The 72,089-nt window shown below is 39.6% G+C and overlaps 2 protein-coding genes across 2 annotated transcripts in view; one reads left to right on the forward strand and one right to left on the reverse strand.

Annotated features, from left to right (window-relative positions):
- Bmx (BMX non-receptor tyrosine kinase) overlaps positions 1-5,289 on the forward strand; it is a 55,196-nt gene extending 49,907 nt beyond the window's left edge. Inside the window, exons 19-20 of the mRNA XM_036174984.1 lie at positions 498-655; positions 4,834-5,289. Of these exons, the coding sequence (XP_036030877.1) occupies positions 498-655; positions 4,834-4,908 (233 nt within the window). The 3' untranslated portion in view covers positions 4,909-5,289. The remainder of the gene's footprint in view (positions 1-497; positions 656-4,833) is intronic.
- Positions 5,290-9,754: 4,465 nt separating this feature from the next.
- On the reverse strand, positions 9,755-58,970 carry Ace2 (angiotensin I converting enzyme 2). Its single transcript, XM_036174790.1, has 18 exons — positions 58,683-58,970; positions 46,452-46,610; positions 43,581-43,674; positions 42,207-42,350; positions 39,102-39,214; positions 37,873-37,978; positions 35,237-35,334; positions 31,162-31,331; positions 28,159-28,385; positions 25,650-25,794; positions 24,338-24,436; positions 23,075-23,197; positions 22,479-22,651; positions 20,918-20,976; positions 17,549-17,649; positions 15,575-15,691; positions 12,357-12,551; positions 9,755-10,659 (listed from the first exon to the last, which is right to left on the reverse strand). The coding sequence occupies exons 1-18, from the start codon at positions 58,866-58,868 to the stop codon at positions 10,551-10,553; spliced, it is 2,418 nt and encodes an 805-aa protein (XP_036030683.1). The 5' UTR covers positions 58,869-58,970; the 3' UTR covers positions 9,755-10,550.
- Positions 58,971-72,089: the final 13,119 nt, after the last annotated feature.

Genomic DNA, 72,089 nt, shown 5'->3' on the forward strand with positions numbered 1-72,089 from the left:
TCAGATTCCCAAATGGTACCTGACTCATGACAGACCAACAGACTGTGAATAAGCATTCATTGTTTTATCTTTACATTCTACCAAAAAGTAATGTAACTATTCAATGAACTTGTGCACAACTGCAGAAGCAGTGTTGGGTAGTGGCTTACCACCCAGTTTGTTGTCAGGGTGAGGCTGCATGAGACCCCAAGTGCCTTTCCAAAGCATCCCAAGAACTTTGGCCCCCAGCGCCTCCCTCTGCTTTTGCCATTCTCTGGTTTTCTAACAAGCACAGGGTAGGGTGGGGGGAATCTGAAGAAATACAGGAACACCTAAACTGTAAAAAGCCCACCTTTCATGCCCTCCCCCTTTTACTAGGCCTGTTTTCCAGAAATCCCTTGCTCTGGCTCATGGCCTTCTGGTCCTATGATGTGAAGTCCCTTTCACAAGCTTTGGGCCTTCTGACGCTGGTTCTCTTTCTCTTCTGTCTGCTGGGGCTGCCCCCGGATGCACTACAGGGATCCTGATGTGGGAGGTGTTTAGTCTGGGGAAGCAGCCCTATGACTTATATGATAACTCCGAGGTGGTTGTGAAGGTCTCCCAGGGCCACAGACTCTACCGGCCCCAGCTGGCATCAGACACCATCTACCAGATCATGTACAGCTGCTGGCATGAGGCAAGTATGCCCCCTAAGCAGGCTGGAATGGGGGGCGGTGTTCTTTGGGGATGAGGGAAAGTACCTGCTACAAAGAAGCTGGAAATGGTCCTGGATCATGTTTGCTTGTAATGTAAAAACAAAACAAGGCAAATCTTGATAATTTGCTGAAGAACTTAGGCCATTGTTGTAAGAACTTTATAAATATCACCTCATCAGAAGATACCCTATACCGTAGATAATGATAGCAGCACTAAAACTGACAAGTGAGGCAGCAGGAGCCCAGGGAGGTTCAGGGACTTACCTCAAGTGGTATAGTTATTAAAGAGGCAGGCTGGCTGGTGCCGGTGTCCTCACTCTTTTTTTTAAAACAAACAAACAAACAAACATTTGTTTGTTTGATCGGTTGGTTTGCTTTGGTTTTTCTAGACATAATTTCTCTGTGTAGCCCTGGACTGTCCTGGAACTCACTCTCTGTAGACCAGGCTGTCCTCGAACTCAGAAATCTGCCTGCCTCCCCTCCCAGAGTGCTGGGATTAAAGGTTATACACCACCACTGCTCAGCTATCTTTTTTTTTTAAGTTTTTGAGATTATAATATAATTACATTCTCCCTTGCCTTTCCTCCATCCAAATCATCCCATATACTGCCACCACCCACTTACCCCCGCCACCGCTCTCCTTCAAATTCATGGCCTCTTCTTTCATTTATTGCTATTACATGCATTTATGTATATACTTATATAGTCCTAAATATAACCTGTTCAATCATGAATGTTACTTGTTTTTGTTGTTGGGTTTTGTTTTGTTTTTTTTTTTTTTGGTTTTACGAGACAGGGTTTCCCTGTGTAGCTTTGCGCCTTTCCTAGGACTCACTTGGTAGCCCAGGCTGGCCTCGAACTCACAGAGATCCATTTGCCTCTGCCTCCCGAGTGCTGGGATTAAAGGTGTGCGCTACCACCGCCCAGCTGAATGTTACTTGTATGCATGCTTTAAGAGCTGATCATTTGGCACTGGACAAGCAATTGGTGCACTCTTCCCTGGGGAAGGCCACATCTCCTGCTCCCAACTGCTTTACTCAGTTGCCTATAGGTCTTTGTGTAGGGTTGAGGCCTCATTCTTAACAAAACTATAAAATCTCTCCTCAACTCAAAAATTCATGACAGAAACATCTAATCACATATAGAGATCACATGAAAGATTTCTTCTTCTTCTTCTTCTTCTTCTTCTTCTTCTTCTTCTTCTTCTTCTTCTTCTTCTTCTTCTTCTTCTTCTTGTCCTCTTCCTCCTCCTCCTTCCTTTTCCTTTTCCTCTTCTTCTCCTTCTTCCTCTTCTTCATCTTCACCCCACCCCACCTTCCAGTCCCCAGAACACCCAATAACATGAAGCAGAGGTGGGCCTAAAATGGAGGAATTCCAGGTCGGATGTCTTTGCTGTTTAAACAACTAATTGGAGCTGTGAAGGCTGAAGTTCCACCACTTCCTTCACTGAACCCCAAATCTCCTCACACATACACACACTGAAAACATCAAGACATTGATGATTATGCACCCAAATTAAAAAGATAGAAAGAAAGATAATGGATTGGGGATTTAGCTCAGTGGTAGAGTGCTTGCCTAGCAAGCACAAGGCCCTGGGTTCGATCCTCAGTTCGAAAGAAAGAAAGAAAGAAAGAAAGAAAGAAAGAAAGAAAGAAAGAAAGAAAGAAAGAAAGAAAGAAGCGTGGAGCTCAGAGGATGGAGAGCAGCTTCCTGAATGCACTGAGATCTGAACCAAATCAGGAATTGTCAAAATTCCCTTGCTTTGTGAGTAGAGAGATGGTGCCAAAGCGTGTCCAAATGAGAACACCTTGAGCAAAGATGTGGCAGCAGGCAGCAGGCATGCTGTTCTCAGCTAGAGCTGTTGTTGGAACAACTGAAAATAAACTTGGAAGATTAAGTCTGGTTGATGTTCTGTACCCTGAAGAAGAGGAAGAGGAGGAGGAAAAGGAGGAAGAGGAGGAGAGATTCGATTTTTATATGTATTGTGAAGCCATTGAAAATTTTGAGCAGTACAAAAAATGAAACTTAAAAAATATTTATTTTTATTTTGTTGTGTTTCTTATGTATAGTATGGACTATAGTCCAAACATACAGTTGTTATAATGTTTATCCAGTTGTTGGAAGCATTGTTTACCAAAAGACCATCAAGAGATTAGGAGCTACCTAGCTAGGTGGTGGTGGTGGTGGTGGTGGTGGTGGTGGTGGTGGTGGTGCACACCTTTAATCCCAGCACTTGAGAGGCAGAGGCAGGCAGATCTCTGTGAGTTCGAGGTCAGCCTGGTTTACAGAGAGAGATCCAGGACAAAGCTACACCGAGAAACCCTGTCTTGAAACCCTGCCCCCCAAAAAAGAGATAAGTGGCCACCTTAATGGCAGTGAGTGAGTGGAATATTATTCTACATTTCCATGCAGAATACTATTGATTTATTTAGAGACTTCCTCTTTTGTGGTCTGGTCTTTCTATGCCAGCACCACACTATTTTAATTATATGCTATTGTACACATAAAGTACTATGTGATATTTTAACATTATGTAGACTATGGTTTCTTGTTCTTTATAGCTTTGTTGCCATTTTGCAAATTCAAAATGTGTGAAATAAATTCATCTAGCTTAAAAGAAGCCCATTCACATCTTGAAGATTGCATTTCCTTTTTAACTGGAAACATTCTACATCTCCACGACACTAACATGTCCTCCTGTAGCACAAAGGAGATTTTTCTTAATATATGTTCCAATCTACATGTGTGTCTTTTTTTATGATTCTATTATAAATGATGTTTTCCCTTCCGTCATATTTTCTGACTGGTTAGTATTGGCTATTTGATTTCATTTGTTAGTTTTTTTACCCTGCCCACCTAGCAAAATCCTTTATTGTTCAGGGAAGTCTATTGTTGGTCCTCTTGGATTGAATCAGCATATAATCATGTCCTGTGCAAATAAAGATAGTTTTCCCTTTCTAATTCTTGGGGTTAGTTTTGTTTTCTGGGTGCATTGATTGGTAATTTCAATATGATCTTAAGAGTAATGAGTATATAGGTAATGGGCTCCAGAAAGCCAGTTCGTGAAACCTTGATGCAGGGAAGAGGGGCTTGGTCCTGCTTCAACTGAATGTACCAGGCTTTGCTGACTCCCCATGGAAGGCCTTACCTTTCTGGAGGAGGGGATGGGGGATGGGTCGGGGGAGGCTGGGGGGAAACAGGAGAAGGGATGAGAGGGGAATCTGTGGCTGGTATGTAAAATGAATTAAAACATTTTTTGAATTAAAAAATGAATACTGAGTATAGAAAGTACCCTTGCCTTATTCCAAAGCTCAGTAGAAAGGTCTATGGTGTTTCTACATTCCAAAAGTCACTCTCAGTGAGTGTGGTACACATGCCTTGAATCCTAGCAATTAAGAGGCAGAGGCAGAGGCAGAGCAAATCTCTATGAGTTTGAGGTCAGCGTAGTCTACATAACAAGTTCCAGGCCAGATAAGGCTACTCAGTGAGACCCTCTATCAAAGGAAATAGAATGTCACTCACATCAGGACTGAAGTATACATGTTTTATATATTGTTCATGTGTGTGTATGTGTGCGTGCACTGTGTTTGTATTTGTGAATGTAGGTATACTGGTGCCACGGTGAGTTTGCGTCTGGTGTCAACCCTTAGTGTCTATCTTGCTTAATCCAAAATCTCTTGTTCGCTGTTGTGTATGCCCAGCTAGTACCTCTGAGTTTCCAGGCATTCTCCTGTCTCCACCTCCCGTTTTGCCATTGGAAGGTTGAGATCACAAAGACTCATGTCACATACTTGGCTTTCATGTGGGTTCTGAAGATTGGAACTTGTAGGGCACGAGTTTTTACCCACTGATTCATCTCTCAGCCCTAGATTCTTGTTTGCCATTTGAATTTTTGAGTCGAGGTCTCATGTGGCCCGACTTGCTGTGTGTAGCTGAGGAAGACTTCAAACATTTGATCCCCTTGCCTCTTCCTCCCAAATCCTCCGATTACAGATGCGTGCCTCCACACCTAGGTAATGTGATGCTGAGAACTGAAGCCATGGTGTCCTGCTTTCTCAGCAAGCACTTTAGCAACTGAGTCACACCCCCAGCCCTTATACTGTTTTTTTTTGAATTATGACTTTCATCATCTAACACATTGGGGTTTTCTTTTATTTAGCTTCCAGAAAAGCGCCCCACATTTCAGCAACTCCTATCTGCCATCGAACCACTTCGGGAACAAGATAAGCCATGAAGAGCAAATTTGGAATATTGATGGGAATGAGTATAAGCATTGACCAACACTCATTCTTTTTAAGTGAAGTAGAAAGGCACAATGTAATTTAGCTAGTTCTTTATAATGTTTTATGTGTTGTTTATCTGTTATGTTATCTGCAAAAAAAAAAGGTAGGAAACCAGACATTTCTTTGAAATTTAGGTCAAATTGTTAATTTTGTTTGTGCTGCTTTTAATGTACTACTTCTAGGCCTATGGTAGAAATTCATTTTGAGATTGCAATTTATGACTGGTGTGTAGTGTTGTGTAAAGATGGAGAAGAATTGAAAAAATTATTTGTTGAGAACTCACTTTTTTCTATTGGCATAGTGTAGTAATTAAATATCCTTTCAAGAACAGAAATGTGTGTGCATTTGCCTTATATGAGAAATGCCTCAGGCATTTGAATACTTGGTCCCCAGTGTGTGGCATTGTTGGGGGGAAGTTTAGGAGGTGTGGCCTTGATGGAGGAATTATGTCAATGGGGGAAGCCTTTACTTGTAGTTTACTCTCTCTGCTTCTTGCTTGCAGTTCAAGATGTGAGCTTTCAAAAGCTAAAGAGATGGCTTAGTGGTTAGAGCACTGGCTGCTCTTCCAGAGGACCTGGGTTCAATTCCCAGCATGTACATGGTGGCTTACAACCATCTGTAACTCTAGTCCTAGGGTATCTGATGCCCTCTTCTGGTCTTCATGGGTACCAGCTACACATGTGGTGCACCAACATAAGTGCAGGCAAAACACCTATACACATTTTTTAAAAAACATCAAGGGTGTGACCTCTCAGCATCCTGCTCCGTCTACCATCCTGCAAGCTGCCTCTGTCCTGTCATTATGAACTCTAACCCTCTAGAACTGTAAGCCAAAATAAAGCCTTTTTCTCTAAGTTGCCTTGGTCATAGTCTTTTATTACAGAACAAAAAAGCAACTAATACAATATATAAATGATCTAAAAGTTAAATATGTTTAAGAGCCAAATGAAGAGTTGATTAAAACACAGATTCCTAGGAACCACCTGAGAAATTTTGATGAAGCAGGTCTGAGTGCAGCCTGTGAGTTGGTATTCTTCCCAAGCTTCCATGCATGCTGAACTGCCCTGGGGTACCTCATTATGTTGCAGGGCACTTATATATGGTCTATAACTCCATCTGAATGATAGAATTTCTCCTCCATACCAAAACAATGGTACTTCATGTCATCATGCACAGTGATATAAAATAATAATATTGAACAATGTATTGAATCATAGTATTGAGTAATGTGTTCCATGCTACATAGAGTACAACTTATTATAAATGGTGCTCAGATAGAATTTAGTACCTTCTTCCTTCACATTAACCTCCACTGTTATCAGTCACCACTCAATGAGACTGTGGTCTTACTAGAATTAAGACAATCTTACTTTCTAATGATACTTAGTTGGGGACTTTCGAGATTTTGGCTCAATTGAAAGATAATTGAAGTTTATACTTCCATCTTATATCTTAACACAGATACAAAAATAGTATTTTAAATTTTATAATTTTAATTTTATGTGTGTGTATGTGCACCATATGTTTGTAGTACCAATGGAGGCCAAAAGAGGGAGTTTGATCATCTCGAATCACAGCCACAGATGGTTGTGAGCCACCATATGGGTGATGTGAATCAAATCTGGGTCCTCTAGATGCCAGTGCTTTTAACCAGTGATTTTCTTACTTTTACTCATACCACACATTTTTTCCTACCAGTGAGCTCAAATGTCTCCCTTGCTTATTTGTTTCTTGACATTTACTTAATGATTTTGTTATTTCAGCAGAGAATTGCCAGGACAATGGTATTCCATTTTTAATTAAGATATACAAAGTTCAATGCATAATAAATGAACAATGAAATGTCATTTTTAAAACAACCACTAGGACATTTATACATTCATTCCTTTATTTACTGTTTTCTGTGTGCCAGGCTTTCCTGCCCAAGGATAAAAGGAATCAAGTGACAGAACCTTCCTTCTCAACCTTCCCAGGCAGCCTTTCCTTCGTGCTGGGATTTTGTACAACAGGGGCCTGTACCACAGGCTCTTTTTTCAATATAAGATTATTTTATTTTACGTGTGTGAGTGTTTGTCTGCATGTATGTCTGTGTACCACATGCATATCTGGTGCCCATGGAGGCCAAAAGAAGTTGCTAGATCCCCTGGAACTGGAGTTACAGACAATTAGAATCTAACATTTGGATGCTGAGACCTGAACCCAGGTATTCTTTAAGAGCAGCAAGTGTACTTAACCACTGAGCCATCTCTCTAGTCCCTGTTTCACAGATTCTTAACCTTTATTTTTGCCTCTGTCTTGGGATTAGCCGGTAATTGCCTTTACTTTTTATGTATGTGATTTTTCTAAAAGTCATCTGTTTGTGAAAAGTAACACATACTGTTAAAGATGCAAACAATACAGAACTGTGTGCTATGAGATGAAAGAAAGCAGAGCCTTGCTCAGAAGTTTGATTTCAAAACTCAAGTCAAACAAGAATTGAAGTCATTGCTAGAGATCTGTGACATAATCAGTGCATTAGGACAGCCAGAGCCAGAGGAAGAATGCTTGTGCTATTTGAAAACATGTATAATGTTTTAAAAACACCATTTAAGTGTGTTTGGCAGCAATTATTTTTATAACCTTCAACCCATAGTCTAGCTACACCCTCTGAGAAGCAATAAAAAAGGAAGATTAGATTATAAGAAACATTCCCAAATGGCAAATTGGAGAGGAATTCAGATAGAGTCTTTGCTAGGTGGGCTCCAGTAGTCTTGCTGAGACACAAGTCAAAGGGTCTAGAAAATTTGTATTATATGTACTTGAGCTAATAAAGAAAGATTCCAATATGGTAGTTCCCCAGTTTCAACCCTGGCTTGGAAGTGAGTGTACAAGGAAGACAGGTTGAGCCTAAGACCTTACCATTTTAAAAATATTTTTGAGATTATAATTACATAATTTCTCCTTCCCTTTCCTCCCTTCAGACCCTCCCACGTACCTCCTCTGCTTCATAGCAACTTTTCTTTGTTGTTATGTGTGTATGCGTGTGTGTGTTCCTAAACATATAAATATGACCTACTCAGTCTGTATAATTTGGCTTGTATATATGCTTTCAGGGTCAACCACTTGGCACTGGATAATTAAATGGTGTGCTCTTCTCTGGGGAAGACTATTTCTTCTGCTCTCAGGATTCCTTAGTTGCCTATAGTTCTTTTTCTAGGGCTGAGACTTCATGAACTTTCTCCCTTCCATGTTAGCAGTGGTGGTGTTGTCCTTGTTCAGGTCATGTTGAGGCAGCCATGTTGGTAGGCTTTATGGATTTATCTTCTGACCTTTCTCACAGACACACAATCTCACACTAACCTCCTGGTCCTCTGGTTCTTACGATCTTTTCTCCCCCTCTTCCGCAATGATCCCTAAGCCCAAGGCCCTGTCTTTACCTAAATAGGAACAAGTGGCTCTCAAATGAGGGAGAATAAGTCATTCAGGAACACCAGGCAAGAGAAAATTGGCACCTGCTCTTTCTGGCCCAATTACTCTTTTATTTACTCCACTGTCTATTAAATAATTAAATTTCTAGAAAGTAAATACTTTAGATTCCATAAACAAATGTCCCTTGGATCTCTGAACTCCAATTGCTCTTTTACATATACATCCTTGCTTCCTTATAGCCCATGGGTCGGTCAGTAATGTTTGCCTGCAAAATGCTTTGTGGGCCATAACTTCTCTAAGTCAACTCCTCAGCTCAGCTTTGTAGCACAAAAGCAGCCCTATATGATATGAAAATCAATGGGCATGGCTGTGTACCAATAAAGCTTCATTTATGGACAATGAAATTTGAATTTCATATCATTTTCATGTGCCATGAAATGTTATTCTACTTTTCTTCCAACACCTAAAAAATATAATACTCATTTTAACTCCAGGGGATGGGCATAATTTGGCCCATGGATCACAGTTTGTCAACTCCTATCTTATGTCCCAGTACAGGACCACCTATCCTCTTGGTGGATGCTACTGCATGGGAGAAGGACCACAACCTTCACCTGGTGGGCAAAATGAAGACTAACCTGGGAAAAAATAAGTTGGGGTGAGAGCAGTTTTTCTTTTTCTAATTTCCATATTACAACTGGAGATTATGCCATGTGCCCATGGGTCTTTTACCACGAATGGAGAGGCTGTTTTGAAGGTGTTGGGTGATAGAAGGTTATTATTGCACAGTGTTAAACTAAGAGACAGGCTGAGAACTTCATAAAGTGAATATGGCAATTACAAGAGATGTTTAGATAATAGCTTGTAGAAGATCTTGTATTAGAGAAGACAGGACATACACAAGATTAAAGGGTATCAATGAAATGTGAACATAAACGAAGGAGAAATTCTTGGTTGCCCCAAAAGAAAGGTAATAAGGCAGACAATGATATGGAAGCTTGATTGGAGGGGCATGGCTCTCATGCAAAGACACTCTATCTTTGCTACCTGTGTAGCATATAAGTGCAAAGATACTAAATAGCTTCAAATGACTCAGCCTGATTTTGATCAGTCGATGGCCTACCATTACCATGATCACATCAAATTTATTAAGTACAAAGTCACTCTAACATTACACTGGTCTCCATATAGTATGTTGGGCATGCTAACTTATTTAATTTAGTTTTAATCAATCTTCAGGTATATAGTATTGTTATATTTTAAAAAATAGGTTTTTGGTTCCTAACCTGAGGATACTTTTGAACTTTATAATTTCTTGGTCCAAGATGATAACTTTGTCCATAGAATGAAGTCCAGAAATAACAGACACAAGCACACATAAGAGCAGAGGAGTGTACAAATCTAGTAAGTATTTATTGAGGTCTGTTTTGTGCTCATCATTGCTTAGACCCTATGAGAGAATACAAAAGATTTTTAGAGACTGGGCACTCACTTCACATGGTGAACATTCAGCTGGAATTTTCCTTTACTCCACAGTTACAGAATAATGGAAGCAAGTTTCTATCAGGCATGCTCTGGGCTCATGGAGTTCCCTGTGCTAGTTGTATATTGTTAGGGAGATGTTGATCAAGTAGTTTGAAAGAGAAAAGGTCCATGTTCTCTACTTGATGTCTGGGTTCTTTCTCCTTTGAAGCTATACCATCAAAGAAAGGACAATCCATTTCAAGTATGACTGTGAACAAATTACTACAGTACTTGAAGTAAATTAACGCAAAGCCATAGAGCATGACACCTACCATCTGTCACACTTGGATGAAAGTAGACAGTGGGCACCATTCTCAGCCTCAGCAGTTCACATCACAGATTCCATACCAAATCCAATACTTGCTCCCAGGATACATCATTTCATCTTCCAACTCCAGTCATCCGACAGTGTCTCCATTTACATTTGTCCTGGACAGGCTGCGAGGAGGCCAAAGATATATTTCCCCCTTTTACTCTAATATAAACACATCTAGTAATAAACAGAAATACTGAAAGCAATGTCAGTGAAGATGCCCACTCAAGTCAGATGCTCTTTGGACAACTTTTACTGAACAGACCATAGTTTTGATATCTAATGCCATGTATATAATCTCATGTTTTGTGTGCTATGATGCTAGCAATTACATATAGTAAAATGACTCTAAAATGAAGTCTGAACATCATCGTTGTTTTGGAATCCTGCATTACTTTCTCCTTTCCCAATGTCCATAGAGTCATAAGGATTTTCTTCTCTTTTTGTTTCATTTTTCCTGTTAAGTAGAAAACAAAGTCACCTTAATAAAATGAAGTTAGGAAGACACTTACACTGACCAAATGGATGAATATCAAAGAGCCTGATGGCACCCGGTACTAAGGATGCTGAGTCGGAGTAAAGGGAACTTTTCATAAACCGGTGTTATGTGTGTACATGAATTCTGTCTTTATGAGGACAGTTCAGAAGTATTGATTAAAATCAGAAGTTCATGTTGATTTTGAGGCCAGCCTTTCACCTGCAGGAATTTGTCTTGCAGTGACATTAGCATGAACAGGAAATTGCCTGCATTTTTTTATAGGCACAAATATTTGGTAACCATGAAGAGTCCATTACTATAAAATGGAAAACTACATTATCAGGGAAAAAGGAAGTGCTTTATAAGCCAATTTGGAAATATCTCTAAAATATATTGAGTGGAAAATAAAAAAAATCTGGGAATTATCTCTAGAGCATACTAGGTAGAAAATAAAAATATGTAGCACATACTTCACATATACTAAAAACTGATGACTTTGGTTGAAAGGATTCTCAGAAGCAAAGAATGGCAAAGGAACTCTACGACTCCTTTGTATTTTGAAAATTTTAACCATGTGAATGTACTACCTAGAAAGTGTTTTGTGTGCATGTGTGTACATGTGTACACGTTTGTGTGTGTAAGTGTGGATTTGTGTATGCTACAGTGCGTGTGTGGAGGACAGACAATAACCTCCAGAATTGATTTTCAACACCCATCATGATTGAGATGCTCTCTCTTTGTTGTTTCTCTGTAGTGCATACCAGGCTAACTGGCCCTTGACCTTCTAGGGATTCTCCTATCTCTGCCTCCCCTCCCCTGTAAAAGTGTTGGGATTACAGATTATTTCATTACTGCACCTGACTTTCATATGGGCTATGTGGATTCAAACTCAGGTCTCCATATTTGTGTGGCAAGTGATTTCACCTATTTCCATAGCCTCAATTTTTCAAATGAAGTTGTTGGTAGAACTGAAAAATCTCTATATTAAAGAAAATTAAATAAAAACAGACTCATCCATGTAAAGATTTAACTGAGGGTGTTTAAACAGCTCAAACCATGTATAGAATTTTTTTTAGGTGATACAAAAATACTAATTTATTTAAGAAGCCCAACAAAGGTCAATTCTCTCTCAAGGCAGGGGCAAAAGTCTATTCATAAAACAAAACTAGAAATCAGGCCTTTGGTGATTCGAAATTTCAATCAACTCACAACTCTAGAACAAATTAGAGGGTGCCTTGCTATGAACTAAAATGATAAGGAGTATGATCTATCCAAAGAGGAAAGTAACTAAACAGTAGTAGTTTGAAACATATCTTAGGGCTCACTCTTAGGTGGCATCACAGTTCAAACCCCACTTCAGTCCATCCTCTGTGGACGAAGCAAGACTCATTGGTGAGGATAATCCCTTACTGAGTTTGCAGTCTAGATGTGATGCAGTGGAAAGGATGCAGTTTACTACAACATGCCAATAAACCAGGCTAGACATCTAGTATGTGAGCTTGCTAGGAAGGAAAAATACTCATAACATCTGCCAAGTTTCTAAGGGATACATCAGAATAGGTAGGTAGATAATTTTCCAAATAAATAATTGGCCTATGTATATATTATGCTATTTGTTGCAAAATTTTCAATTTATGTTTCCTAAAAGATAGATATGTCTTGTAAAAGATACTTACTTCTTTCGACCTTTGATCCCAGTGAAGATTAGGATAACGATGCCAACTACTACAATTCCCATTACGACACCAAAAATAATCAGCCATATGGTGACAGGAGGCTGGTAAGGTGGTGCAAGTGTTGGGTAGATCCCCAGAAACTCCAGGCTGTTATCGTCCAGGCCAAAAACATCATTGATACGGCCCCTAGAAAACCTATTTGCAAAAGCAAAATATAGTAAAGGGGGATGCTTAGACCAAATAAAATTGCTGTAGTTATTTCCTTTTTATTTCATGGTTCCCAAAAGGATTGAATAAGGCTTATCTTGAGAATGTACAACTAGAATTTGTATGCTCTAGAGGCAAAGTGGGGAGGATATCACAAACAGCTCTTCATAGCAAGATCTAGGATAGCCAGGGGACCATAGCAAGACAAAGAAAAAAACCATACAAAATATACACCTAAAATAACAACAAAATCGAAGAAGATAGGGTCAATGAAAAAATATAAACTTTTGACAGTCATGTATCTTTCATACCTGGTAACCTGAAGTAGGTCTATCAACAACCTCATTTGAAATTTGAGTTGGAACTTTAGAAATGAGAGGGCTGGAGAACTTGTATTGCTCTTCCAGAGGACCTGGGTTTAGTTCTTAGCATCTACACTGGGCTGCTCACAAGTACCTCTAACTCCAGCCACAAGGGCTCCAATGCCTTCTTCTTGCCTTCATGGGCACTGCACACATGTGGTCCAGGCACACACACACACAAATGTTAAGAGAATAAAGTTATCATACAAGTTAATAGGTTTCACCAGGCAGTGGTGGTGCATGCCTTTAATCCCAGCACTCAAGAGGAAGAGGCAGGCAGATCTCTGAGTTTAAGGCCAGCCAGGTCTACAGAGTGAGTTCCAAGACAGTCAGGGCTGCACAGAGAAACCCTGTGTTGAAAAATCGATAATGATGATGATGATGATGATGATGATGATGATGATGATGATAATAATAGGTTTCATTATATCCAAGAATTTTAGAAATGAACAAATGGCTAGTATTTATTCATGAGTAAGTACTGCATTTTAAAGGTATATTTGGCAAGAATTTCTCAGCTGCCAGAGTGCATCTAAAATGATTTTACAGCAAACAAAAGAAAAACAAAACTGAATATCCCCCTTTTGTGAATGAATCCTGTCCTCTACCCAAATCTCTGTGGGAGTTTTCCAAACAAAAGGGACTGACATTTGGAAGCAGCCCCAAGGAGTAACACGGGAAGAGACCTCTGCACGTCTCCAGCACTGGGAGAAGTGGCTGAAGCTGATGGAATCAAAAAGATGAAGCATATTTAAAACCAAAACAGTGCAATGGGGGAACAATCTGGTTTGTAGACTCAAATGCCTGGCATCATAGCCTCCTATCTATGGGTGTAGCTCAGGCAAGAAGGTCAAATTCCATCAGAGAAGACAAGCAGCCAGCAGAGAATTGGTCATAACCCCTGACAACCTCAAGAGTTTCTTAAGACATTCTAGAAGAGTCATTTCTAGAAAAGAAAGTTTGAGGATCCCTGTAGCTCATAGCTGGGAATCCAGGCAAAGCCGGCACATTCACAACAATCTCAGTTAGCATTTTGTCTAAGGAGGATTCTTGCCTTTTAGGAGGAGGAGAACGAATCTCTGGGCATGATTCAGCCACACACCCCAACCAGGCCAGATTTTCTAGGCACACCCTATCCAGCAGGTCTGAGATCTGTTCTCAAAAGTAAATAGGATTCCTAGTGTGGCTCACGATCGCCACCTAGTGAGATGCTAGGTATAGGAAGTTTATTAAGCCTTTTGGGGTGGGAATTGTTTTTTGTTTTGTTTTGTTTTGAGACAAGTTTTCTCTATGTAACAGAGCCCTGGCTGTCCTGGAACTCACTCTGTAGACCAGGCTGGCCTTGAAATCACAGAGATCTGCCTGCCTCTGCCTTCCGAGTGCTGGGATTGAAGGTGTATACCACCACACCCAGCATTATTATTATTATTATTATCATTATCATTGTCATTATTATTATTAACGAAAAACCATCCATCTTCCACTCCTCTTCTCTTCTTTAAAGCAGCTGAGGCAAACTGGACAAGTCATTCCTTATGGATAATCACTGCTCCACAGTAAATTCCTCTCTCAATGTGAAAGAACTCGGTGTTTGCCTACCCCATTTCCTGCTTGGAGCAGTTTAATAAATCTTTCATAATGTCCCTGTAACAAATGGTGGCAGAGTGTGTCCACTTCCTTTCTGCACTTTCCAAATATGCTAGCCAAGCTTCCTTTAGCCAGAAATGACTTCCCTTTGCCTGAGACCATTGTCAAGCTAGAGAGGCTAGGGGGATGAATGCCACCCGGAATCGGTTCTCAGACAATGACTAGTGAGAAGTGGCAAATATCCCAGCCCCCTCAGCCTTCTGCTGAGACAATTCCGGTGCATGTTCTACCATTTCCCAGAGCTGCCTGGCAGGACTGAGCTCTAGTTTCTGACAATAGGAACTTGTTGGATATCTTGAAATGTCCCCTTTCCTCTCTTCTCTGTCTCCTGCCCACAGTTCCCATAGGCACTTCTTGGAACTGCCTCCCAAATAAACTGCTTATACCTAAATCGTTGTCTAAGGACCTGCACCTGGGGCAGTCCCCAATCAAAACAAGTCTTTTGCTATTGGATTGTAATAGAACTAAAACCCAAGTTTGTGCAACCAAAGAGATGGTTCAGCCAGCAAAATGCCTGCCGCACTATCATGAGGACCGAGTTTTGATCTCTAGCACCCACATGAAACATCTGGGTATGGTAGCACTCAGTACCTGTCCACTGCAGCTCACTTGTCTGCCTAGCTGAGTTGATTAAACATCAGGTTTAGTAAGACAACCTGTGTCAAAACACAAAGTGGTAACAGGTCAGAAAAGACACCTAGTGTCAACCTCTGGCTTCTATGTGTGTACCCATGTCATGTGGACACACCCATACACAAACCTGTACATACACTACACTACACACACACACACACACACACACACCACCACCACCACCACCACCAACAACAACAACAACAACAACAACAACAACAACAACAACCACCCAAGTTTTGAGATGAGACAAAACATGGAAATGGCTTAGAATGATGTCCACCACACAAAGGGCACACTAAATGTAAAGTATTGTGGCATTAGCTAACCCTTTCACTTTGATATGGTTTGTTTGAAATTAAACATCACCTGATGGCGTCTTCAACTTCCTTTCTAGGAATGATGTCAGACACATTTTGGGGTGAAGTGACAAAGAAGTTGAAGGAGACTCTTGGTTTCAAGTCACTCACATGTATATCTTCCACCCTTGACAAAAAAAAAAGAGAGAGAGAGAGAAAGAAAGAAAGAAAGGAAACATTTTAATTTTCTTCTTTCCTAATGAGAGAACACAATAAAGAAAGGAAGCCCGCCCCCTGCTGGTGGAAAGGAGATGAGAGCAAGGCTCCTGGATGAGGAGATCCAGGGCAGGGCAAGCTGAGGGAAGATACCACCAGAACAACAACAAAAACTTCACACTTCCCAAAGCACAGGAAATGAACTTCGTAAAAGCTGCAAAACACTGCTTCATCACCTGGCATGGTGGTGCACACCTGTAATCCCAGCACTCGGGAGGCAGAGCCAGGCGGATCTCTGTGAGTTCGAGGCCAGTCTGGTCTACAGAGCGAGATCCAGGCCAGCCAGAGCTACATAGAGAGATCCTGTCCCCAAAACCAAACCAACTTTTGATATTGTTTTTTCCTACAACCACATAAAAGCCACATCTGTTCAATTCTTTTTAATGTCAACCGAAAGCATCAAGAGAATCAAGAATGAATTGTTGGTGACCTAGAAGTGTGAAAAGCAGCATGGTAGACAGTGATATTTCAGTGTCACAGACAGATACAGCGTGTTAACATCCTACAACCTGGCCCCACCCAGAAAAGTGTTGGATGGCATCACTGAATGAAGGTAAAAGCTAGGGGTCATCATACAATGTGACTAGGCCATGCTCTCACAGCTCCCAGAGTGGTCCTAGTAAAAACTAAGGCAGATCTTGTGGCTATCTGTATCCTTGAATGACAACTTGACCTTCTCAAAATTAAAGCCAAAGGCCATGGAATGACCTTGAGGCCCAAATGAACTTTTTTGCTCACTTTTACCCACCTACCCTGCCCAAACACTGCCTGGACCACATCGCCTAATTGCCCTCTAGAAGATGCTTCCCCATCACAATGGCCTTCGTGCTGTTCCTTTGGCAGGCAATGGATATTACTTCACCAGACTTTGTCCTGTTGTCTGCTAGCTGAACACTTTCTCCCACTGTCTGTGCTGTTGGCTTTTCTGCATCTCTTCCTGCTTCTTAAGGTTAGTGATGTCCTCTCTAGTCAACTCACTAAAGCTGAACATTCCCCAGCCTCTTTCCTCATCCTGTCCCATTGTGTTTTCCTCCATAGTGCACCATTTACAAGTCTCTCTTTCCTTAGATCTCTCTCCTGATAGAAGCTCATGTAAGGCAGAAATGTCCTTTATTTCCCCTCTTTTTACTTCTAAGGGTGGGGTGAGACTGGAGAGAGAGAGAGAGAGAGACAGAGACAGAGACACAGAGAGAGAGACAGAGAGAGAGAGACAGAGAAGGAGAGAGGTTTAATAACAACAATGTTCATGTCATCTCCAAGTTAAACCACAAGCATCCTAAAAGAAAGTGACCCAAATTCCAGATGCCAAATAAATTTTTGGACTATGCTTACATAAGCAAACCTAGATAAGATCAGTGGGCCCCAAATAAACAAAACAACAATAGAAACAGAGATACAAGAACAGGAGGAAGGAGAAAGGATTCAGAGGCAGTCAGATGAGAGAACTACAAAACACATACATAAAACTGTCAAAGAATTTAACAAATGTAGGTGCTGGGTGGTGGTGGCACACACCTTTAATCCCAGCACTCAGGAGGCAGAGGCAGGCAGATCTCTGTGAGTTCAAGGTCAGCCTGTCTACAAAGCAGATGCCAGGACATCCAGGACTGTTACTCAGAGAACCCCACACAAAAAAAGAATTTAACAAATATAGATAATAAAGTCTTCTTAGATATTCTTCTTGATTTCACTTAAAGAAAGTTTAAGCACATCTCTCAGACTCAGAGTAGGGGGATTTTTATCAATAGAGCCTAGCAAATCAACTCACCCAAAAGGAACTATCTGGGTTTTGTTCTTTGCGAAATACACTCTCATGGCATATGCAACAGAGGACCGGAAGAGGTACATTTCATTGTCATTCCATTCGTACTGCAAATTGAGAAGAAAGACACCACTCAGTGTGGTGGGGAAACCAGAGAGCCCTCATCACCATTCCAAGGACTCTGGCCACCCATTCTGTGCCCTCTAATGTGAACTGGACTACTGACTCTACCTAAAGAGCCTCTCATTAGACTGTTTAGGATGAGACCCAAGAATTTGGATATCTACTCCCCACCCCAGGTGCTAATGCTGCTGGTTAGGAAACCATCCCTGCTTTAGGAGCCATGGCGCCCACCAGTCCTCTCACTTTGGTTTGATATTAATTGAAATAAGAACCATGAGTATAGGTTTATAGGTGGGAAACAGCCCAGGCTGTGGGGTTTGTATGGACTATCTGTATGTTGTAGGCAACTAAATCTAACTTTTACTGTTTTGATACTAAGTTTGCAGCTATTTGAACCATGCATGGTAATGCACACTATAATACCAGCATTAGGTGGGCAGAGTAAGATAATTAGGACTACAAGGCAAACCTTGGCTACATAGCAACTTCAAGGCCAACTTGGGCTATGTGGGAATCTCAGAAATAAAAAATAGTTTGTGTGTTTGCACAGCTTTGTAGAGGTATTTGCATGCACTATTTCCTCCAGTAGCTGGCAGTAGAGATCAAGAAATGACACAGGAATTTTAATTTCTCCTTTCCCTTTTAGAAAAAAGCAACACAAAAGATCGCAAAAGGAATTGTTTTCACTTAAGTTTGCTTGTGCCCAGATAGGTGAAGGATGGGATTTATTTTTAATAGTGATAATGGTATATTAATGTTCTACCTCGTAATTTTCTGGCTAGTACTTCCATAGTTTAAAACATCTAAAAGGTAAATTATTAAAATGAGGCCATAGCTCCAGCGGATGTCCATCATGAAATGACTTGAGCTGGGCAGATATTCTAGCTCTACTGCACATGAGTACCAAAAGTACATCCCTCGCTCAGTGATCGGCTTCAGAATGTCACACCATCAAATTTGCATGGAAAGAGAACATGGTCTCAAATGCCCAGATAAGAGAACTGATCTGCCAGGAGTATTTTCAATCTATAAGGCCAATGAGGAGCTAATAAAAGTATGATGAAGGTAAATACTCTCTTGGACCCGCAATGTACATTAAGAAAAGGGAATGGGAACACAGAGTTGAGAAGCAACAGACTTGTGTTTCTATAATTGCTTTCTCATAGCCTGCTCTTTTCAAATGAGAGACAGAAATGGGAGAGAAGGGAGGGGGGACTGAGAGGAGTAGAGGGAGGGGAAACTGTAATCAGAATATGTTGTATGAGAAAAGAATTATTTTCAATAAAAGGGAAAAATAATTGCTTTCTTATGTTTTCATTTTTAATCCTTGTGTTACTTATATTTTGGTGTCTTATTTACAAAATTTCAGCAAAGTTATTTTTCATGTCTTGGGAAATATTTAACTTCTCAGGAAATGAGGAGGCAGAAACTGAATCTTTGGATCTATACAATGACACAATAATTTTCTGTGGCACATTGGACTGTTTTATCTGATTGTCCCAGGTTGATTTCTAAACCTGCAAAGCTTTCAGGTTTCCAGGACACACCCAAGCTGTTGAGACAACATGTCCTCTCCTCTTTCCTAATCAAAGCTATTACTGGAGGAGACTGTTTGGAAAGAGGAAGGGGAAGAGTGGAGGTGAAGTGGAAAAGACAGGAAATGAAGGGGTGTAGATGTATGAAAATCTCACAATGAAACTCATTTTCTACAATAACTACATACTAATAAAATCATCTGTTTTTAGGCTTGTGCTTCCCAGGGCTGGATCAAGTGAGATGCGTGTGCAGGAGAGAGGAGAGCAATAACTAAAGGTATCAATAATAAAGAGTTTCTATAAAATGTTTTCTTACCCTAAAGTGCATCTCTAAGTCAGTGGTTCTCAATGTGACTGCACTTAGAACTGCCTGGAGATTTAAAAATTCTTTACATTTAAAAAATATATTTATGCCAGATAGTGGTGGTGCTCACTTTTAGTCCCAGCACTTGGGAGGCAGAGCCAGGGAGATCTCTGTGAGTTCGAGGCCAGCCTGGTCTACAGAGTGAGATCCAGTACAGACACCAAAACTACATGGAGAAACCCTGTCTTGAAAAAACAAAATAAATAAATAAATAAAAATGTATTTATTTTATGTGTATGAGGTTTTTTGCCTGTACCATGTGTGTGCCTGGTGCCTGTGGTGATCAAAATAGGGCACAAGAATCCCTGGAACTGGGGTTACACATGGTTGTGAGCCACAATGTGGGTGCAGGGAACCAAATCTGGGCCTTCAGCAAAAGCTGTAAGTGTTCTTAACTGCGAAGCCATCACCTGGCTCCAAATTTAAACTCTTAATGAGGTTGGGTGTGATGGTATGTGCCTTTAATCTCAGCACTCCGGAGGCTCTCTGGAAGTTCAAGGCCAGCCTTGTCTATATAGTGAGTTCCACCAACTGTAACTGCACTGTGAGATCCAGTCTCAAACAAAAGAAAGCTCTTAATGCCCAAGACTTGGTGTCACACTCTAGAGCAATTAAACCAGTGTCTCTGGAGGTGGAGCCCATGAACTCATATTTTGAAAACTTCCCACACAGTTCCAATAAGCCAAGTTTGAGAATAGGAGTTTTCCAGTCATTACTCTGTATGTAAACCAAATAGAGGGCTTACAGAAATGTGGGTCCTGATTAAGCAGGTCCAGGGCTGGGGCTCGAGATGCTACACTTTTGCCAAGCTTCCAGATTTGAATTATTATTTTTTTTTGCAGATGAAACAACCACACTCTTAATAAAACTATAATATAGATGATTAAGAAAACAAAACCAAGCATAAAAACCTAAGAAAAGAAAGAAGCCCTCATGCCAGGCATGGGTCACCACCTTTAATCCCAGCACTTGGGAGGCAGAGGCACGTGGATCTCTATGAGTTCGAGACCAGCCTGGTCTACAGAGCTAGTCCAGGACAGGCTCCAAAGCTACAGAGAAACCCTGTCTCGAAAAACCAGAAAAAAAAAAAAAGAGTCCTAACACGTTCAAGGTAACAAGTGAAAAGCAGACATTGTCTATTCAATAAGGGATGGACTACAAAGGAAAAGAAGAAAGGAAGGGAGGGAGAGAGGGAGGGAGGGAGGGAGGGAGGGAATCAGCTGAAGGCCAGACCTACGGCTTATAGTTTTAAGAGAACTATGTGGCCTCTCTTCATTCAGACCACACTGAAATGGGGTTTCAAGGGAAGAGAATGTTCTAAAGAGAAATGGAATCACTGTTCAGAATACTCACTGCATTTTTTCCAAGAGCTGATTTTAGGCTGATCCTCACTTTAATGCTTTGGTCAGCATCTGAGTAAAGAGAAATTTTTTTAGACAGCTGGTTTAGATGACAGACTGACCACAAATTTATTTTTCCCCTTCCCAAGATTGTACTAAGGTGGCAGAGCAGTAGAATTTTTTTAAGGTAAAGACATAGCTTTTGCAGAATGAAAAATAAGAAACTGGTAACTGCTTTCTGAGAGAACCATAAGTCACTGCTTTATATGTATGTACACAGAAGGGACTACAGGCCAAAGAAAGAAAATCCAAGAGAAATCCTGGGATTCCAATACAACAGAGGTGGGTAGAGAATGGGAAATGGCACTGAGGTGGTTAAGGCCACTTTGGGGATGGCATGGTTGTACACACCATCATCACCTACTTAGCCAGTTAGAATTTGTTCTCCAACAGAACAAGATAGAAACTTTGAAAGAAGATGTGGAACCCAGGAAACGAGATTCAACTCAGAAGAACCAGGAAATGGTTTTGAAGGACGATTATGGTCCGTATTAAGATAGGAGTATATAAGAGTCCAAGTGGAAGTTTCCAGGGGGTAGTGATACGGAGGCTGAAAGAATAGATACATTGGACTTGCTGGTAATAAATAAATACTCTGTTGGATGGTGAATTAGGCATGCCAAAACCCAGGGTGAGTTCTGTGTGAGAAACTCTGATACAAACAAGCCACTGAAAGAATACGGCATAGTATGTTATTTGGCTGTGCAGGTGGCCAGACATAAATATTGATAACTGCTTTACTAAAAATCATAGTAAACCTTTCCTGAGATGGTGAAAAAATACCAGTGGGTGAGTAGGAAGGAGAGGGGTTCTACGACTGACTGATAGTAAGACACCAGTATAAACAAAGTTACAGAGATAGGAAAGTGACTGTCAGCAACACAAGGTCTAACTGTGTTACAGATGACGGTGTTTGCCTCAGAAGAGTGTCCTGGTTAGGTTGGTTTGTTTTGTCAACTTGGCACAGCTAGAGTTATCTGGGAGGATGAACCTTAATTAAAAGTGATGTCTTCATCTGGTTGGCCTGTGGGACATTTTTGTGACTAACAATTGATGTGTGAAGTCTCAGAACATTGTGGGCAATGCCACCCCTGGGCAGGTGGTCCTGGGAAAAATCAAGCTGAGCAAACCATGGAGAGCAAGCTAGTAAGCAGTGTTCCTCCATGGCCTCTCTTCAGTTCCAACCTCCAGATTACTGCCTTGAGTTTCTGATGATAGACTATAAGCTGTAGGCTGAAATAAACCCTTTCCTCTCCAAGTTGCTTTTGGTCCTGGTCCTTATCACAGCAACAGGAAGCAGAGTAAGACAAAGAACAACATTCAAGGGCAGTAGGAGAGTGTTATGTTCTTATTGTGAACTTGAGACTAAGAACACTTAACAGAGTTTGTGACACAGTCTGAAGAAGAGGGAACATATTCAGCTGTGTCACAGCCCCTGCAAGGCTACAGCTAAAGGACACTAAGAGAAGCAAACAAGGGACAATGCACAATGCATGTGCAGTCAGTGAACTCACATGGACTCCAGTCAGTGTTCCACCCCACAAGAGAATTTTTGTTCTGTTCTTTCAGCCAGGCAAACAATGGCTCAAAGTAATTGAGTAGTGGTCTTACATCCATATTCCTTGCTCCTACCACGTTTTCCAATGCTAGGGTCCAGGGTTCTGAGTTTCCAAGACGCAGCATATTGCTACATGAAAAAAAGACAGAGTGCGGGTCATTTTGAGCATTCCAGATGGGCATACCTTGGCATCTACAGTCTATACTTCTTTTCTTGGAACTGGTTAAATTTTCTTTTGATGGATTAGAAAAATAAGGCATATTATCAGATGGATTCAAGGCTCAAGCTCTCTTTCCTTCCAATTGTTCAAAAGAGAGCCCTGTGGTTATCACATAGAGACAAGAGGTGGCCTATCCTGGCATCTCATGATCTAGGTTCCTGTCTCACTCCAAATTAAACATGGTTGGGTGGTTGGAGAAGTTCTGAAGTCCCAATTTTTCTTTTTTAAGGGATAGAGGTTGGAGGAGGCAAATACATTGAATTAAATCAGAGACATGGAAATTAATAGTATGGGGTGCTAAGAAACATTCAACATTTTGAGGCATTTCTTACAGCAACTTCTGCCCAGCTTCAGTGGAATTTGAGATGTCACATTTGTGCAGTGGGCCGTCATATTTAGCTGCTTGACAAAGGGCTTCTTGAAACTGGAATTGATAAATAGTCCGTGTGTAATACCTGTTCAAGTGACAAAGAAACAAACAAAAAGAAGGCTCATGTTTTATTGCTGTGATAGAGTCACAGAAGTGGGTGTATTTAAATTCCTGTCCCAAGTAATCCCAGAGGTATTGTCTAAAAGTCTTTCTGTAGCAGGAGTCCAACACGAACTCTTCTGATGCACCACATGCTATTTGTATTGCATATATTTGATGATAGAGCAGCATTGCCTCTATGTCACAGGTTAGTCACATTTTAATTGCTATCACAGAGTTGTAGCCCTTTCCTATAAAATGGTGTCAAGCTGGTCCTTATGCCAGGTAAGTAAAATTCACATTTTTACAAATACAGAAGGTGAGGCCAGCACATGCCTGCATCCCAGCATTTGGGAAGGAGGATCATGAGTTGAAGGCCAGCCTGGGACATGTAGTTAAGTCTCTGTCTCAAACAAAGACAAAATAAACAACAACAATAATAAAAATACTTTTTCAATGCATAGTAAACCCTACTAGTGATAAGAAGATGAACTAAAAGTATTTTTTGGTTAGTTTTTTGTCAACTTGGCATAAGCTGGAGTCATCTAAAAAGAAGGAACCTCAATTGAAAAAATGCTTCCATCAACCTGGCCTCTAATTAATTAATTAATGATTGATGTGGGAGGGCCCAGCCTACTGGAGGAGATACCACCCATGGGCAGGTGGTCCTGTGAGGTACAGGAAGTCAAGCTAAGCCAGCCATGAAGAGCAAGCCAGTAAGCAGTGTTCTCCATGGTCTCTGGTTCAATTCCTGCCTCCAGGTTCCTGCCCTGCTTGAGTTCCTGCCTTGGCTTCCTTCCATGATGGGTCATGATTACAGCAAAGCCAAATCAACCCTTTCCTCCCCAAGTTGCTTTTGTTCATAGTGTTTATCCCAGCAATACAAAGCAAAATAGGACAATCCTCAACTATGGAAAAAAGATCTCATAAAAGTCGATTTAAAACAATAAAATACTTTGCATTAAATTGAATTGAAACTGATCCTCTACACTAAGCTTGCAGTAGGAGGTAGATAGAAAAGGCTTGCAATTACCACTTCATTGAGCTCTGTTTATACTTTTGTTATTAGCCACAGCTATCCCTTAAACCCCAGATGATAAACAGAAAGGAGAAAACTGTCATTTACCGGATGAATGAGTAATCATTAGAAACGTGGAACAGAGCTGCAGGGTCACAGTATGTTTCGTCATGAGGCAGAGGCTCCACCACACCAACAATCTCTCGCCTTGGGAAGAAAAGGGAAGCACACATTAGCTGGGAGTAGACCATCATGAGAAGGGAACTCCGAACTCAGCCAGAGCCCTTTCACCTGGCAATAGTATTTATATCCAAAATGGTTGTCAGTTGAAATTATTTATAAAAAAAAATTGTAAAAACCAGAAAGCAAAGCCTCTTGTGTTTGCCTCATATTGCCTTAATTCAACCAAAACACATCATTGGAAAATAGTTCTCGCCTTAAAACACTGAATTTAAAAAGTCCATAAAGTCCGTTATATGGCTTTAAGTATGCAGTGAAAAAGCTGTCAATTTTTCTCAGACATCACACTGTCTGTGCTCCTGTCAGAACTTTGTAAAACTGAAATCATTTTCTTCAAAGCTAATACAAATGGGTCCTCTTCTGTGAAGCTTGCCACCCACTTTGCAATGCAGTTAACTCCTTAAGCTCCCTTAGCCTGTGTCTTCTTTTAGTAATGCTTTGTTCTCTTGCCTTTTACTGGCATTTATTAGTTATATGAAACAACAGTTCTTGTGACATCTCCTACATGTATGTAATATAATTTGATCATCTTCAATTCCTTCTTGTCATATCCTGCTCTCTTTCTCACTATTCCCTTTTCTCTGCCTCTGAAGCCTCCTATTTTCATGCATTATCTCTGTTGTTTTCTTTAATCCTTTGCCATTTCTCTCTCTGTGTTGTGGGTTTTCACCTGTAAACTCGGTACCCCCAAGCCATGAGCACTGACAGAATGACGCTGTGTCTCAGTTATCTTTACAGTTTTCATGAGAAATACTATGCAGAATGTTAAGGAGAGATTTCATTTCTGATTGGCAAATGACCACATGAGAAATCAATACATGGATGGATTACTTTGAAGGTCGGATTCCAGGTTGGTTTAAAATAAATTAGCAGGGATTTAGCCCAAAAGTTAACCCAGTAGGAAAAAAAAGGTAGACAAGCCATAAAGGCTTTATTTTTAGACATTATTTAAAAGGAATATAGTTTTGTCATTTATTATTGCAATTTTTGTAGGCAACTATGGTTCTTTGTGGACAGCTTCACTTATACACAAACATTAGAAACTCCACTGATGAATTACATCTTTTCCTTTTTGGTTTTTCAAGACAAGGTTTCTCTATGTAGTTCTGGCTGTCCGGGAACTTGCTCTATAACTAGCCCATGAGGAAACATTTCGTTGATTGCAAATTCATTGACTTACTTCATCTCCCACCATTTTTGCATCCATTGTTCTTTGGGAATTTCGCCCGTAAACACCATCCACCTCCACTTCTCTAACATGTAAGTAAATGGTAGCGTCCCAACAATTGTCAGTGCTTGCTTGAGTAGGAAGTTTATCTCTGTTTCTGAAAGTAAAATGGAAAAGGCCAAATATTAAGATGGGAAACGAAAGCAGAAATTTTGTAAGAGAACTTTCCCTAATCTCAAGTTACTATTTCTCCTCAAGATAACCTTACTACAGGATGAATATATGAGAAATATTGGCAGTGGACATTAATAATGTGCATATATATTTTTAGGTGATGGATTTAAAATAGGATAAAGCCTTGGGATAGAACAAGTAAGTAAAAATCTGCAAGTTAACTAATCCTTACTTTTTTACTACTTTTAATTGCCTTCCTTAAATATCCCCTTATCAGAGATGAGTAGGGTAATTTCATCTATTTTCCCAGTCATAGTGTTTATTCTTGAGAGCTTCATGTAGGCAGTGACTGTTAATATCTCACTGAACACTGTGTACGCAGTCCAGTGTCTGCTCTGTAATGCTCTCTGTGAGTCCTTGGTAAATAAGCAAACATTAACCAGATGTGGTGAATCCTTGGAAACTAGGGTGGGGAGAGTTTTCAAAAAACACTGTTCTTTTGCACAACAGGTTGGCTATATAAAGGACAATAATGTCTTGTACATTTCAGAAAGAGGCCTATCAGTGGTAGAGTGTTTGCCTAACATGTGTGAGGCCTTCAGTTCCATTTCCAGCACTGAAAAAGAAAAAAAAAAGAAGCTAGAAAAAAGTTTCAAAAGTTTTACAATCAGTTAATGATGTTTGTAGAGATAGGTATGTTTGCTGTAGTTTAAACATCACATGGTATATACATGTATCTTAACAACATGTTACTCCATTAACATGTACAACAGTTATGTTTTGTATATTATCTAAAAATAATTTTAAGCCAAAAAATTTAAATGAACATCTCTAGAGGGTATCTTCCATTGGATAATCAAAAGTACAATGTACTTTAAGTGGACTGATTTGTTCCTTAGCAAGAATAGTAAATGCTTTTATAAGTCATGTAAGTTCTTTAGCCTAAAGAAGAAGTAGTGCTAGCCTCCAGCACAGCACAGAAGATCGCTCAAATGTAAGTGCAGAGGTATTATCTGCTCTGTGCATCACTATATGTTTAGGGGAAAAATGCCTCACACGTGGTTGGTGCTCAACCAGTTTGTGTAGAAAAATAAGGAGGCAGGCACAGTGACTCATGCCTACAATCCATGAACTTGAGAAGCTGAGGTAGGAGGGCTGTTGTGAGTTTCAGGACATCCTCGGCTATAGAGTAAGGCCTTCTCTCCAAACAACAAAGCATATACACACCCCCAAAAGAAAACATGATGAGCTGAAGGAAAGGAGGAAAAGATGAAGGAATCTATTTGTTTAACATCATTCATAAATCAAGGCCAGAGGCAAGGAAAGGAGGATTTTTTTCAAACTAGTGCTTTCATTGTGTGACATCATAAGAAACATACTGGCCTAGTGGCGGTGGGGTGGTGCACGCCTTTAATCCCAGCACTTGGGAGACAGAGGCAGGTGGATCTCTGTGAGTTCGAGGCCAGCCTGGGCTACAGAGTGAGATCCAGGATAGCCACCAAAACTACACAGAGAAACTCTGTCTCAAAAAACAAAAACAAAAACAAAAACAACAAAAAGAAACATACTGATTTCATCATCTTTGCCTATTCTCAAGGCAAATGTAAACAAAACCAAATCATGGTCTGTTCATTAGTATAAATTAATCTTAGTTTGGAATTAGAAAGCAGGTATGTTTACCATAAACTGCCTTTCCCATGTTGCTTTCTTCATTAAAAAGCACCACTAATGAACTATAAACTACTGTATGGGGGTTTATAGTGACTATTTCAGAATAACCTGTTCCCACTCTAACATTCTTGGGAGTTGTTTGTTTTTAACCTAAAATGACAGCCAAGTGTTTAAAAGCCAGATACTGATTAACTTCATGACCTTGGACAAAACATTTAAGTTCTTCAGACCATTTCAGCATCTTCAAAAAGTCCACAAGCTTCTATTAGATGTTTCTTTTTTTTTTTTTTTTTTTTTTTTTTGAGACAGGGTTTCTCTCTGTAGTTGTGCCTTTCCTGGAACTCACTGTACAGATCAGGCTGGCCTTGAACTCACAGAGATCTGCCTGCCTCTGCCTCCCAAGTGCTAGGATTAAAGGCGTGCACCACCACTGCCTGGCCTATTAGATCATTCTTAGAGTCCCAAGATCATTCATTCGGTTATCTCACTTAACTCCTTGTTTAAATATATAAAACCACAAGTTGGCATTCTAAAAACAAACTTTTACCAGTAGCAAGTCCCATAAACATTTTTTTCTCCTAGGTGGCATAAAGCAAAAAAGTATTTTCCATAGGTGATAATAAATGCCTCTCCCCATATCAGATTACTCCCTAAAACAAGCCAAAGGAGAATGTACCACTGTCTTCATGAAAATCAGATGGCAGAAGACCAATGGATTTCAGATGCTCGGGTGTAGCTGCAGAAAGTGACATGATTTCCCCAACAGCTTCATGGAACCCTTCATTGGCTCCATTTCTTAGCAGGAAAGGTTGTGTGGCATATGCCATGTCGTATTGGATGTGTCCCATCTCGTGGTGTGCTGTCAGGAAGTTGTCCATTGTGACCTTTGTACACATCTTGATTCTGCATAAAAATGGGCAAGATTAAAATGAATCTTAGTTTCCTTTAATCACTGTAGTGGAGTTTTGTGAGGGTTGGGCGACATGAAGATTTAGTCATCATTGAATTTTTACTATTTTCCAGTTACTCAATATAAAGTGAGGGGCATCCTAAATTCTATTCTCATGCTTACACACTAATACAAAGGGTGATAAGCAGAGCTCTCTGCTACATAATTCTGAAGTAAGTAATGTGTAAGTGATTGATAAAAGTGGCCTGGTACACAACAATATGTGAATACAGGCACAGTCTTCTAGAAGCACCATGTACAGCCTGGACTGAGAAGGGGCTAGACATTTAGACCTGGGTATCGTTACAATGTAAATCATGAAGGTAGAGGTGATGGCCCAAGAAGCAGGAGCAGGGTAGCAAGAAAGAGGACCAAAGACAAAGCTGTAGAAGGTCCAAGTACCTAAGGTTTCAGAGAGCATAGACTCAAGGTGCATAGAGAAAGTGCTATTAGAGCATCAGAGAAGTCTGGAAGACCACCACCACACAGAAGGCAATGAGAAATGGTGTCTAAAGACAACAGGTAAATGTTGTCTGTGCTGTGACCCAGTGAGAACAGAACTGCATTTGGCAAATATGCGGTGGTCCTTCTCCATTTGACATGCCTATGCTCGTTCAGATAGGAGTGGGCGTTATATTTTAAAAGATTTTCAAATGGATTTTCCCAACATTCTCTTTGTGTGACCCTTGCATACTGATAAATACTTGTTAGGGACTCCCCACCGTTTAGAATAAGGTCAACCTCCTATATCCACCCTAATATGACCACAACTTGCTTTCCTAACTTATTTCTCTCTATTCTTTTTTTCAACATTTATAATTGCTATTATATATGTACTATCTATATTTTGAACTAGGGAACTTATGAATATACTCTCATTTTTAGCCTCACTAGAGGACTTGGACTGATCTCCTACAGCCTGATGCATCTTTTTATAAAGCTTAATTGGCACATACCCCCACTCATTTGTTTATGGATTATTTATGGCTGTTTTCATGCTACAATTACTGAGTTGTGGTAGCATTCAGGCATCTGTACTGGCCTGCTCTTAGGATCCTGACAGGATGTATCCTCAGCTGCAGCCACTAAGTGCACCCCCTGTGAGCATTTGCTATGTTTCCTTATAAAAGGTGGGCATTGCCCACCTTCCATCTCTTTCTCTTCCTTTGCTTTCATCCTCAGGGACCGGTCTCTGCCCCCTTCTTTGCCCTTTCTTTGCTCCTTCTTTCCCCTCCCCTCAATAAACCTGTCATGTGTGTCCTGTTGTATGGTGTGACTCCTTCCCGCCATTTAAAAAATACAACATGTTGTCTATTGCAACAGGGGTTTTCTTTTGGGTGGGGGTGTCAAGAAAGGGTTTCTCTGTGTAACAGTTCTGGCTGTCTTGGAACTTACTCTGTAGACCAGGCTGCCCTCGAACTCACAGAGATCCACCTGCCTCTGCCTCCTGAGTACTGGGATTAAAGGTTTAAAAGTGTATGCCTTCACACCCAGCTGCAACAGAGGTTTTCAAAGCCCTCACTCCTTACTGTCTTTACCGGAAAAGACTATCGGCCTCTACTCTAATGGGTGTTGGTGGGACTAGACCTCATTCCTCAAGTAGATCGACCATCCCTCAGATGCCTGAGTGATATCTATCAAAAACTGATTTCACTTCTTTGACCAAGTGGGAGGTGCCTCAAAGAGAGTCTTTCTTAACACTTCGGAGCAATCTGCAGCCCATGGCTGACTAACACAGGGTAGATACAAAGGCCAGCCCCTTGCCTCAAGGTGTGACCAATCATGATTCAAATCAGGCTTCAGAGTGATTCATGAGATCAGGCTGGACCCAGGTCTCCATCACAGATTGCATCTTTATCTGCTTTGCTTATCTGAACCTGTTCCATCACTTGACTTTTCCTGAGAGGTCTCCCCTTATATAAATTGCCAGTTCAAGCCAAGGAATGAACTCAAGACACAAACTTGCAACCTGGGCATTAGTGTTCTGCTTTATAGATAAGGAAACTGAAAGCCAAGATTACTTTGCTCAAGGTTGCCTGATCATTAAGTGACACACCTTGGATTCCACAGCCTGTGCTCATTCTGCCTCATCATAGACTCCGAAACTATCTTGAACAGTTTTTTATTCCAGTCTAAACTTGCTGACTTCAGCATCAACATCAGGCCTCTCTGCACCTGACCTCCCTGTTCTTCTAACCTGCTGTCCTCCCAGGTGTCTATCCAACCTCTTCTTGCACTTCAAGCTCCATTCCTAAGCCACCCACAGAGCCCCTTTCTGACCCTGTCTCCTACTCCAGGAGTTGCCATTCTCCTATCCCAATTCCTAGCAAAGCATTCCCTGTGTCTCTCTTATGGCATGTACCATTTTTTCCCTTTTATTCCAATTTGTTATTCACTCATCCTGTCTCACAAGAGTGAGGGACAGAGGGGAAGATCAATGTGTGAGTCGTATGTTCATCTGTCATAGTTCTTAGCACCAAATCTTTCCTAACATGGGTGCCACCAATCCTGTGACCATGATACACTAATGAACATGCAAAATTTCAGGTCTCTAAAAGTGCCATTTGGGACCTGTAGACTTTCTTCTTTTCCCAGGTGAGACAAATGTACTCTTGTGGATTCCCAGCTTTAGTTTGCAGATCCTTAAATCACATGCTCAAAGAAGCATATGGAATCCTGTCTTTATTGTTTCCCATTAAGTATCTGCACCGTAAGAATCAGCCCAACTACCTGAAGTCTCCTTTCCCCAGGTCCCAAGCTGTAGGGTGGCAGACCACTTTCCGGTCATCTCCTGGATCAACCAGCATGGAGTTTTCCCAGAATCCTTGAGTCATGTGAGGAAGGCCAACAGAAACAAAGAACTTCTCTGCCTCTTTAAATATCCTTTCTGCATCCCAGCCCTGAGGGAAAAAAGAAGAATATTGAATTCCTGTACTATAAAGAAATGCTTCCTATTGGACATGTATGTTGGCATAACTTTTCCAACAGATAGCTGGGCTTTTGGATTTTTATCATTGGCCTCCACAGTGCTGCCTCTAGGGAATTCACCTAGGAAATTATGACAATTTGTGTCAAAGAGTTACATTGAGTATGATTTTGTATAAGCAAAGAGGAAAGAGTCATCAGAATGAGTAAGCAATGAGACCTTTGTAGAATGGAAATTCTGCAGCGACAAAAACTATATCCAAAGAAATTGTGTGGATATTATAAAGTAGAATGAAATAAGTGAAAAAATAAAAAATCATTTAGTTGGTATCAACCTTAATGAAGAAAAAGATACATGAAACTATTAACAAACTGAATTATCTGTGAGATGCTTTTTTGTTTTCTTTTGTTTTGTCTTTATTCTTGGGTTTTGGTTCGTGGACTCTCTCCTCCCCTAGTGCTGTGAAACAATCTAAGGGCTTTACATATGTTAGACAAATAGTCTACCTTCAAGCTACATTCCTGCTCATTTTTCTTTATATTCCAATACAAACAAAAAATAATGATCTATTTGCTAAAGACTATTTAACTCAAGGCAACAGTCATTGATTCAACTCCTTTAGGGGTCAAGACACGTTAGGCTCAGTGAAAGAAATGAACAACATAGTAGATATGAAGGCATAGGCATTTGGAACCAAAAAGCCAGATGTGGCCAAGAAGCCAATGAGTATTTGAGCTTCACTATAGCATCTGAATGCTCAAAATGTTTTGAAACTATACAGAGACAGCCATAGGCATGTGCCACTGACAAATTCTTTCACACCAATGTCTCAGGAGACAACCAAGTCTGCTGAGACAATGAAGCCCACATCAGGCAAACAAAGGACAAGTATTTAATACATGATGCCATGAATCATTTTCAGTAACAGAAGATTGATTCTGATCTTGAATATCAGTCATGTTTAGTGTTTCTCTTATGTCAACCCTAGCAATAAGAAACAGAATAGGGGGTTGGGGATTTAGCTCAGTGGTAGGCAAGCGCTAGACCCTAGGTTCAATCCTCCGCTCAAAAAAATAAAAAAGAAAGAAACAGAATAGGAATGTATATTATTATCATACTCATTATTAATATTACTGACTCTTAAAGGCTTAATGTCAAAAAATTGGTACTAATTGGTATATCAGTCTTTTAATTTGAATTCATAGTTTACTGATACACAAGAACAGAAATGTAACACATGTTTCCAGGGTATAATGTGTGTTTTCATTGTCTAATGTTCAAATTAGGATACACATATTTGTTTTCCCATTTACCATTTATTTATGGAGAAAATATTAAATTTATTTCTTCAGGCTCATCAAAACTATGCAGTATGTCATCATTATCTACAGTCACTGTACTATGCAATAGCACATCTAAATTATTACTGTCAACTGATGATAACTTAGTCTCACTCCTTCCCCTCCCTACATGTTTCAGTATCTGGTGACCTCCCTTCACCTTCTCAACTTCCATGAGATCAACTTCGGCACTCCCACATATGAGTGAGATCATATGTACTTGTTTTGTACGTCTGGCTTATTTCACTTAACATAACAACCTCCAGTTCCATCTGTGTTCTCATAAGTGACAGGAATTCATTCTTTTATGGCCAAAAAGCATTCCACTGTGTGCAGGTGTCATATTTTCTTTATCTATTCATCCCCATACAGACATTGAGTTTGTGTCCTTTTCTTGAGCATAATGAATAGCATTACAATAAACACAGGAGTATTGTTAGCACTTTAACTTACTCATTTCTTTTCCTTTGGATATATACTCAGGAATGAAGTTGCTGTATTATATGGCAGTTGCATTTTGAAGTGGCTGTCTGTTTCTTCTAATCATTGTATCATGTTACATTTCCAAGTCAGTGTGGAAGGGTTCTCTTTACATCCTCACCAGCACTCAGGCTGTTTTTTTGTGTGTGTTGGTTTTTTTGTTGTTGTTCGTTTCATTTTGTTTGTTTTTTTTTCTTTTTTAAATAGCCATTTTTACTGGAGGGAAGTCATCTTACATTTTGGTTTTGGATTGCATTTTCATGATTGTTAATGGCATTGAGAATTTTTATAGAACAATTAACTATATGCCTTCTTTCAAAAAACATCTATTGAGGAACAATGCTCATGTCTTAGTCAGGTTATATGGACTTTTGCTATTGTATTCCTTATACATTCTAGACATTAACTCTCATCACATGTACATGTTTTAAATACTTTCTTGTGTTCTAAATATTGTTTTCTCTTGTTTCCTTTGCTGTGTTGAAGCTTTTTACTTTTGTGTTTGTTTACATTAGCTTTTGATTCCTGTGCTTTGGGGGTCTTGCTAAAAATTCTTTACCTATTCCAATGTCTGTAATCATTTCCTGTTTCATAGTCTCGAGTCTCACAACTAGCTCTTTCACACATTTGGGTTGATTTTTGGAACTGGTAAGAGACAAAGTTCCTATTTGACTCTTCTCCATGTGGACATCTAATTTTCACAGTATTGAATAATTATTGAATAGACTATCCTTGCTCTAATGTATGTTCTTAGCACCTTTGTTAAATATTGGTTGGGTACAAATGTGTGTGAATTTGCTTCTAGACTTTCTATTCTGTTCTAGTGGTCTGTATGTCTATTTTTAATGATTCTGCTTTGTAACATGTTTTGAAGTCAGAGACTGTGTAATGCCTCTTGCTTTGCTCTTTGTGTTCAAGTTTGTTTTAGTTCTTATGGGTGGGAGCTTGCTATGGCATATACATTTCAAGACTATTTTTAAATATGATATTCTGAAGCTGAGTGAACAAAACAGCACAGACTTGTAAGAATAGTCAACATTTCTTGAATGGCAAGTGAATAGAAAAGTAGAAGTGGACCAGAAACATTACAAGTTTGGAATTGAGTAAGGAGTTGCCTCCAACTATATTTGTGCCATCAGGTGAATCATTCCTCTTAAGTCTGTTGTATCTCTTATAGCATGGAACCCTCATGTGGCTCTTCTGAAACTTCTGAGAGTTAACATTGGAAAAGCAGCAACTGTGTAGTCAGTTTAGACTCACCACTATACAATACACATGAAGCCTCTTGGAAAAGAAGGCTTGATATTGTGATGGCTATCTGCTGTGACTCAATGACAAAATGGATCTAGAACAGCTGCACCAGTTGAGGGCTTGAAGCTTTGGGGTTTTATTCTACCATGAACTCTCCTCAGGAGCATGTTATGTATGTGAAAGTCATCATTGCATTACTACTTACAGCTGTAAAGAGATTTTCAAGGAAATATTCAGCAAGTGTACATAGTTAATTATTGTGTGACCATCTGAGGCCATTTTAGAGGCAAATGGAAACGTGTTCATTCATTCTAATAAGAAATGTAGAACTTAATTAAATTTAAAAATCCGTCTAAAATTCTAATATAATGTCATTGATGGAAGAGAACACAATTTAAATAATTACACCAAGGTGGTAGAAAAGGGGTGGTTTAAATGATTATTGTAATATTTCAACAGCAATTACTTTTAATATCATCACTATTCAGAGATTACAGACTGATTACTTAGCAACAATTAACTTTGAAAAGTGTGATGCCAACCAGCTGATAAATCCATATCTTATTGCTTAAAAAAAAAAACAGGTCATCTCTATTTTGATTGCCTCTCAACAAGATAGAGGTTCTGTTATTGAAGGTACTTGAAATCATTCACATTATAAACTGCTTTTTCATGAAAATACATAGGAAATAAATTTAACTTAACTTGGATCTTTATCAACATGATTTCACATATAAGATCAGAACAAAAAGATGCAGAAATGAAAAATGCCCTTGAAACTTCATGTTTTAAGACTTCTTTTTCCTACCTGCTTCATCATCGCATCAGTAACATCTATGTTTGGTTTCTGACCGAAGGGAACTGTCAAAGAGTACAGATTTGTCCAAAATCTGCCCCACATGTCACCTGTTTACAAAAAGAATACATTATTATTTGACAAAAGCAACAGAAATACAGATCCAATCTTTCACAGTGCATGAGGCTGGCTGGGCAAGGCAGCCATTCAGTATTTCTAAACAGTGTAGATTCTGCATTCCCTTTTCACTACTACTGTTTCTCCTTTTGGTCCTTCTCTTATATTAACTTTGCAACATTTTCTTTATCACCTGTAACATACTAAGTATACAAGAGATTATGTGGTTAGGCAAAGCTTGTTAGGGGATCTTCACTGCTTTTCCTACTATGAATTACTACTGGAAGACACAATTAAAACTGGACATGGTGGTGCATGCCAGTAAGCTCAGGATTTGGGAGGCTAAGAAAGGAGGATCTCAAGTTCAAGGACAGCCTGGGTTGCACAGCAAGTTCCAGTACTGTCAGGACTACATGGTGAGATCCTTTCTCAAAAAAAAGCAGAACAAAATAAAACATATGGAACATCATAGCTACTACACATTATAAACAAAATACTACTTATGAAACTGTTAGTAATGCCTAGTACACATTCAAAAAAAAAAGATCAGGTAAGATCATGATTCAAAAGTTTCTATTAACTAATACTGATACCTAAGTTTTACTTTTAATACCATAATAGCACACTTAACTAGGTAACTGAGCATCTCCAATAGTGTGAAGTTGGATTCAAGGCCAGAAATCATAAAAAAAAAGATGGGTCCAGAAAAAGATGCACTGTAAGAGCAAGACACCAGAACCCTGGCTCTAAAAATATGGGGCAACACAATTACATGGAGAGTACTCCAGTGAACTAATTTATTAATAAATAATCATTATTATTGTGTGTGTGCTTGTGTGTGATGTGCATGAGCATGGGCATACATGTATCACAGCCCACCTGTGGAAAATTGTCAGGGGACAATTTCAGTAGTTGATTCTCTCCTTTTACCGTGGGTTCCACAGATCAAACCCATCAATAGGTTTGCGTGGTGAACACTTTTACCTGCCATGGCATCTTGCCAGCCCTGGTAGATTTACTTTTTTAAAAAAGATTGAATTGAGTAGAGATAAAAGTGAACTCCTATACTTAAATGTATAAGTACTTATCACAAAAATGAAACCCACTACATAGTAAAAGACCAAAAGTGGCCCAAGAAGCAGCGTGATATGACTTCTAAAACAGGTAAGACCTTCAGCTGCTGATAAAATGATAGTGTCTAGACCCCTTTGGGGTCGCGTATCAGATGTTCACATTATGATTCGTAACAATAGCAAAATTACTGTTATGAAGTAACAATGAAAATAATTTGTATGGTTGCGGGTCAGCACAACATGAGGAACTGTATTATTAAAGGTTCACAGCATCAGGAAGGTTGAGAACCACTGCTCTAGAGGAAAGCCATGCATGGTACTATTTTCACCTCAGTGTTAGTTAAACCTCATCTGGAACAGCTGTTCAATTCTAAGTACGGCAACTGAAGAGGATCACAGATAAAGTACAACCAAATGGAAAGAACTAGAGTACTGGGATCTTCAGGAATGGTTAAATATCCGTGTAATATATTGAACTTGAAGAAAGGAAAACAGTACATACATGATAATAACGATAATAGTCACTAAACTATGGTGAAGATAGAATTGTGTGCCAAGTAGTAGTATGTCTTATATGATAGTTGTTCACATATGTCTAGAGAGTCATCTTGTAAAATAAGAATTGGCACATTTTGAGTAACGTTATGCATGGAAATAAGAGTAATAAACAGAAGGCACTAGAGAAGTGCTGGGTCAGATCCATATAAGACAAAACTTTTATACAGTTGGTACCAAGCAACATATGCTTGGAAGGAAGAATGAACCTATCTCGGTAGGAAGAAAGAGCTCACCACACCAGACAGGTATAAGTAAACACTAAATTACTGACTAACACCTGCCAGAGACATGAGAGAGAAGATTTCTATGTCGCGTTAAAGTTAAAGATTCCCAAAGTTTGTTTATTCACATTCTCTCCTGCTGGTAGAATCTATCTATGGAGAATATTAAGTATGCATGGCAGGAAATTTTCAGGTGTTTCCATTTTACTTGGCCTTGGCAGCTGGGGTACAAGAGGATATCCATTCTCTTTCATTAATTACACATATGTGATTCCAAATAGAGTATTTTCAGCAAGATTTGTTGGCACAGCCTCGCACGAACTCCTGAAGCTTTCCCTTAGGCAGTATCTTTATTGAGACACAATTCTCTCCTGCCATCTTCAGCCCACTGAGCTGTCTCACGCTAACCATACAATACTGAAATCCCAAGCTTAGTCAACCGACTAAGAGAATCCATTTTAGAGACTAGATTCATCTTAAATAGAATAGATTAGATAGAGAATGATTTTAAATGGACTCTCTGCTGAAATTCTGCTTTTAAAAATGTTTCTGTAATGATAGTAACATTATTTACAAACATTCTCAAATGCTTTAGACTGAGCCTCCCTTCAAAAGACAGCTTTAGTCATGGAAATAATTAAAAGGACAAAGAACACAAAGAACCCCTGTAGTTCCTTACCAAGCAAATGAGCAGGGAGGCATCCAGTAGGATTGATGTAGGAAGGGTAAGTATCCATCAACTTCGTTCTCACATAGGCATGAAGCTGTTCATATAATGGTTTAATCTGCAAAGCCCAGGAAGAAAGTTTAAGACCAAAACTACTCAACTTCAGTTTCCAATGCCCAACTCTAGAAATAAGAGCTTCTTCGTACAGGACAGTTTCTTCTCCTCTCAAATAGTCTGGAGAGTTTGAGAGCATTCCTCCACAGATATTGACTCTGACTAGCCCCGTTGAATAAATCAACATGAGCACTTGGAGGATTGCAAGGCCCCAGAGGAAAGCTGTTGCCAAAAAAAGTCATTTTAAGATGCTTTTAAGATGCTAGTGACTTCTTTTGTCCTAGGACGAGAGAGAGAGAGAGAGAGAGAGAGAGAGAGAGAGAGAGAGAGAGAGAAGGGAGGGAGGGAAGGAGGGAGAGAGGGAGGGAGGGAAGGAAGGAAGCAAAGTCTCTAGTCTTTCTGCTAACAAAAAAGGAAGACTAGACTGACTTCAGGAAGCTCACATCGGAAAGAGCTTTCCTTCTTATAGCCTTCCTATTGGTAGTTACTGGTCATTAAGGAAAGGAGAGGAAAGCAGTGCAGCTCTGATTGTCTGTAGGGCTGCTCAGAATTTTCTCAAAAATATTTTCCAAGGGCTGAAGATGTATCTCAGTTAGTAGAATACTTGCCTATTATGCACCAAAGGTCCGAGTTCAATCCTCAGCCCTGCATAAACTGGACATGGTGCTGCACAGCTGTAATTCCAACTCAGGAGGAGAAGACAGAAGGGATCAGGAGTTCAAGGTCATGCTAAGCTTCACTGAAAGTTAGAGGCCAGCCTGGGATGTGTGAAACCCAGTCTCAAAAAAAGAAATCTTTACAAACTCTAATATGCTATAATTCTGTGAGAGCTGGGAAGGGCCAATTGGCATGTTAAAAACAATAGTCCTCACCAGGCATGGTGGCACACGCCTTTAATCCCAGCATTTGGGAGGCAGAAGCAGGTGGATCTTGGTGGGTTTGAGGCTAGCCTGATCTACATAGTGAGTTCAAGGAGAGCCAGGGCTACACAGTGAATTTTGGAACAACTAGGGCTATGTAGAGAGACCCTATCTCAAAAGACAAAATAAAACAAGACTAACAACAACAGCTTTTGGCTATTGGCTATTGTGGCCCCTGCCTGTTTATTGCCCTGCAGTTCTTGTTACCTCTTGGAAGGTGCGTTCTACATCTTCAATCAACTGGTTGCGGTTATAGTTGTAGCCTTCTGCTCCCTCTGCTTCATAACCCCCTCGCCAGTAATCCCCATAGTCTTTATAATCTGTTTTTTAAAGAGAAAGGGGGGAGTATTAAGGAAATAAAAACAGGGAAATGCAGTTTACACAGATTAGTCTTGATGGGAGAGTAAAAAATATATTAAGGATTACCACAATTTTGTTGCCCTACTACATGTCAAGTCAAAAGAATACAAATGAAAGACAAGACTTGCTAATTAACTTAAGCAGTTATTCCTCAGGAGTTTAAATAGATTGTCCGGTTTAATAAGCACAGAAACTATTCAATATTGCGACCATTTTAAAGCCCATTGTGCTGATTTACAACCTGTGTTTTAAAATATATTCTATTAATTCCTTGAAAATGTTACACGGTGTATTTCATCATATCCACCCCCTACTCATTTCCCTAACTTGTCCCAGATCGAAGGCTCAGAAGCCACTTTCAGAAGAATGGGCAGAAATACATTTTATGAGCCAGAGGTCAAGAAGGACCCAAGTGAAATCATGACTCTGTACATGACAGGGCTTTGTCCTCATGAACTCATGGTAGCCGTGGTTGTCTTCACAGACCTGTATAACCTGTGGCTTTTGGGAAATAAAATTTAGTGTGTATTTTTCAGGTCATACAACATGATGTTATGCTTATTATATGAACACAAATTAACATCTCACATAGTTACCCATTTTTTACCTTGACAAGAGCAATGATAATGTGTTCATTTAGGAAAAATCCTGAATACTATTGGCTATTTTTCACTGTAGTCCTCATATTGTACAAGTGATCCTTAGCCTTGTTTGTCCTAACTGTTAAGTCTAAAGTTCTTCTTTCCCTGAAAATGGCAGTGCTGGTGACATTGCCCTAAACAGAAGGATTTAGCCAGGTAAACAGGACTGTTACCAGGTAAACAAGCCTAAGAGTGGTTTCTATTTACCAGAGAAGCAGATCTCCTAAATGGGTTCCTGTTTGTCAGGGACCACTCTTAATCTTCCAGGAACTCCCTCTTAGCCTTCCCCCAAATGTCAACCACCTTGGGCAAGTGCCCCTGCTTTCCAGTCAATCCCCACAGTCTGTATCAGCTCAGATCTCCACACTGCTGACAGTCATATAAGATCTCTTTTCTACCGTTTTGCTCTTCTCTCTGCTCACAAGCCTAGAGATGGCCTTGGTAGTTTGATCCCCAGTAAACCTTTCTTTCTACCCATTGAGTGGTCCTATGCAGTTGTTTCTCCATGCTGTTGTTTATACTATCTATAAACTATAGTTTATACTATCTATAAACTATAGTTTATACTACACTATACTTAGAATCCTTTGGCCTGTATTTTCCTATTTCCTCCCATCACTCTAGTAATGACAATTTTATTATTTTTGTTTGTTTATTTGTTTGTTTGTTTTTTCAAGACAGGGTTTCTCTGTGTAGTCTTGGTTGTCCTAGAACTCACTCTGTAGACCAGGCTGGCCTCGAACTCACAGATATCTACTTGCCTCTGCCTCCTGAGTGCTGGGATTAAAGGCTTGCACCACCATGGCCCACAGACAATTTTATTCTTTTTCTATTTAGTTAGTTGATCCTTTAACTTAAATATTCTATATTTAAGTCAGATCATGTGGTATTTTTCTTCCTGTTGTACTTATCTCACTTAGCATACTGCCATCCAGGCCCATCCACATTGTGACCAATGGCAACATCTTTAATGGCTAAATAACATTCTATTATATATTGTATAGCTTTTATTATATATACATATTATATATATATATATATATATATATATATATATATATATATTCTATGGTTTATTTATCCATTTGTCTGTTAATGGACACCTGATTTGCTTCCCCATTGTGGCTATTGTTAACAATGTTGTGATGAATGTAGGTATCTGAGGACATGCCCAGAAAAAGGATTAGCAGATCATCAATTCTATCTGAAAGTTCTCTAGGAACTGTGGAGGCCCACAAAGGTTTCCTAGTGAGATCTGAGCTTGCTTTACCCAGCAGGGCTGCATTAGAGGATTGCTTAACCATGTGCATGGTTTCTAGGTGATTGGAAGGGTCTACACTTGGCTGTGCTAGGGGAAGGTCTTTTGCCCCATCCCTTGGCATTTCTATAAATAGCCCTTTAGAAGAGTCTGGAGGGGCTGGTGGATAATGATCCAGGCCCTCCCAAGGCTAATCTGTGTTTCTATCTGTTTCTCTACCCTCTATCTAAATCTCTTATCCTTCACTCCTCAAGAGTATCCTGGGATAAAATGTGGGAGCTGGTCTCTCAGCTGGGTTCCCACAAGCAACCACCAGACTATTTTCCATAATAGATGCATCAATCTACATTCCCACCAACGACCTGTGCTTAGAGCAGTAAAAATCACTTGTCCAAAGTCACATAGCTGGCAAGGGGCAGAAATTTACTAGTTGTCAAACCCTTGGTCCCTACTCTCTGCACCATTATCTTTAAACTGTGCAAATGATCCCTAAGTTTTTAATCATGCTTTGGTTGAGGACCTTATATTTCCAGATGCCACCCACTTCATCTCAGACACTATTACAGTGGTCCTATGTTTGTCTGCAAATTAAATGTATACATAGCACCCTGACTGCCATAGACACACAAATGAACTTTGAGAATGACCTATGACCAAAAGAGGGTTTTGGTAAGTAAAGTCTTTGTCTCTCATCCTATCTGAATAGTATCTACATTCAGTGGCAGCATTCCCTTAGATGCTCTTTGGGGCCTTGACCTCCATGAATAATTAATAGTTCCTCCATGAATAATTAATAATTCATAAGTCTTAGATAATTCATTTGAGATCCCATAGTTGAATCTTATCCATAATTCTTTGAGCAATAGAGTTTCAGTGTACCTTTTTAAATGTCCCACTGGCTCCTTGAGACAGGTAACCTGAACCTTGAAGTAAATTATTGTTAATTTAGGGGTGTGCAAATATTACAGGGCAAGCTTGGTGATAAATGAGAAGTAGTCCTCTAACAGCCTCCCTGTGGGAAGCCTAAGGACCTAGACGAAGCAGTGGACTTACTATTTGCTCTTGCCATCTCATTTTTCAGGACCACATACTCTTCATATAATGGCCTCAGCTGCTTGCCAACCTCAGCCCTCCAGCCTTCCCAAGCCCAGAGCCTCTCGTTGTAGTCTGTGCTTGTTGCCATTATGACATCCAAACCTGTTGTCCCAAAGGAAAATAAACAGGAATGTGAAGTACTTGTATTTATAATACAAATCATTTGTATTTGTATATATAGAGACTTTAAAGAATTAAAAGGTTGGCAGACATTCAGTTCATTAAACAAAATGTCATGGTTAGGATCTTTGTACTTGTTATTAGATCCAAATGCATCTGCAAAGCGGGGGGGGGGGGGAAGCACTGAAGTGATTTAATTACTGACTTAATTAAATTACTTGAATGTAATAGAATTTACAATGCGTTTTTTAGAGTTAAAAGTATATCTATGAAGGGCTGTAGCTGTGGCTCAGAGAACAAACATGAGGACGTGAGTCTAAATCCCCAGAACTCATGCAAAAAAGCAAAGTGTTGAAGGAGAGTGGGGAGGGTCTATGGAAGGGCTTAAAGGGAAGAAAGAGAAAGAAGAAATGTTGTAATTAAATTACAATCTCAAAAACAAACACAGCAAGCTAGGCATGGCCAGGCATGCAACAGTAATTCCAGTGCTGTGAGGGACAGAGACAGAGATTCCTGGGACTTGTTGGCTCCAGGCTCAGTGGGAGAGCTTGTCTCATGGGAATAAGGCAGAGAGTAACCAAGAAGGGCACCCAACATCTTCCTCTGACCTCGAAAAATACATGGGCATACGTATCTGCACACACAAGCACATATAACATACATACATACACAATTCACACATACACACAATGAAAATAAGAACAAATCTTTTCAAAAGGAGAATCTGTGAACTTAAACACTTTGGAATGATAAGTCTTTAGATTATCCACCTGCAAAACACTGTGTCATTGTCAAAGGTCTACCTTAGGCTGGGGAAATGACTCAGTCCAGAAAGTGTTTGTTGTACAAGGATGAGGGCCTGAGTTCAGTTTCCAGAACTCACATTAAAAGTCAGGTGTGGTGGTATACACTTGAAATTCCAGCCTTGAGGAAACAGAGACCTAAAAATCCTTTGGACTTCCTAATGAACCATAATATTCACTTGGTGCATTCCCATCCCGCGAGAGACCCTGTCTCAAAGAAAACTGTTAATGGTTCCTGAGGAATGACAATTGAGGCTGTATTCTGACCTCTACACCCATGTGCACATGCACATACATGTGTACTTGCACATATATAAACATACATCACACATTAGAAAACTCTATCTCATTTATAAAATTTGGAAGAAAATAAAAATTGTATATCTACTACTGAAAACAAATAACCTACCTGGTTCCAGTAATAAGCATTCTTGTGGATTCTTTGGCTTGCAAACTTTTCCAGTACTGTAAATGGTGCTCATAGCATTCAGAATTGTGTTCAACTGCAAATTAAATATAACAACTAGTGGTAGACATGGAAAATGTAATATAATGGGTGGTAGCATAAAGACATCCGTTTGGTCATAAGATTGCTTTTCTTTTTCCCTTTTATTTAAAATAGATTCTTTTCTCATACAATGTATCTAGATTCTAGTTTTGCTCCTCCCAGTTCCACCTCTCCTCCCCTCTAGATCCGTTCCCTTTCCGTCTCTCACAAGAAAAGAACAGGCTTCTAAGAAATAACAACCAAACATGACAAAATAAAATATAACACAATGAAGCAGAAATTGTTATACCAAAGTTAGACAAGGCAACCAAACAAGAGGAAAAGAGTCCCAAGAGCAAGCAAAAGAGTCAGAGACCCACTCATTCTCACAGTCACAAGTCCCACTAAAATACTAAGCTAAAAGCTGTAATATATACACAGAGGACCTGGTAAAGACCCTGTGTTTGCTGCTTCAGTCTCTGTGAATTCATGAGCTTACATGGTCATGAGATTTTTAAATGCCTCAAAATATAGCAATTCATATCTTCTTTGCCAACTATGTTCCTATGTATAGAGAATAAATAGCGTATGTAATTGCCTGTGCTATTAATTAGCACAGAATCTCGAGAACTTGTGATAAATACTTATCAATTAACTAAAATAAACATGTCATCCCAAACTCTCAGGCACATTTCTCACATTTGCGTGGAGATTGTGCTTCTGTTTCTTTTAGCATTTACTAAGCCTCCATTATGTCCTACATTCTGATAATTCTGAACTAAACAAGTCTCTGACCTTCAGAGTTCCCCACATCATGGAATAATAAGACAGTCACGAAATGAATCACAATATAAGACAGTGGCAGGTACTGTAACTGTTACCAAAAAGTGATGTGGCAATATTAGCTAATGAGTAGGGGAGGGTAGAATAAGGGAAACTTGTAACATGGAGATTTAGAAATGGCTTCATAGAGGAAGAGCCCTTAGAGTTGCATGTTTCAGAAGCAGAAATTGGTCCGATAAAGGAAAGGAGAAGGTGGATCCTACAGTGTAAAAGGCAAGCCATTTTTAACAAGTGGTTAAGTGAGTAGAATTCCAGTGACAGTGCTCATTGAAGGGAATGGTGGCCATGACAATGTAGAGATAGTCTGATCCAGATCACAATAAAGAATTGAAACTTTGCTCTGGAGACACAGGGGAGTGGAGATACTGGGGAAAGCCCAGCTGCTCAAGGGCATCAGTAAGTGTAGGTCAGCAAAAGGTTTATTTCCACTCCAAGATAAATACAGGAATGGAGGGAGTAAGTGTCTATAAGCTCTTTATAAAAATCAATAGACCCTTTATATCTAAGTATGAAACCAATGAACTTACCCACATGTTGCTCTGCAGTGGGTTGGAAACACAGGAAGAAAGGAGAGAGAAATGAAAGAGAAGGAGGGAAGCAAGGAGAGAGGGCGGACTGCTTCCTTCACACAAATCATTTAAATGCCAAATTTCTCCTACCACCCTTATGTATTATTATTTTACTCTGATACATGTCTTGAAAACATGAGATAAACCCCCATGCTTAAAATTTCCAAAAGATCCCATAGTCTAAGGCAGTACATCTACCTTGGCACAAAATCCCTCATGGTCTCTTTCTCTGCCTGCTATTTCCATCTCCCCTCCGTCCTCTCCATGCATCCTGAACTCTCCTCTGTTCTCAAACAATTCAATCTCTTACTTGCATTTTGGTGGCTTCCTATCCTGGCTACACATTGTAATTATCTGGGGCTCTTTTAAAATGAAAATGTCTAGTGTGCACATAGACTATAGTAGCCTGTCTACTTTCAAACGAGCAAGATTTCTCATGGAGTCTTTGTTTTAAAAAAAAATAGATGGAGAAACATGGACAAGACAAGATAAGGTAGATTAATAACTTAGTGGAATAATTAAATCCAAGGAATGTAGAATAATAAATATCAACTTGTAGAAACAAATACCATATGGCTTTATCTCTGTTCTTATCATGTACTTTTATTTTTATAAATGCAGATTAAGACATACATAGTTCCAGAGGACAAGCAACTGAGAAAGGAAACTTTGATGTGAAAGAGCTGAATATTTTAGATAAAAATATTTCAATAGGCTATATCAGGGGTCTGCTGTGTGTTTTTATAAAGCATTGTTGGAAGACAGCCACATCCATTCATCTATGTATTATCTATGGCTGACTTCCTGCTCTGATGGCAGATCTGACTTGTTGTGACACAGACAATATGGTCTGCAAAACCTAAGATATTTATTTTATGTATCTTTACAGCTTGCTTTCAAGTTTTCTGGCCCCCGGACTGGGGGCATGGGATGAGGAGATGGTATTTTAACAGGGTAAATACAAGAATTCTTGGAATCATCTCAGCATAAGATGTTTTTTAATGTGCCATTTTATAGCTATTTTGACACAAAAGATTTGGGGACTTTATCAAGAGGCTGATATGAACTAACTGAGGCATTTAGCAATAAGAACAAACACAAAAGCAAAAGCGTTGCTCTAGTATACTCAGTTACTGCAGACCACAGTGTGCAAAATGGCATATTCCTGCTCACTTCTGTGCAGATTAGAACCCAAGTGTCTTCTTTCACCCTCAAAAAGATTTTAATTTGCATCATTAATTTTATATTCACCCTACCTAGGTACAGAGCTGGCATTGCTATCTTTGCAGATAAAGGGACTCATCCATGTGGGCTGTAAACGTATATTACTTCTCACACATTTCAGTTCTTGAGACCAGGACTAAAATGTTCACAAACACACCTGTTTGTTCTTGTCTGCTGAGAGTGCTGAAGACCCACTTTGCTGCAGGGCCTGCAGTTGACGCTTGATGATGAGATTTTGAATTTCTTGTAGTGAGTAATTTTTGGCAAGCTTAGACTGTTCTTCATAAAAGGCAGACCACTTGGCAGCAGCCTCATTCTGAAAAATAAATAAAATAAAGTTGGACAGAAGATATAGTCCAAAGAACATCTGGTGAAACATCTACTACTTCCTGCGTGGCTTAGTCTCTTACTTTGCTGAGGGTCAAGGTTTAGGTTAAAAGTAATCAGGCCACTCTTGGGCCACTTTCTTTCTGGCCCAGCGCCTAGTTTTCCCAAGGGTCCTGTCCCAAGAACTGGAAGTAAATTCTCACAGATAATTCACACTGTGAGGCCCTGGAACTTCTGGCCTTGGTGCTGTGACGTGGGTTAAGTTGGCTAAGGATTCAGGGATGAATGGTCTAAAAGGAGAACCTTGCAGATCTCAGAGTAGACAGATGCAAGGGGGTACAGTCCCTTGTGACCACCGGAAACACGAGAAATGAGAAGCAGATCAAAGAGAGCTCCTGGGTGCTATGGTTTAGTGCATGAATTTGGCCCTTACATTGTGATCTCCAAGCTGGGTGGTGGTGGCACACACCTTTAATCCCAGCCCTTGGGAGGCAGAAGCAGGAGGATCTCTGTGAGTTTGAGGCCAGCCTGGGCTACAGAGTTCCAGGAAAGGCTCCAAAGCTATACAGAGAAACTTTGTCTCAAAAAAAAAAAAAAAAAAAAAAAGACCAAAAAAAAAAAAACCCATTGTGATCTCAAAGGAAGGCTTCCTGGAGCAGGGCCATTTGGTAGGGTGACAATTTTCTAACGGCAACGAAAGTCAACAGACAGGTGAGGATTCTGGTACCCACCTGCCCCCCAATGCAGCCCCAGCTTGACAGTAAGCAGGATGGATTTCTTCTCTAGGACAGTCTTCTCTCAATGCACAACTTCACTTCCATTTGCCAAAGGATAAAAAGAACAATTGCTTTCTCCGAGATATTGATTTGGGCCCCACAAAAGAGGTGGCATGTGAGCTCTGCTCCTGGAGTCAGACACTGCTGGCTAGCTGTGTGATTTTGGACGAATAATCTTTCCTATCTGCAGTTCTCTTACAAGATTAAACAATTTTAGCAATGTGATTGTGACTAAAGAATTCTCATAAGGATTATAGCAATGAACATATAATAAAGTGCTCACCAGAGTGCCCGACACATCCTAAGCATGTAATATATGCTATTTCATTGTGTATAGAGAAAAAGTCCTTGTTATTAAGTTGCTTAGAATTGTATCAGATGAGTGGGATATGTATCAGGAATGCTTTCTCAATGAAACACAAGCATATAATAACATATGCACCACAAATGAATCAATCAGTTTATGTAATAAGAAGGTTAAAAGTCAAACAGGGCTCCAAATTTGATGAAGTGTTCATAGAGCAGATGAGACTTAAGTCATCTTGAAGTAGCTAGGAGTTGGATGGCTGTAGAATGCTTTGAAAAACAATTTGCTTCCTTTTGAGCTTTTAAAAAACCCCCACTATTTTTATCTACTAACTAAGAGAGTAAGCAAGGCAGTGGAGCTGGCAATCAACCCAGCATTCTGTCCTAGAACCTATGGTAGACTGATCTGTGATGGCTTCCAGGATGCCTATCTGTTATTGGTCACACCCATGTATGATATCCTCTTCAATGAAAATAGACTTATAAGAAATCACATGGAACAAAAGTAACAATATGTGCATATTTACATTATGTAAGACTGTCATTTTTATCTTGCTAGCAGGCCCTTTCCCTTGTGAACTGTAATGCAGCAAGATAACATGTTATAAACTATTCCATGGAAAGAGCTTCATGGCAAGAAACTGAGGCTGACCACTGACTACCATCCTGCAATTATCCAAGAACCTCAGTTCAGCAGAATGCAGAGATCTCAGTTAACCCTAGCCACACCTAGCTTGACAGTGAAATTGGAGTCACACCTTCAATGCATTCTGATGAGACCTAGAAATAGAAGAAGCATGCCTGGACTCCTAGCTCACAAAAACTGTAGAATAAATGTGTGTGTGTGTGTGTGTGTGTGTGTGTGTGTGTGTGTGTGTGTGTGTATGTGTGTATGTGTGTGTGTGTTATACATTATGAGACTTAAAAAGTACTTTAGCTTGACTTGAATTTTGCCTCCTGAACAATGCTTTTTCCCAAGTTATTCTTTTACATTTTATTTTACAGTTTATTCCATATCCTTCCCTTAAGGCTCCTGACAGCCTAGCTGTTATGCAGAGACTCAAAGCCAGTTCATATCCATCTGTTCAATTGCTTAGACTGTGGCTGCTGGCTACATGCAAATTATGCACCTGACTGGTGTATGAAGCAAAGCTTAGAAAACAGCATCTACAGCTCCTTATCTTCAAGGATAAGGATAAAATAAATAACTTTCCACACTCCCTCTGTGCAAAAGTGGACAAGAAACCATTAAAACAGCCAAGCTTTCTACAGATACCCTGAGGGGGTTGGGAACAAGACACATGTTTTTTTTTGGAACAACCAGGGGACATTCACTCTCCAACTTCCATCTATAACTGTAGTGGATACTATATTTCTATCCTGTGAGACTTCCTTGCAATTACAAGGACTACAAGTATAAACTACTAAATTCTACTTTCAAAACCATATTGTAACTATCTGTGAAAATTAAATCTGATAATTTCATTGTGGTTTTAAATGTCTGCATGTGAGCTTTTGTCTTAGGATGTAGGTCTAGTGGCCCTATCCAAACTGTGTCACTTTTATTTAAGCAATAATTTTATCAAGTAACATATATTTTCTTTTGTGTGACCCTAGATCTCTCTCTCTTTTTCTAGCTTCCCCCGCCCTGTGTTTGTGTGTGTGTGTGTGTGTGTGTGTGTGTGTGTGTGTGTGTGTGTATGAAAACTAGAAAGGAGACCATAGCAAGGAGGGAAATCCATGTTAAGGGAGGTGAAAAGAAAAGAGGAAAGAGAAGAAGAGAGGATAGGACATAGATGCAGAAGAAGTCCCTCTTGGGTGAAGACAGAGACAAGCAAGAGAACAGACTAGGAAAGTGGAGACTGAATACAAGCAATGCATGCATAAAAATGCTACAATGAATCCCCTTACATTATATGTTATCATTTAAAAATTAATTTAAAAGATAGTGAATTTTAAAAACCACCATATTCTAGAGTGAAGAAAAAAGAATCTAGCTATCCATGTTATTAATATAATTGTATAGAATTAGTACTATATAAACTTCTTATTCCCTAGGCAAGTCTTTATGACCTATATTTACTTCTTTTCAAAATTATAAATCAGGGCTTCATCCTTTAATCAGGGCTGATAAATTATAGCCCTTGGGCCAACCTCAGATATCACCTGTTCTTTCTTCAATAAAGTTTTATTGGTAAGCCATAGATCCATTTATGCCATAGTGTCTATGGCTGCTTACTCTGCACAACAGCACAGCTGGGTGCTTCTAAAGAAACCGTAAGACCTACAAAGCCAATAAGATACACTGCTTAACACTTTACTAAAAAGATCGTTGGTCCCTGCTTTCAATGAAGAGCTATCATAACTTTTAAGGCCTGTGAAGTATTTGATATGCTAAACTATGCAGCTATCCCATTGAAAAATGGTGATATGCAGATGAGAATAGTTTTTTCTTGTAATAAATTGCTGGAGATACAAAGTGCTGCTGTCTTACTTTTTCTTTTTCTAGAGTTCAATGAGGAGAAGTTAGACCATGGGCATCCTCCCAACACTACACCTGTGCAAGTTCTCTGACGAAAAAAGTAAAAAGAAAAGAAAAGAGACCTCCCAGGAAAGTTCTACCCTCAGGCCCCATATGCTGGTCTGATTTCCAGATGTGATCCTCGAAGCTGCATTGAACTCAAGAGAACAGAGCTGCCTTGGTCACTTTTTAAACATACCCAGAGGCTTGCAAAACGAAAAAGAAATGTATTCTATTCAATGGAGTAGGTAGCACAAGTTATATGTATCCTGTCACTCCATTCTAGAACTCCGAAACCTTTCTATATTTTGTAAGGTTGACATTCTAAGTTTTTAAACATTTTTTTACTTGTTGGTTTTTGTTGTTGTTGTTGTTGTTGTTTTGTTTCATTTTGTGTTTTGAGATAGGGTTTCTCTGTGTAACAGCCCTAGCTGTCCTGAAACTTGCTTTGTAGATCAGCCTGGCCTCAAACTCACAGAGATCTGCCTCCTCCTGCCTCATGAGTGTTGGGATTAAAGGCAACTGCCACCATGCCTAGCTAATTTTTTTTTACTTTTATCTTCTGAATTCCAGTTTACTTGTATCACCCACGGTGATATTTTCCCACCCTTTTTCTCACATACAGATATTATACGTGTCATGAAGCATGGTGTGGAACCATTAGACACAGGGATTAAGTCCATTATTTCCTTGGATAGAGACTAACAGTTTATTTAGCATTATCAGGCTCTGAGTTCCTCTGAAGACAGGAATCGGAAAGAGAAATGAGTATGCCAGAGACTCTACAGGACCCAACAGAAAAGCTGAAGGGCCCTAGAGATCACCAAAAGAATAAGCATTGGCCTCCTACTCTCTCTAAAGAACTTATGATTAAAACAAGAACAACAACAAAAACAAGAAATAGTTGCAAGGCAATCTTCAAAACTCTCTTCAGGGACATGGACAGGAGTAAGGGAGAAGTTGCTATAGTTACTGCTAAATTCTGGAATCCTGTTGCTCTCTCTAGGATTAAAATGATCCAGAGACATGCCACCCTGCTGCGCAGCTACTGACCTTGTTATTAAAAACCAAGCATGCATGCCCATTTTAAGATCGTTATTAAGAGGCCCCAATTTCTCCCTAAAATATGGGATCTTTGTGTGCAGGAAAGTCAGGATTGAGTTGAATTAACTAATAAAAGGGACTTTTAAGGGCTGAGGAGATGGCTTAGAAAGCAAAGTACTTGCCATGCAAACATCAGGACCTGACTTTAATTTCCAGAACCCATGTTAAAGAGCCAGGCGTAGGCTGGGCAGTGGTGGTGGCACACACCTTTAATCCCAGCATCCAGGAGGCAGAGGCAGGTGGATCTCTGTGAGTTTGAGGCCAGCCTGGTCTTCAGAGTGAGATCCAGGACAGCCAGAGCTACACAGAGAAACCCTGTCTCAAAACAAAACAAAAAGCCAGGGATAGTGGCACTTATCTGTAATTGCAGCACAGGGGAGAGAGCCAGGAAGACCCCTGGGGCTTTCTGGCCAACCAGTCTAATCAAATGGTACACTTGGGAGGCAGAGGCAGGTGGATCTCTGTGAGCTTGAGGCCAGCCTGGGCTACAGAGTGAGTTCCAGGACAGGCACCAAAGCTACACAGAGAAACCCTGTCTCAAAAAAACAAACAAAAAACAATAACAAAAAACCCTGTCTCAAAAATAAAGTGGATAGATCCCAGGGAATGACACCCACGGCTAACCTCTGGTGATATGCGTACACGTGCGCGCGCACACACACACACACACACACACACACACACACACACACTCATAATCACACCTGTGCCCTTGAGGAAGATTTACAAAGAATCTTATTTAAAAAATCAAACCACTGTAAACTACAAAGAAAGTGTAATGCCAAAAAATGTAGTGGCATTTTACTGAGAAGTTAATTACACTCTGGCTGCTGGATACTCAGTCTGCATTTCCTGTAAAGATTTGTTGTGCAGCATATTACAAGAGTTTGTAATTAATTTTCATCAAATTTCTGAACTACCTGCAAACCTCTTTTGTTTCTCAAACAAAAACTTTTTTATATTAACTTTTATATTAACTATTAGTGCAGAGGCATGGATGCCAATAGAAAATGCATCTTTCCTGGGAAACATTTCCAGTTACCCAGACAGTGATGAAGTTTTCGGCTAGATATGTTAAGTGATAGTGACCTGAATGTAGCTAAAATATGTGTGTCTTGCTATGTCAATTAATTATTGTTCTGGTTAGTTTTTTTGTTAACTTGATAGACACTAGGGTCATTTAGGAAGAAGGAACATCAACTGGGTAAATGCCTCCATTAGACTGGCTTATAGGCAAGTCTGTGGAGCATTTTCTGGATTAATGATTGATGTGGAAGGGCCCAGTGCAATGTGGGTAGTGCTTTCCTGTCTCTGGGTAGGTGGTCCTGGAGTGTCTACAAACTTTGGAAGTCACCAGGAGCAAGCCAGTAAGCAGAATTCCTCCATGGCTTCTGCTGTGGTTCTTGTCTCCAGGTTCCTGCCCTGAGTTCCTCTGCCCTAACTCCCCTCAGTGATGGACTGTTCCCTGGACAAGTGTGATCATTTCCTCCCCAAGTTGCTTTTGGTCAATGTTTTATCACAGCCACAAGAGAAACCCTAACTAAGACACTTATAGACCCAGCTTGGTTATTCTACAATGACTTCTGTTGGAACTATGTATGATTTTCTTACCAGTTTTCATTCAAATCCATCGGGGAATAGGGTGATCACTGCTTTTATTTCTTGGCCAGAAATGACATAATCTTAAAAGTCCCATAAGAAGACCAGATTTTGGATGGAGTTAGCTATACACACCATAATAGCAGAAAAAAGTGGGGAGCTCTAGAAGCCTGATTTGAGCCAAACTTTTTCCTTATCCCTGTTTTCTGGTTCTGGCCTCACTCTAGGTGGGCAGCTTTTAGGGCATCACATGGATAAAGTTTTCAGCCTTCTTTTATTTTCAGGCATCTTTCACTACGTTATCTAAGTAACACCATACTATGCCAGATCTGTAGGTCCGGCAATCCTGACTCCTGAAAGGTAGGTACCTCAGGAGAAAATATGAAAGCAGCAGATGGCTCTCAGTAATGTCACCATGATAGGACACGAACACACAAATGTCATAAGTCTAATTTCCTGTTATATATCAATTACCTATTGCAATAATAATACTATCTACGAAAGAACAAAAAGCCTCAATAGCATAACTGTTTATTGTTTATGTGCCTAAAATAACTCAGAGTTGGCAGACACCTCCGCTGATCTTGGCTGTATTTGCATGCAACTCTGGAAGTTGGCTTCTGCTTGGGCAACTACTTAATAGTTGGCTAGTCTAAACAGGTTCTCTTGGCAAAGACAAAGGTGTCAAGGACAAGCCTCACTGTTCAAGCCCATTAAGCCACTGCTGTCGTCAGCCCTGCCTAACACAAATCGAGACGAATGATGAAGGACACAGTCACAGAACCTGCAGTGGGGTGGCACTGCAAAGTGACATGACCTTAGACATTATTACAGGAAAGGACGAAGACGTGTGTCCATCAGTGCAATTGACCATACTTCCTTAACCCAAGGTGGAGCTGCAAGCCACACATTTGCTTAAATGCTGTGAAAGCCTGTGTTCGATGTCTCCCACTTTTTCGATTAAAGTTTCACAGTTCTTATCAGCTTCACCACCTGTGGTGTAAGCAGTACTTCCCTCTATTTACCCTGAATTTATCTCGGTTGGGCTTCCAGCTGAATTGCCTTTCAGGAAGAAAAAGATTGGGCCGATACAGTTGGCAACACTCTGTCCTTTGTTGTTCCAGGTCACACTTTTCCTTCAGTGAGGTTTCCCAGCCTTCTCTGACCCCTTTCTTAACTCATTCTGACTATTCTTGGGGAAGGGCAAGGCTCCTATCTTCCCTCCTTCTCTTCCTTTCTCCTTCCCTCCCTCCCTTCCTTCCTTCCTTTCTTTTTTTTCTTTACATTTGAACACCAGCATTTCATTTTTAAAGGCTTGGGAAATGTCTCTTTTACTTTCAGAACTGTTTGAACAATGTTCATCATTGTGGTCATGCAAATGTATTTAGTTAATGTCTTCAGGAGACAATCTAAAATGACTTCTAGGTCCTTTTCTGATCTGAAACTATTTCTTATGGCTCCCTGTAACAGCCAACTTGCACACAACTTGGATTTTCCAGACCAGTTCCAATTCATGTAATTCCATAATATATGACAACTTTTGGTGGTAAATGTTTTTGTTATAGTTAGGATTACTCTTATCAAATACTTGCTTATGCAAGTGATCTTATAAAACCCTTCTTTGGGCATTTTATAAATATTTATTTTATGGGAGAACATTTTTTCAGAACTTGCAAAGCCTCCCTGTAGCAATAAATGCACCACACTAAGATCAGAAGAACCTAATGACCTCAAAGCTATCGGTGGTCATTTCAAGTATTTTCCTGGTTTTCTGTAAAGCATCAGTTCCTGCTAAGCAAATGTTAAACTCTGGGAATTTTGGAACTATTTATTTTCTCTGTCCAAGAAGTTCATTTTCCATTAACCACCCCCCAAGATAAACTAGATCATCAGATAGTCTCATTAAAGCAAACTCACATTTCCTAACTCTGCAAGTCAGTGCATACTGAAGAACAAGTGTTGATCTATAATAAAACAGAGAAAAGTCTGTAGTATGCAAATTTATGGGAACACATTCTCCCCTTTGCTCAGGAAAGGCTTGCTGTGCAAATACACAGACAGGGGTTGATATTTCTTAATTCTTGACCCGGAATTCTCCACTGACAAGGCCAAGAAGCAGGCAAAGGAAGGAACATGATGGCTTTTTCCCAGAACCTAGTTCCCAGCAGTTGTTCTGTGAATCTCAGAAGAGCCTCAGAAATGAAAGGATCTAGCTTCCTTCAAATCTGACCTCCCAGGGCACTCTTTATTCAAAACCACCTGAGCTGAGCATGTAGCTCAGTGCTGAGTACTTGCCTGGCATGCATATGGCTCTGGGATACACTTCCATACCACACACCAAAAAATCTAATCAAACCTACACACTTGAGATACCACTGAATAATACTTTTTGCTAAAGGTCAAACTAAATGCCAGGTACAGTATGAAATTACACACAAACACACATGCTGCATATTTTCCAAATTCAGCATTCTCTTATAGTATATACTACATTATTAATACTACAATCATAATTTTACTCAGTTTACATCTGAGTCGAATGGGTCTGAAGGAAGTTAATATACTTACTCAATTAGATGGGAACAAATATGGAGACCCACAGCCAGAGTGAGAGACCTTGGGACACTCAGTTCTAAAAGGGAAGTTTCCATCAAAGCCCTCCCCTCAGAGCTCAGGAACTCTGAGGAAGAGGAGGCAGAAGAGTGTAAGAACCAGAGAGGATGGACACACCAAGGAAACAAGGCTCTCTGAATCCACAGGATGGACGCACATAGCACTCACAGAAACTGACGCAGTATGCACAAGACCTGCAGGGGTCTGCAGCAGATGGGTCCTAGAGCTGAAGGGAGAAATGCACACACAGGTGCCCCCACCCTTAACCCAGAAGCAGTCTCCAACGGACAACCACTTGCAAATGAATTTTTCATTTTCTCCGGGGAAGTCTTGCTGGGAAACAAACTACTCTTTGGGGGTAGTCTGCATGCCCAGTAGTGGATGGCCAACAGAAAACAAACTCAACAGCATCTTTGGAGGTTCCTTATCTCATAATATTGTGTCAGGGCTGTTTGTTTGTTTTGTTTTGTTTGTTTGATTTTATTTTTATTTTATTTTATATATTTGCTCTGTTTCTCTCTGTCTCTGTCTCTGTCTGTCTCTCTCTCAGGTCTTTTGTGTATATATTAAAGCTTTCAGTTTAGTGTTTTTGTTGGATTCCTGAGTGTGCTCTATCTGTTTCTTGTGCCTTTTCTTGGGCTCTTTTCCTCCTGTTCATTTTGTCCTAATCTGATGTATTAGCTTTTGTTTTATTTTATCATATTTCATTTTAGTATTATCCTTTAGAAGCCTATTTGGTTTCTAATGAGAGACAGAAAGGGAGTGGATCTGGAGAGGAGGGGAAATGGAGAGGAACTGAGAGGAGTGGGGAGGGACTCTAATAAGGATATAGTATGTGAGGGGAAAAGATCTATTTTCAATAAGACACTTAATCAAGACCTTCAGCTTGGAAGATTCAGAGGAGGAACTGAATGAAGGCTGTTTGGCCCAACTTCATGATTACCATGTTATGGTCACACTCCATGTACACTTCCCCTTATAGCACAGTATATCTCAGCAATCTCATCTTAGACCTCCTGGAACACCTGTCCACTGCCTGGCATATAAGAGAATCTCAACACATGAACCTAGGAGAGAATAGGAAGCTGGACCATTCCCCCCCACACCCACAATCACCTCCCATTGCAGGTAAAGCACACCAGTGCACCTGAGGGCTTTCATGCACCTTTCACCACTTTCTAGCAAAGGGGCTATGGCATCCCTTGTTATTTTTCTTTCATTTAAATGTTCTTTTTTCCTTTAAAGGGCACACAATTTTCTCCAGTTTCAAACATCTGATAATTTATACTCTTCCATTTCTAGTTTTGGCTCTCTAATCAACCTGTAGAATTAAAAACGTTAACATCTTTTTTTTTTTCACTGTGCCACTGAGCCAAACCCCAACACCATAATAACCTCAGAGATTGTTTCAGCAAATATCACTACATCTTAATCTGCATATGTAGGCCCTCAAAAGAACTATCATGTATGTCTTCAAAAATCCTAACTCCCACCGGGCGATGGTGGCGCACGCCTGTAATCCCAGCACTCGGGAGGCAGAGGCAGGTGGATCTCTGTGAGTTCGAGGCCAGCCTGGTCTACAAAGCGAGCTCCAGGACAGGCACCAAAGCTACAGAGAAACCCTGTCTCAAAAAAGAAAAAAAAAATCCTAACTCCCTCTTACACTAATAATAGCCCACCAGCCTCAAGCATTCTTCTGGTGTTTTTATATACCTGATGAAGCACATATGAGTACTACTTATTATTTTTTTCCACAAGTGAATAAATTAAGACTTGGGTGGGAAAGATGGCTCAGTGGTTAAGAGCGTGTACATTCCTTGCAGAGAATGCAAATTTGGTTCCCAGTATCTATGCCTGGTGGCATAATTTCAGCTCCTGGGGTATCCAATATCTCTGACCTTTGTGGGCACCTGCACCCACATGCATGATTTTAAAATAATAAAAATAAGTTTTAACATAAAAAGTAACTAAGACACAGACTCTAATTAACTAACTCAAATTCACCCAACTAAAAAGTGATGGGGCCAGGATTTGGAGGTCAGTGGTCTAGTCTAGCTCCAGGCTAGCTAGCTTTCAAGCATGATGTTTCACCATGAACCATTCAGCTGAGAATATCTACAGTACACTTTGGTCACCTCCAACAAACTCAAATAAAAATTGAGAAAAAACTTATACTAAAGGGAATGTGGGTAAGACCAAAATGTGAGATCAGATAAAAGCAACTCATTTAGCAACATTATATTGTCAAAAGACTCCTTGATTTTCTTGAACTTTGGAAAAATAGAAAAAAAAAATCTTAGGATTTCAAAGGAGGCAGCAATTCTCAGATTCATTCTGTTCTATGAATGGCAGCACCTACCACCACCCGGCGGCAGTAATTTAGATACACAACACCCAGAGCATTTGAAGAAATGAAGCTTCTAAGCTACAGTTTTAAAGGAAAGCATTGCTGTGGGGTGGGCAGCAGGGGAGACACGAAAGTCTTCTCTTAAATAGTTGCTCAATTTTCCACCACTTAAATATACTTAAAAGGCACTTCAGGATCCGTGAGAAAGAAAGAAAAAATACTTCTAAGTTCTTGTACTTGTCAAGCAAAATCTGCTGCTTTCCCAGAGTAGGCTGAGAGTTTTCAGGACTGGTTTAATTATAGCTTTTCTTCTGTGACCTTTGGAAATTCCTCAGCACTCTGTAACAATGAAAGAAGGAATTCCCAAGTCCAGTTTTACCTAAGCCATGGTTACCTTAATTACTAAGCTGCTGCCTTCAGTAAAGCTTCACTTGCATTTTTCAGTTAATATGTCATTTGTAGCCCTCAGATAGTCCTGTTGGCATTCTGGGCTAAAGAAAAGTATTGACTCACTAACTTACAACATTTGCATGAATGCTTTGCATGCCAAGTATAATCAGAACAGTGATGGCAACTTCATCAAACATTTTTCACTTGAATCGTCTCTGGAATCTGGGCAGAGAGTTCATTCATAACAATTTTCCAAATGAATTCCAAAGTCAATTGAATTTAGTCATCTGGAATACTAGGATCAGAGATACAGAGATTTCTATGATTTACCTATCTTGTTTTATAGGCTGTCATTCTAGTCTTTAATAAACAGTCAATACCCCCTAGGTAGCCTCAAGAACTTACCATCTTTTGGGCATTCTCCTCAGTAATATTGGTGTTATAATTCCAAGAAGCAAGTGCACTTTGATAAGACAGGTCTTCAGCTTCCTGGTTAAACTTGTCTAAAAATGTCTTGGCCTGTTCCTCGATGATGGACTGAGCAGTAGTTACAGCAACAAGGCTGAGAAGGAGCCAGGAGGAGCTTGACATCTTTCCCCGTGCACCAAGATCCCATCCACTGAGCAACTTTCCCTAGAGTAAAATCTCTTCATGAGTTTTTCTCTCTCATCAGCCTTTGAACTTGGGTTGGGCACTGAGAAGGGAAGAAAAAAAAAAAAAAAAAAAAAAAAAAAAAAAAAAAAGCAGAAGAAACAGAAGAGAACAGTAAACAAGCTGCTGAACCAATATGAAGTTAATCCTGGAGAGGACAGATATGTAAACAGAATTTTTAGGATGATTTTTTTTAAGTAAACTAAATAAAGACATGTTATTCATTAATCCTAGAAAACCTTAGCTCTGCTAACATTTTATGGCCAAATCAAAACTTGGACATTCGGTTAATATGTTCCTTAAAAGCTGTTAAAGATACACTGTGGGTTGCTATGATTTGACAGTAACAAAAGAGAGGCTAGAATTAGAAACCATTGGAGATATATTAGAACTTACATCTTATAACTTATATCTGTTTCTGACAATTCTCTGTTTTTGTTTTCATTTGTTTGTTTTTCAAGACAGGGTTTTTCTGTGTATCTCTGGCTGTCCTGGAAATCGCTCTATAGACCAGGCTAGCCTCGAACTCAGAGATTTGCCTGCCTCTGCCTCCCGAGCACTGGGATTAAAGACATACACCACCACCGTCCAACTCCATTCTTTCTTTTAATTTCAAGAGAATGCTCACAAAAATTCACTCCTCTGCTTAACAGTTTCCTTTCCAAATAAGCAACTTTGCCTTTGTCTTTATGAGCTTCATTTAAAAAAAAAATATTCGTTTCTCTCCCCACTTCTGAAATTTTAAGACTGTTCTCCACTATATAGGTTTACTCCTCCCAGTGTGGCTTTGGCCAACTTTCAAGCTGTCATTGTCTATTTCTCAGGAGACATGTTAGACCTTAGTTCTATGGTTGACTTCATCATATGCCTCTTTCTCTTTGGCTTACCTGCTTAAAACTTAGCTGAAATCCCAAGGAAGTAAGAATGACTCCACATTATGAAATCCAAAGCATATCCATGTCAAGTCCTGGGCATCCATAGGCATGGAATCATGGCAGTGTGAACACCAAAGAGAATGTACTGGTTATCCTGTTGAAGTTCAGCAGCTGGCCCCGTGTCCTCATTCCCAGGGTGGAAGCCTGGCATAGATAAAAGAGAGGAGCCGCTTTAAATGGCGGGCCTCATGGGCCTGCTTGATTGTGATTGTGAAACCTTCATGCAGAGAAAACATTTCTCCACCCAGAAAAACAAGTCTTCCAGGTTTATACGAAATGGTAATAACCAAGCCTGAAAAATAATTCCACTACTTCACTTTATTCCCAACTCGGACAGACAATTGTAGAATAGGGGGGGAAGCAGAAACTGTTCAAAGTGCTTTGTGTTACATTTTATTTAAGCATCACAACATACCTGTGGGAAAATATTTACATTGCCTTTTATGGACTGTGAAAATGAGCTTAAGTAGCTAAACCTCGCAAAGTTAATAAGAGGTGGAACCGGGCCATGAATCCAGGCTGTCTGGCTCTAGAGCACAGGCTCCGAGCTAAGTTGTATGCTACAGTCCGGGTAGGAATGGAGCCATCCATACACAGCCAAAGGAGAAGGACTTAGTGAAGATGGTGGCTTTGGTCCCACTATATCAAATGTGAATCAAGATAAAGCAGGTGGTGAAGTTAAATAACAAAAACATGCAAAGCAAATGATACCAGGGAAAATTGGTGCAGACATGACACTGAGAGTCTTCCATACACAAGGAATCTGAAATCTGTTGGCTTCTCACAGGCTTAAGGAGACAAACAGACAAGACAATGGGGAGCAGCATGTGAGTCTCTGAGCAAGAACATTGCATGAGAAAAAAGCTGAAAGGAACCTCAATTCAGATGATCTCCATAATGAAATATTTGGAGTTAGGAGAGAAAATAGAGTATAGTCCAAATTCAGTTTACTGAGACAGAAAATAAGATCCACGCAATCAAATTAAAATGTAAAAAGCAAGATATAAAATCCAAGCTGAAAGCAGATGTATAAGAAGACTAAGAGGCAGGAAAATGGTGGAGACCAAGAAACTCTGAGCATTGAGGTAATTGGTGGAATTGTGTATAGTGATGCTTTACAAAAACTAGCTTATGATGGTCAATAGCAAGTACTCACTGAACTGCTGAGATTTTGGTTTATTCTTCATTGAGAAGATAAAAGTGCTCTGTTACCTAGAAGTATTGCCTCTGAGCCCATTCTAAGAAATAGAAAGAATCCTCTAGAGATGGAGGGCATGTGGCCCAGGAAAACAATTGGCCTCAAGGAACATACTATCTTTAAGGAAAGAGAGCCAGAAGAAGGATGAGATGACTAGACACACAAGAAAGCTACTCTAACTTTGAAAAACATTGGAGTTGGAGGGTATATCTGATTAAAGGTAGAGAAAAGAATTTGACCTTGACACTTGACAAAATTATAAAATATAATTTTTATTATGTGACCAATAAGCACTTGGAAAATGTCTATCTGGTCCTTAAGGAATTTTCTAAGAAGTCAGATGATACCTCCCTTATTTCCCCACTAATGAAAGAACACAATCCTTTTTTCCTATAGGGAAAATCCCAAAGACATAATATAGCCTTCATTTCAATAAAGAATTTTGCAAAAGGTTAAGTACTCTGACTAAAACCAAATGTTCCTGAAACAACTACATAGTACAAGATTAGGCAGTTCACTGATGCCATGACCAACAGGAATCTTCTTCATTCAGCTGGTATTTTATTGACTACCTATCATGGGCTCTGTAGTCTAGATATTATATACATGAACTAATGCATAAGGCAGTAATGATTCTCACAGGTAGTGTATTATATGATGTTAGGGTATAGGGCACAATTGAGTCGTTTGTGATAAATACTATGACTTGCATTAATTGGGAAATTGAAGAAAGGAAGGAAAGAGAATGATGAAATAGGAAGAGAGATCTTTTAAAAAATAATAAATAAATAAATAAATAAATAAATAAATAAATGTCTCTGAAAAGGTGTCATCTGGGCAGAGAACTGAAAAGGTGTGAAGGATGTGTAAAAGCCATCTGGGAGAAGACTTTCCCAGAGGGAGGTAGCAGCCATGCACAAAGGGTGTAGGCAGATCTCAAGAACATCAGAGGCCTATGTGACTAGCTATGAAGCTGAGGATAAAGCCTTGTTCTTACCCCAGGAGGGCCTGAAAGAAAAATTCCACCTGCGGTTTTTATCCTGAGGCATGCAGGAGGACAATGGAAGTCTTCAGGTGGAGAAGTTACATGACAAAAGTTATTACATTCTCTGGCTGCTACTTAGTGAACTTACCAAGGAAGTAGAGTTGGATGACTTTAGGCCTTTAATATGCTAGTACCTTGCACGTAATTTCTTTACTGAACAGCTGGTAGTCTCATAGAGATGTTGCATTTTATGAATTTATACATGAGTAGTAATAAAAGCTACTCACAATGAAAGGAGTATGTCGTAACTGGGAAATTTCTGCACTGAAAAATTTAAGCAAACTGTCAGTCTTTCAGGGACAGTCCTTGCATCAGTGGTTGACTGAGAGCTGGATTCCAGGGTCCGTTGGACTGTAGGATCCTGATTCATTGATGTTTACCAGCCTGTGTTAAAACGGGAGGGAAGAAGCCATCTGTGGAAGAAGCAGGTTCATTTGTGCAAGAAAACAAGTCAGAGAAGGAAAATCTGCTTAAGCCTAGGCATGAAAACCAAGCCAGGTGCTCTGATCACCTAAGAATGGTCAGGCCCTGGTCCAAAGCTTCCCCCATATAGAAAGAAGAACATGGCTGTCTTAAGGGAGAAGGGAAAATTATAAACATAAACAGCTCTCTCCTGACCTTTCTAGACACTGTCTTTGTGCTTGCATATGCTTTGCACCAGGTTCTGCACATAAACTCTTCCATGGGAATTGTGAGACCCTGTTACAATGAAAGAAACAACTTCCTGGTGATCTCACGACTGATCAAAATTCCCACAACTGACAGGATTGGTTCTAGGCTGTTAGGAGATAGATACCTTCACTCTCTTGAGCCATAGCTTCGGTCACCTACTAACTTCATGTACCTAATAAGTCCTCATCAGTATGGCATGTTCTGAGAATAAGCAGGCCCACACAAGCAAAACGGAAATATGATTTTTTGACTACATCAGCTTTATGCTATAAAACTATTTAAAGTGGAAAGATTTCTAGGGCAGATTCCATACTGATTCTGATTTTTCATGGATACTGCTTTGTATTGTATTATTTTGTTTTTTTTTTTTCCTTTTGTGGGTATTATTTACTGCCTAGTCTATACGGTGACTCCATGGCTCTACATTAAATGACTCCAGGTAGTTTTATTGCTAAGAATTCTGCTGTGTCTGCACGTTCTGAGTTCACCTTGCTTCTTGGAATATCAGCTCTTAGTAGCCCCGCCCACCACAAATCTCCCTGCTTTTGATCTGCTGTAATCAGGAGGTTCTGTCCCCAAGCTCCCTCAGCACAGGTTCCTACCTGCGGGTGGCTCTTCAATCTGCTAGAACAAAGTACATAGACTTTGAAACCCAGGTTTCCCTTACTGCTCAACTTTTCATGTACTTCCAACTGAGTCACAAGCAATAAGGTTGCCACACAGCTAGAGCAAAACCTTCTACTTCCTCACAAACTGTAAACATTAAAGAAAAGGACATGTTTCCTATAACACTTTATCTTCAAGTTGATAGAGCAATGCTTGTGACAGGCACAAAATGGGAGGGGGTAATTAGGAATACAAAACACAGAGAGAGATTTAAAGTTTACAGGACCAGGAATGACATACTTAGTGCAATTGTTTTGGGCTACACATAGATCACATTCAGTAGATTTATAAGTTCTTTAGAAACAGAGCACGCTTTCTGCCCACTCTTTCCTTTTTCCATATTCAGTTGTATAGCAGACCATTCCTCCTACAGATAATCTCCACTAACCAACTTGACAAATCTTTTCAACAGAGGTCTAATTTGTAAGAGTATACTGTGTTCCTGGGTATTGTACTGATTACAAGTGCTTGAAATTTGTGATTCTGTCTTACTTGCCACAATAACACTAATTAAATTTCACATTCAGACTACAATGTATTAGCACCAGAACGGGGTGGGGGGCACTAATATCAATTTATATATAGGACCTTAGCAACCTTAAATTTCTAAATTTAGAGCTTCCCCAAAAATTGAGGTTTGATCCTACACAAAACAGGACCCATGACAAAGTTAAAACAGCAAAGTGACATGATCTCATTTACATTTGAGAAACATCATTTTGGCTGCTGTTCCATGAATACGTCCATATACAGCAAGACTGTATGCAGAAATCAGCAAGGAATGCCTTCATCAAAGTAAAATATGATAGGTATAGCATGGTGGTGGTGGTGCACACCTTTAATCCCAGCACTCAGTAGGCAGAGGCAGGTGAATCTACAGAGCAAGTTCCCAGAGAGCCAGGGCTGTTACACAGAGAAGCTATGTCTTGAAAAACCAAAAAGAAAAAAAAAAAAGATATGATAAGGCTTGGTGGTGGCAATATTAGTAAGGCAAGGTTAGATTCTGAGTGCATTTTGTATATTAAAAAAAAGTCTCATAAATTGAAGGATCATTCCACTCTTTAGCGACTAAACAAATAAAAAAGTCAAGGTTGAGGTCAATTTTAGTAAACAGGTTTGGAGGGAAGATTAAGAGTTCAGTGGCATCGGTGAGATCAGTTGGAAACCCAAGTGAAGATGCTGAGGAGACAAATCTGAAGTTGGGCAGAAAGGTCAGGGATGGGAATTTAAATCTGATAATTGCAGACTAGAGACAGTTTATTAAATGTATCTTTTCAATTAAGATCAAGTGATGCCAGTGTACTGAAAATTATCACTTAGGCCAGACTTAAGAGAAATAAGATACACAAACAAGAAGCAGGCAATAGTGGTGCCCACCTTTAATCCCAGCACTCAGGAAGCAGATGCAGGTGAATCTCTGAGTTCAAGGGCAGCCTAGAGCGAGTTCCAGGACAGCCAGGGCTACACAGAGAAACCCTATTTCAAAACAACAACAACAAAACAATAGACAAATAAGAAAAAAATTACTCAAACAACCCTCCCCAGAGGAGTCATCTCTGAAATAAGCATGGTGATGATGCTTGGGGATTTTAGGAACCAAGCAATTGTCTTCACTAGTTTTCAGCCACTGTGTCTCAGGGGCACAGGCATACTGAGTTGATGTAAGATATATATCCAGGAACAGCAACTATCATAAAAGATAATCAATGTTAAGTGACTTAGACCCAGTGCAAAGGAAGGCCTCAACATTGGTAGGCATTCAGAAGACAATAAAAGATTCATTTTAGAGCCAGATCCTGTCTCTCAGCTCAAGTTTAAAGGTGACTAAAAAATTTTCCATGTTGGTCAATGCTTCCTAATTGTCTCTAAATATCTTAGAAAAGCCTTCGCTTTTGTTGGCTTCTATCCCAGTCTAAGGGTTATGCTTTCTGCTCCAACTGGAAATGTTCAGTGGTAGTTGTCTTCTTGACAGACTGTGCCTGGAGACCTCATTGTACTCCTCCTCATTCATCTAAGGGATTTGTGGGGTTTAGGGCATCAGTGGAGCTTAGTCAAGACCAGTTACTTACCAACTATCTCTCTGGAGTATCTCTTACCAATGTGTAAGATGAAACTGCCTCCAGCACCTACTAATCCCAAGGTATCTCCCATTCAGGTACTGACCCTGCTCAGCCTCTGAGATCAAATGAAATCTGGTGTGAAATTCAGGGTGGCATGACCACAGATCAGATGAAAGCCCTTAAAGCCAATGAAACAGTATACATTGTGGTGCTTTAAACCTCATTGTCAACTTGACTGGGTTTGAAATCACCTAAGAGACACACAGTTTGGCTATGGAGGGAAGACCTACAATGATGGTAAACAGCACCATCCCGTGGACTGGTACCTCAAACTTAATAAAAGGAGGGCGTGATCTAGGTGCCGTCATTCGTCTCTTTCCACTTCTGGACTGTGAATGCTGTGTGAGCAGCTGCCTCATGCCCCCACTGCCTTGCCTTCTCCACCATGATGGATTGTATTCCCCAAAACAGTGAACCAAAAGAAACCCTTCTTCCCTGAATTGTTTCTTGTCACAACTGTGAGAAAAGTAACGAATATGCCTAGATTATGCCAACTATACTAACTTCAAAGATGGTCTAGAAGAAATGCTGAGAACGGTATAACGACTCAATTTTATTTTTTAAATGCTATGATTTTCTTTTCTAATGAGTCAAAGATTGAATTCAACCTTCGTGAGCACCTTATTAAAACAGATCTTCACCATCACCACATCCACATATATTAGCATTATTTAGACAATTCCCATCCTTAATAGTCTTCCACAGCACTTACCACCATCTACCACCATATGTTGATGCTACTAATTTATCTTTAATATAGTCTGCCCCACTAGACTATCAACTTGAAGAGGTCAGAGAGTTTTCTGTTTTGTTCACTGCTTGTTATTTTCAGCTGCTTAGAAAAGTGGATGTCACGTAAGAGGCACACAATAAATATTAATTGGATGAAGGCACCACATGTAACCTCAATAATAAGAGAAGGAAGGTAAGAGTTGGCTACTCTGTGCTGCCTATTTTATGTTCAAAGTCTGATCACTGGATAGATTGCTAGCAACTGAAAAAAAGTGGAAATTCTTTTAATACAAGATGAGATTTGGATGGGTTGGGGATTTAGCTCAGTGGTAGAGCGCTTGCCTAGCAAGCACAAGGCCCTGGGTTCGATCCTCAGCTCAAAAAAAAAAAGCTACAAGATGAGATTTGGAGCCACAATTTGAATTAATATGCTGGATGACATGGAGGGAAAAAAATAACATGATGTTTCTAAGCCAGACATTGAGCTAGATGGCTTTTATGTGTTAAGTCCCTGAAGAGATCAAATGATCCTCCTATAAGAAAGAAATTGCTACCACTTTTTTGTAAATGAAAATCTACCTCCATCAAACTACTTCTTTCAAGATCATACTGTTAGTTTAAGAAGTTGCAAGTATAAGTGTTGAATGCAGATCATTCTTTCTCCTGACCAAGATATATCTCAGTCTACAATCAGTTAGTTGAGCAGCAAAAAGAATGGGGACCCTCTGACATTGTATGAGATGAAATATCTTTATGTCACAATTACCATGATACCAAACTCATTGCTGCCTATGAAACTGGGATTATCAATGAGTGACATAAAACATATGGAAATCTTCATAGGTGATTTCATTAATAACTTCTATTTGAAAAAAACTTATTAAATATATTCATTCACTTTAAGTTTTTTAATATTACATTGATTCTTCATTCCTATTTAGTATTGTCCCATCTGTAGCCATAAACTAGCATTTATTTTCCCACAACTGTTTATCAGAATCCTTAGATGAGATGAGATAGAAGGTACTTTTTTAGTAATGATAGCAAAATGGAACACTCCCTAAAATAACAGAATTCTAGAATATAAATATAAAATAGTCTAATAGTCTATAAAATAAGTATTTTAGGCAAGTCATTAGGAGGTATGTATACTCTTTAAACTCAGTCAGCAAGACAGAGGGCTGGTAATTATTTATTCCATAGCCTGGGCGTACTACAAACTCAAGATGTTAGAATTCCATCAAGAGTCTACACCACTAGGGGGCTAGAATAATGGCTCAGCAGTTAAGAACACTTGCTGCTATTCCAGAGGACCCAAATTTGGTTCCCACAAACTTCTGTTGGAAAACTCAAAACTACCTGGAACTCCATCCCCAGAGGACTGACACCCTCTTCTGGCCCCTGAGGGTACCCACATGTATGAGGCATACACTCACAGACACATAAATAAAAATAAAATTTTAAAGTGTTTTCTTTAAACAAAAACAAGAAAAAAAAAATGAAACCATCCCAGACAGATCATTATGTTAAGGGAAATAATCCAGAAGCAGGAAAAAAAGGAAGGAAGGAAGGAAACTGATATTAATTTCATTCCATAAGTGCTCTAAATCAGGGATAGATTCAATCAGAGAAGTGGGACAATGACCAGTGAGGACAAACAACACAGGGAAAGGGGACCTGTTTGTTCTGTCCTCACATGTCAGTCATTGTGCTCATCACTTGGAAATAGTGGAGGGAGGTTCTTGTTTTTCTTCCAATACTAACCCACCAAAGTGCACCCCACCCCATGAAGTTGCTTACTCAAGGGAATCATAAGAAAGTAATAAAGGAAAAAAGGAAGGAAAATGACTAACAGTGGACGAATTTCCCCAAACATAAAGTTGATTGAAATTTGAATACAAAAAAGTGCTTCTCACCACGATTTGATTACTGTACACTGTATATATGTATTGGGTTGCCATAATGTACCCTACAAAGATGTACAACTGCTCTGACTCTATAAGAAATAAGGAGTCCCCACCATTGTTGTGATTCTCCATTAGTTCCAGAAAAGATGAGATAGCTATCTAACTATAGCACAAATAAGCTAGAATACTGGCTAAACTGAAGTTTCTCTAGTAGTCATGTTGGATGTACTTGTTCCTAAAGTCACCTTGTGTGAGAAGAACAAGAATGTGACAGTTATGACCTGCAGCTGTGAGAGGTGCCATACCTGTTAGCTGCTGTGAAACAATCTTTTTAATTGTATTACTCTCATTGGTTAATAAAAAGCTGACCAGCCAGTAGCTGGGCAGGAAGTTAGGTGGGAAAGTCAAACTGAGAATGCTGGGAAGAGAAAGGGTGGAGTCAGGAGTCACCAGCCAGATGCAGAGGGAGCAGATGGATGTGCCACACTAATATAGGAACTGCCATGTGGCAGAGTGTAAATAAGAAATATGGATTAACTTAAAGTGTAAGAGCTAGTTAGTAATAAGCCTGAGCTATTGGCTGATCATTTACAATTAATATAAGTCTCTGTGTGGTAATTTGAAGCAGCTTCCAGGACAGAAAAACTCCACCTACAGTTAGCAACAAGTTCAGTACTGGAATGGGAGTATTTACTTCATAATAAGTAGCTAACATCAATTATAGAAGCATAGGTAACCCTATGAATCACAAGATATTTGATTCTCTGACACATGTGACCTAGAATTCTACTTCTCCTTTGAAGTTGCATTTCTGTACTTTGTGGGATAATTATGTCACCACAGCTTTTTGATGTGGTTGAGCAGCTGATTTAAAGTAAAATGTATGATTAATATGTGGAAAACCGCAAATAAAGTCAAGATTCTTGATGACATCATAGTTTAGTACTAAAGTCCTAAAAAAGAAGAAAATGGTTGTTGAGAAGACACATTATGTATGTAAAAATGACTCTACAATGTATAGAATGCTCTCCATTTGTGTCCTTCTCACACACAGTGTCTCAGATAAAAAACGCATCAGTGGTGCTGTAACAATTATAAAAACCAGTGGTGCTGTAACAATTATAAACTTCAAGAGCATGAGACTTCTGAAGAGCTAACACTACCAGAGCAAGGTTCTCAGTGAAACCTTCAAACTTGTCTGTAGTGCTAGAGAAAGAAGCTTAATCCGAGCTCTGGATTTTTCTTCTAGAATCTAGAAGAAAGCTAGAATATAGATTATCCTGTAAAGCTAGTGCTGTGCCCAAGGATGCTAATGGTTATTCACCTGCAGGCTTTTCCCATCCCAGGCAAATGGGAGAAGTGTGAGGGAAAGTATGGGTGATTATAGGATCTCCTAGAATCACTCCATTTCCCAAAATCAAAGAGATGGGGAGTGGATAAGTCACTTTTAAACTCTTCAGGATCATAATATCCTAACTTCAAAGAGGATTAATCTAAAAGTCATTAGTTAAAGGCTTCAACACCTACATAAATACATGAACTTAGAATTATAAGAAGTTGCTGATACCTCAGGGTCTTCTTATGTTTTAATCCAATATCTCTTGACTTTTGCAGTACTAGAAATGTGTTGTCATTATGAATATATATAATAAAAACTGTAAGTAAGTTGGGTAAGAAATTTAGCATTAAATTTAATAACCCAAACTCTCCATCATAAGATATGCTAACCTGTCTTCAAATTTACCAGGAATCATATTTGGTTAAAAAATAGAAAAAATAGAAATTACACAACATTTTTTCCAAGACAGTGGTATGTATTTTCTGGAAATTGTTAAAATATTATAGGCATTAATAACTTTAAATTTATGCTTCCAAGAAAGGAGTCAGTACCATACTGACTTAGAATTTGGATCATGACATTATGCAACAGGATGTCATTTTTACATCTCAGTGATTCTTGATGTTTCAACAGTAGTTGAAAAGCAAACAAGGCCACTACAATTGTTACAAAGATGCAACTGTGAAAATTAAATATTCTAGAATAAACTTAGAAGAATTCTCCAGGATATTCTCCTAGCTAAGCCTTTTCACTGGATTTGGTAGTGCTATTATCCAAAGCTTTATTTATTTATTTGTTTGTTTGTTTGTTTATTCATTTATTTTTGGTGTTCTCTAAATCAACACTAACTCTCACTCCCAAACTGTCAGAATAAGTTACAAGTCATTGGAAAGTTTGGTAATCTTTGCAAGCTGACTCAGTAATCCTATCTGATCATTTGTTCAAAAAGCTTCTAAGTTCAAGTTCCACACAAATCTGTATGAACTTAAAAGTCAAGGCTTGTTTTCATAAGATGTTTCTGGATGATCTGTGATATTTGAGAACACAAGCCACTGTAGAGGCAGTACAGGTGCCAAAAAGAAATGTCCATCTCTCAGTGCTGGAGAGATGGCTCAGTATTTAAGAGCCCTTACTTGCCCTTACTAAAAATCCAGATTCTTTTCCCAGCATCTAAATGGTAGTTCACAACTGCCTATAACTCCAGTTCCATGGGATCTGGAGCCCATGCCCTCTTCTGGCCTCTGCAGGTATTGCATGCACATGGTGATTATATTAACAGCAGACATACACATAAATAAAAATATTTTTTTAAATGAAAGAAACTTTCTTCTTAGAAAATGGTAGAAAAAGTAAGGGAAGAAAAAACTCTATCACCAGTGAGGAATTTCAACCCTGGCTCTTTTCTAAAGAGAAAGCTGCTGGGAGGGGAAAGAAAACAGAAGTAGATGATAGGATACATAATCTTGCCCCACCAAAAATTAAAAATCAGAGGTCGTAAGGTAAGGTAGGTTCCAAGGTAACCATCAGGCACTGGGCCTTGATGGCCAATCACCCTGGATAGCTCCACTGGGGTCACAGGACCTCTGACAGTGATGGAGAATCTCTGTGCAAACTGGCAAGCTATCAAAGAGAGGTGGAGGGGTGTGCAGTGCCAAGTAGCTAACAAATTCCTTAGTTTGTATTTAACAGATGTGAAAGCAGAGGGAGTTCAAGAGAGCAGAGAACTAACTCTAGGGCATTAACTAGAGCACAGGTCTGTCTTTATAAGTTATAAATACTGGTTAATATTTATATGGAAGATCCTATGTGAAGCATTTTAAATCATGCTTTTTTAAAATATAATTTTAAAATGTAATTACATCATTTCCCACTTCCCTTTCCTCTCTCTAATGCCTCCAATGTCCCTCCCTTTAGTATTCTCCATGTTATCCACAACACCCAACTCCTCAAATTGATGGTCTTTTTTCTTTGATTATTGTGCTTTGAATGTCATGGAAAGCTCCATGAGTAAGGAGTCATGATTTCCATTTTGTAGGAGTATAAATGAATACTTCAAGAGGTTAGCTAAAGAGCCCAAGTCCAACCAACAAATGGAGATGCCTGGATTTTAGTATATATATATATATATATCATGAAGTTCAACTAATTAGAGAGAGGGCTTTGTAAATATGTACTACAAAGTATTTGTGTTACATCGAAACCCCCTTCACTTCTTCTTGTACTCATGCCCTCTACAGCATGATTTTGAGGTCTCCCCAAACATCACCAGATATAGTAGATATAGTTGATTTCTCCTCTTTGGAAATATACTTTGCTCAATAGAATGCAACAAAAGTGGTCATACATCAGTTCTGATAGGCTTTAAGAAGTCTATTAATATCTCTCTCTCTCTCTCTCTCTCTCTCTCTCTCTCTCTCTCTCTCTCTCCTAAGCTGAACTCCAGGCTCCAGGAATGTAATGGACCACTGGAGCAGACATGAAATAACCAAGCTAAGCCCATCCTAGACCAGCTAGCCACTAGTCTTCTTGTGCACTGACCACAGTTAC

Source organism: Onychomys torridus, chromosome X, assembly GCF_903995425.1.
Source record: "Onychomys torridus chromosome X, mOncTor1.1, whole genome shotgun sequence".
Lineage (NCBI taxonomy): Eukaryota > Metazoa > Chordata > Mammalia > Rodentia > Cricetidae > Onychomys > Onychomys torridus.

What these genes read in the sequence shown, in the direction of transcription:
- Ace2 (XM_036174790.1), bottom strand. Translation starts at nt 58,868, where the DNA reads ATGTCAAGCTCCTCCTGGCTCCTTCTCAGCCTTGTTGCTGTAACTACT. An exon ending in ATGCTTATTACTGGAACCAG is followed by an intron (nt 42,351 to 43,580) that starts GTAGGTTATTTG and finishes TTGGGACAACAG; the next exon opens with GTTTGGATGTCATAATGGCA. An exon ending in CAAAAATGGTGGGAGATGAA is followed by an intron (nt 24,437 to 25,649) that starts GTAAGTCAATGA and finishes TTTCTTCCCAAG; the next exon opens with GCGAGAGATTGTTGGTGTGG.